This window comes from Opisthocomus hoazin, chromosome 4, assembly GCF_030867145.1.
Source record: "Opisthocomus hoazin isolate bOpiHoa1 chromosome 4, bOpiHoa1.hap1, whole genome shotgun sequence".
Classification (NCBI taxonomy): domain Eukaryota; kingdom Metazoa; phylum Chordata; class Aves; order Opisthocomiformes; family Opisthocomidae; genus Opisthocomus; species Opisthocomus hoazin.
The window spans coordinates 59,137,409-59,196,619 of record NC_134417.1 but is presented as its reverse complement, the minus strand read 5'-3'; the positions used below and the strand labels follow the sequence as shown (position 1 = coordinate 59,196,619).

General features: G+C 43.1%; 1 protein-coding gene across 2 annotated transcripts; it reads right to left on the bottom strand.

Moving 5' to 3' along the window:
- Positions 1-34,806: 34,806 nt before the first annotated feature.
- On the bottom strand, positions 34,807-54,783 carry CDCA7L (cell division cycle associated 7 like). 2 transcript variants are annotated; one of them, XM_075419179.1, is made up of 10 exons: positions 54,712-54,783; positions 48,217-48,363; positions 44,673-44,804; positions 43,863-44,222; positions 41,882-41,956; positions 40,231-40,416; positions 38,657-38,794; positions 37,645-37,794; positions 36,372-36,508; positions 34,807-36,021 (listed from the first exon to the last, which is right to left on the bottom strand). In XM_075419179.1, exons 1-10 carry the CDS (start codon positions 54,781-54,783, stop codon positions 35,991-35,993), a joined length of 1,428 nt encoding a protein of 475 aa, XP_075275294.1. In that variant the 3' UTR covers positions 34,807-35,990. The 2 variants fall into 2 exon arrangements, with proteins under 2 accessions (XP_075275294.1, XP_075275295.1); XM_075419180.1 differs by having other exon boundaries at positions 38,657-38,791.
- Between the last annotated feature and the right edge of the window lie 4,428 nt (positions 54,784-59,211).

The window sequence follows — 59,211 nt, the reverse complement described above, 5'->3', positions numbered from 1 at the left end:
CCCAAAGGTACTCTTTTTAGTTTTGATTTGCATTAAAGTATCTGCTAAGAAAAGTTTTTGCGTAAACTCTTGAGCCCCTTCGTGATATGAAGTCATGTTCCTATGCTCAAGAATTTTTAGTCTTTCAGATCCTGTCTTTGAAAGTCCTAGGCATTGTTTCCTTGGGTAGCACATACACAAGAGAGAAGCATTTCTTTGTGCCAATGACACAGATTTTGAAAGATCAGACCAGAAGTTTCTCAATTCCTAGACTTTTAATAGCTGAGAGTTTAGCACTCATGTTAGCTTCTGGAGTATATTTATTTTTATATTTGCTTTTCTTAAAACTCCGTTATTCCTCAAAGTTTATACAGGACTTTATAAGTGCTTTTCAAACCTCTTTTGAATGCCTTAATCAACTTTATATCAATATCTTTGAAATCTGTGAGGAAAGAACTAGTGGAGACCAATCTCTTTTTAATTTACATTGTATGTTCTTAAATAAGAGTGAGCAGGAGCTCACACGAAAGATGCTCTGTCTGTTCCTGGGTAGAACGGTGCATTAATTGAGTCCATTCTATCTGCCTCTGCTGGTGGAACAGGAGATTATGAACAGAAAATTACCAAAAGTAGAATTTGTCTTTAGTAATTTATTGGCAATAATCTTTTTGCTAGACCTTCTATCACAGGCTTATATAAATATTGCCTATATCTTCTATATTTCTTGAAAATCTAGAATTAACCTCTAAACAGATACATTTCATTGAAAGAAATGAAGCAATTCTACTGGGTTTCCCCACCTCTGTGTTTATCATTGTTACTTATACTCCTTGAACCGTGTGAGAGCAGTAGCAAAACATTTATTTTTCCCAGATCTGTAATTAACAGAAGACCTAGAATAGCTACAGTAATAAAACCCACTGAGTCATTATGTAGTTTTTGCCTTTCATAGATGATAATCACAGAAATTGGTAATTTATTACTCCTCTGATTTGAGAACCCATAAACTAAGTACTTGAATCCAGAACTCTAAAACTTATTATATCGCCAGGTAGACTTGAAATACAGTATGACTCCCTTAGCAAAGTTTTTTCCACTGACAAAGCAAACTGAAAAAGTTGTCTTTTGTCAGATCTCTGCTTCTGTCTTTTGCCTCTGTGTGTGTGTATTGAAAGCGGAGCAAAATTGCTCTCTGTGTCAAGCTCTACTGTTTTGTTCCCCCCAGCTATAGCCAGTTTTGAAGGTTGTGGAGAGGCCACAGTATCAGAATTGAAATCTGTGTTGCAGAACTTGAAGGTGAATTCATGTCCACCTGAGAAAAGTTGTGTTATCTGAAGGACATGACTATAAGGCTAAATTTTTTCACTATTATACAAGTATAAGCCAGGAAAACTTCTCTCCAGTAGTTTGCATGGCAGTAGTATACAACATACACGTCTGATGTTTTTTTTTTATAGAATCATGGTTTTCCTAGCACTAGGCATATTAGGCTATTTTTAGGAATTCCCTTGCAGTATATCATAAGCGACTGTCTTTGCTTCCTGATCCTTGGGGAAATGCAGAAGTGCTTGCATCACACCATTTCACTTAGCCTACATTTTCCAGCTAAGGGCATGTCAGAAGCAGGCAAGGATGTTAAGAGCCGAAATATGCGTCTGTGACTCTGGCAGGGCACTACGATATCCTAGAAAGAAACCAATGTTAAAATTGTACAGAAAAGATGTGGTTTATTCATGTTCTGATGCGCCTTTTATGAATTGAATTTTAAGTGTTTGGTATCTATACTATTGCAATGACTTCAGCATGGATTCACCAAGTGGAAATCATGCCTGACCAATCTAATAGCTTTCTACGATGACATGACTGGCTGGGTAGACGACGGGAGAGCCGTGGATGTTGTCTACCTCGACTTCAGCAAGGCTTTCGACACAGTCTCCCATGATATCCTCCTAGGGAAGTTCAGGAAGTATGGGCTAGATGAGTGGTCGGTGAAGTGGATTGAGAACTGGCTGAATGGCAGAACTCAGAGGGCTGTCATCAGCGGCGCTGAGTCTAGTTGGAGGCTGGTGACAAGTGGTGTCCCTCAGGGGTCAGTACTGGGCCCAGTCTTGTTTAACTTCTTCATCAACGACCTGGATGAAGAGTTAGAATGTACCCTCAGCAAGTTTGCTGCTGACACCAAACTGGGAGGTGTGGTAGGCACACCGGAAGGCTGTGCTGCCATTCAGTGTGACCTCAACAGGCTGGAAAGTTGGGCAGAGAGGAACCAGATGAGGTTCAACAAAGGCAAATGCAAGGTCCTGCACCTGGGGAGGAACAACCCCATGCATCAGTACAGGCTTGGGGCGGACGTGCTGGAGAGCAGCTCTGTGGAGAGGGACCTGGGTGTCCTGGTGGACGACAGGTTAACCATGAGCCAGCAGTGTGCCCTGGCTGCCAAGAAGGCCAGTGGGATCCTGGGGTGCATCAAGAAGAGTGTGGCCAGCAGGTCGAAGGAGGTTCTCCTTCCAGGAGGGAGCTGGGCTTGTTCAGCCTGAAGAAGAGAAGACTGCGAGGGGACCTTATAAATGCTTATAAATATCTCAAGGGTGGGTGTCAGGAGGATGGGGCCAAGCTCTTTTCAGTAGTGCCCAGTGACAGGACAAGGGGCAATGGGCACAAACTGAAGCATAGGAAGTTCCGTCTGAACATGAGGAAGAACTTCTTCCCTCTGAGGGTGACGGAGCACTGGAACAGGCTGCCCAGGGAGGTTGTGGAGTCTCCTTCTCTGGAGATATTCAAGACCCGCCTGGACAAGGTCCTGTGCAGCCTGCTGTAGGTGGCCCTGCTTCGGCAGGGGGGTTGGACTAGATGACCCACAGAGGTCCCTTCCAACCCCTACCATTCTGTGATTCTGTGATTCTGTGACTTTGAAAATGGATTTGACTTTAAAAATGTCAGTTTGAATTTTGTGAAAAGGGTTTTTTTCTACCTATGCTCCATTGTATAACTCTACTGACTTTTTTTAAGCACAAGTTTGCTGCTAGTGTTTGAATCTCCTTTCTTGGCAGAGAACAGTCAAAGCCATTGCTGTACAGAAGATATTGTACTTGTGCTTATTTGTGGCAGGCGATGGCTGAAGGTCAGCATGCTGCTCACTGGGCAAGCACATGACACAAAGTTGTGGCACATTCTCACATTAGACCAGATGCACAGTACACGTTGTAGTCTATAAGCAGTCTTTCAATTTTTTTTATGGTGCTGTGCTGTAGAAGTGGGAAGGTGAAATTTGTGTTGCCTCACTGCTAGGCTCCAAAATGATACTTCAGCAGTAGTGGTGTTGCTGTGTGGGACAGACTGGCACCTCTCGTTGAAGACAAGGAGTCAGGAAATTACATCCCTTCAGTAAGGGATCTTATTCAGTGAATAAAATGTAAATCTAGTATAACTCATTCTGTCACCTAGCAAACAATTGAATTGTAGTAGGTTGCCTTGAAAAACGATTTTTGTTATTTCAGTCACCAGCCCTTCTCTGTCCTCTGGTCACTATCAGTTTGTTGAAAATATATGCATCTGCTTAGGTTTTTAGGATTTACTGCTAAGCTATTTCAAAAGACGGAAAAGTGAGCTGTATTTAAAGAAATGATTGTAAGAACTAACAGCTATCTCATTAAGGGTTGTTTGAAAGCTTTCCTAAGTTTGTGACAAGTAACAAAGATGGACGTTTACCCTTAAGCCATAAACTCTTCAGTACACCAGTGAATAATCTACCGGTATCTGCTGTATATGCAAATGAAACTATGCCAATTAAGAAATGCTCTGTGTATTCTTTGTATAATTTTGGTGTGTTCAGTCATCCTCATCTTGTTTCTTAAGCTGCAGGCACCTGAACTTTGGTTAGTATCCATTTCCTATGCTGCCAAGATCACGCAGTACCCATTTTTTGCAATCTAATATATTTTTGTTTTTTTAATTCAGTGAGGTCCCCATTCTTGTGCATTTTATTCCTTCCCAGACATATGAAGATTGAAGACAAGGAATGTGAATTCAACAAGAATTTCCGTCTCATCCTTCAGACTAAACTGGCTAACACTCACTACAAGCCAGAACTGTAGGCTCAGACCACCCTCATTAATTTCACCGTCACCAGGGAAGGGTCAGAAGACCAGCTGTTGGCTGAGGTTGTTAGTGCTGAAAGGCCAGACTTAGAAAAACGTAAGGTAAAGACTATCTTTTGATTTATCTGTTGCCCCTTCTGAGATTTTAAGGCTAGTGTTAGTATGTCTGTTTGAATCTGCTATACAGTAACTGCTAGTAAACCATATATTAGAAAGATTTTAATAGTCAGATTCTGCAAAGTGTAGAAAGTACTTCTACGGATTTGCTCAAATCTGTGCTCCCAGAGGGCTGGGCTTGACATGAAGCTCTGCTAGAAATGAAATTTATTGTGATCTTATTCCCACACTTCTCTCTACTGCTTGGTTTGCTCTGTGCACTGCATTTAATTTACAGTGCAGGGTTAAAGCCCTCTGCAGTGCTTTGTGCTTCAGTGATCTCGAGCCAATAAGTGTAAATAAAATTTCATGCCAGTCCATAAGAGAATATGATGGCACTGTTAGGACCTGGGGCATTTAGTTAATAAATCATAATTTACTCCTGCAAAGATGTAGTTCTGTGGCTGTTGCCGTCATACCAATGTATAGTGACTTAGGAAGAGAAACACTTTTATAGCTGGTTGTAGAAACAACTTTGAGCAAACTGTGATCTATGTGCTAAAAAAAGAAAAAATACTTAGGGGTGTGAAGTGAATAATAAGAATACTTCCTATTTCTCTGGTGTGTCTTTCCAGTTACCTCATGCAATTTACTAAATTCATCCACAAAAATTTGCTACACCTCTTTGAGGTACTGCTGCTTCATGCAAGGGCAAACTGGGTCAGAGAGTTTAAATAGCCCGTGAAGAATGAAAGCCGTGTACTTGGGAACATGATCTGAAAACAGCTGGCCATTTTCTTCTGCATCTGCACATTGCTCCACATGGGGCTGCATGCTTCCAGCGCCTGTACCGTCTAAGGGTTTCTGGTGCGAGGGTCAGATAGGGATGGAGAGCTCCCCGTAAGACTAGTCAAGCTCTTTCGCTGTCAGAAGGTCAGTCCAGCAGAACAGACTACAACCATGCTTTCCCACACTGCTTACTGGCATAGTGGGACTCTCCAGCCTTGTACTACTGTTGGTTTTCTCAGCTGCCATGTGGATTACCATTTGCCATCTCTGGCAAGATCCTAGTCCTTTTGTGTGGTCTGAGGAGGAAGGAGGCTAGCGGAGAGATAAAGTTCTGGTCCATGGTGATCTTGACCTTCTTGCTTTGAGTGTCCCAGAACCTTAGTTCTAGTGTACTGGGACAGAAAATAAACTTTCTCTTTCAGAAAGTAAATTAAATCAACTAATGTCATTAAATAGAAAATATAGCTCACAAATGCTATAAAATGGTATTTCTTGCTGTGGTTGCTTAAATACAGTGTTTTTGTTCCCTCTGCTAGTCAGCCCTGGCCAAGCAGCAGAACTGTTTCAAGATCAAGCTCAGGCAGCTGGAGAATGACATGCTGCTCAGCCTGTCAGCTGCCCAGGGCAGTTTCTTAGACAGTGAACTTGTAGAGAAACTCGAATCAACAAAGTCAATGGCAGCAGAAATACAGCACAAGGTAATAACAACTGAACTATTTTTAACAGCTTAAAGACACCTGAAAAATGCGTATTATTAATTATTTTTAGTGAAACATTTCTATGAGCTAGGAATAGTCAAATTCCTGTCTGTCCAGCAAGGGCTGTCCACCTATATAATCACATTTTCATGTCTACAGTATGTATTTGTCACATATTAATTCTTTTCCTTTTGATTTAGGTGCTTGAGTAAGTACTCATAAAAGAAATAAGTATCAGCATGAAATATGAACAAATGTATTCATATATGATTTCTATGTTTTCACAGGTGAACAGATATATTGCTGCAGAGATCAGACATTCCATAAAGTTTGTCTAAGATAAGAAGCTTGCTTACCTCAAATATTTGCTACTGTCTGAAATTAAGTCAGATTTCTAGAGTGTATCCATATTCTTATTTGTACGGATAGGAAAGTTTTCGTCATTGTGTGGGATCATCATGGCACGTTAAAAAATAAAGACAACAACTGTCATCCTATAGATAGCTGAAGCCAAAGAAAATGAAGCTGAGATTCACAGAAGAAGAGAGCATTACAGACCGACAGCCGTAAGAGCGTCCATTCTTTACTTCGTTAGTAACAGTCTGAGCAGCATCAACCCCATCTGCCAGTTTTCACTGAAGGTAAAAATTTATCTTGCTGATTTGGTTTCCTGAGTGCAAGGAACAGAATTCTGCCTCCAGTGGTGGTGCCCAGTATATTAGTTATTACTTGTACCAGATGTTCACACTTGCAGGGCTGTGTGTCTGAGAGAGGAGAACACAATGCGATCTCCTGCCGGTCTGTGGCACCGTGCATTCCCACAGGTCTCTTTGTCAGCTGTCTCCATTCTGGTGGTGTTTTCTGACTGTGCTTGTACAATTTGCCTACCTTTTGTTAAGCCATCCCACAGAGTCAGGTAGGAAGAGTTTTGTGGGATTCTGTATAAACAACTCACTGTGGCAAATCTAATAAATGATCTGATGTTATGAGGAAGGAGGATCACCCACTGCAAAATTACCAGCTTGCTTAAGTGAGAGGTTCTGCCTGCTGAGCTAAATAAGGAAGCAGCAGAGTATTGCTGTTTGCCGTCCTCACCCCTGGTTTGCTGAAAGTTTCCTCAAAAGCCTCTTGGCAGAAGTGCCTTGCATTTCAGACTGCTTAGGCCAGCTCTTCCTAGAAGCCTATAGTCAGAAATGGATTATCTTACAAGTAGAAAAGCAAAAAAGCAGAATTCAAATAAATAAAAATAGTTGTACTTATTGTCATGCTTTCAATGCAGTCTTCCACAAAGCAATTAAGCAGGCTGAAAAATTGGGGGATATTCAGTGTCATATCTCTAACCTGATAGAAGCTGTCACATAGTCAACTTTTCTTTTCACAAGCCAAGGACTTTTTGAAAAGGATAAGCTCATTTTCTTGGCCCAAACAGCTTTTCTGGTGAGGAAAAATTTTCAGATCGGTGATGTTGATATTTACTGGATTTGCTGTTTCTTCACTAGAATGTGATGCCTCTGCCCAGACAAGTTGTCCTGTAGCCTTGTGGCTTTGCAGTTTCTGACACAGTGTGGCTGCTGCTTCAATATCAGTAATTGCAGAAGTTCCAAAGATGCTTTTATGTAATTCTTTTCATTTAAAATACTGCAATGACTTTATGAAGCTATGCTGAGTATGAACAGCATGACTTAACTGCTTGTGGTTGCTTAATTAGGGTTGAAATCAATGTGATATGTAAAGTAAGAATTCAGTAAATAATACATATCCGTATCACATTCAGGCTGTTATTTTTCCTTTTAACTTTAGTATCTGTATGCCCTGGAAAAAATCCGGGCTCGGTTGTACTGGGTGACAGGTTTTGCCCTGAAGAGCTTGCTCCAAAAGAGGTCATATCACAGAGCTGGTCAATAACAGAGGTAGGAATTAAACTAGAAACTAACAATTTGGGAAGAAGGTAAAATATAAATTGAGGAATCTGATTTGAGGGGGGACAGGAAAAAAGAAATCACTCTACACAGTGTACAAATGGAAGTAAAAAGCAGACAGAAATGTCTGTAAGAGAAAGGATAAAAAGAGGGGGGAAATCAAGCTGGTGATGCTTTCTCTGCATCATGGTGCGGAGTGATTTATTCATACCACCTAAGTTTCTAGCACTGTGTTGCTGAACTTCTGTCTTTTTTGTAGCAGTGGTACTGGGATGAATCATGAAGAATGGAAATCTGTACGGCAGCTGAAAAGTGAGTCCAATCAGTTACAGAGTAGACAGAAACCAGAGTAAAGGGCACAATAAACTTCTGATTTATTAAAAAAATTCTTAGATGGAAAGAGAGAGGGCTTTTAATAGAGGAAGAAAGATGTGTTTATATCAGAAAGGAGAGAGAACATATGGTATCATGGCAAAGGTGTCTCTTTTTCCCACTATGTGTGGATAAAGTGATAGAAGAACTAGAAAAACCCCTCATAGAACCTGAGGAGTTTTCTTCAGTTTGCATACAGCTCATGTGCCAGAACTGATTCAGTGTAAAACAAACCCCAAAAAACAACAACAAAAACCACTCAGGATTTGTAAATTCCCCAAAGCCTTGTGACAGCTTGCAGTCTGGAGGGTTTAGGTTGGTGATGCAAACAGCTGTGCACTTTGCTCTCCTGTCTTCTGAGACGCAAAAAGGATACGTAGAGATAATTAGATTGAATTCAGAAATCTGTACTTTTATGGTAGTGTTAGTATAAAATAATTTGTGACCAAGTTTATCTAAGGTTATCTTCAGTGTGCAAGACATATTTTTATGTTTGTTTATGTTCCCACAAGCTAAAGAAAAATAACTGCGGTGGTTATTAGCTCATCTTAAAATTTTAGTGAATTTGTCTTTCAGTACATAAATGAACAACAGTTATATTTTCTGCAAAAAAGTTTTGACTGGTAGGTTGTGTTTGGTTTTCATGGTGTCTTTTTTAACAAGTAAAGGGAAGTTCAGCTCTCTGTATGTATGGTTTTAAAAAAATTTTGACACACAGTTTAGTGACTAATATCTAAGAATCACTCCATTTGCAATAAATTTCAAATGAAGATTTTAAAATATCAGTAAAAGAAGATGTAAGTTCTTATATCAGCATTTTAGAAAATGCAGCCATAAGATTTTTTGTTGCTTTGAGCTCCCTACTCAGTAATACTTTGAGGGGTGAATACTTTAAGGCAGAAGTGGCTCTGAAGCAAGACCGATGATCTTTTTCAACTTTGTATGCTGTCAAGATTCTTCTAAGAGGTAAAGAGATAGAACTCCTTGAATTGGATTTCCTTCTTCGATTCAGAGTTGAACACACAAGAGTGCTGTTCACTTCTTAACTACTCAGTCATGGAGTGCCGTTAGGGTAGGTTGGGAAAATTGCTTTTCAGTTCTAAACCTTTTCTGTTATATGTGGAGGCATGCTACAACTAGACAATTTCAGATAAAGTCATACATTCCACCATGATTTTTAGCAGAACAGGGGCTGCTTTCAAACAGGAGTTGTCTTTGCTTTTTGAGCATATTTTTCCATAGGCATCGCGTACTGTGCTTTGTGAGGAAATTCTGTTTTACCATAACTTCTCCAGAAACACAATTTTGATCTTCGTACCACTGCTTACTGTAGTAAATGTCTCATGCAAGGTTTCAAGTTTGTCATATCTTGATATTTAACAGTATGGCGATACTGACCAAAGTAAACTCTTATAAATAATACTATCCATGTGTGTATATATATATATAAAATTTAGTATTTTAAGATAAATCCTGACTCCTTTGTAATTGGTTAGGCTATGGTTTTTTACGTACCCCAAAAGTATCAGTACTTGTCTTCCCATTTCAGTCTTCATACAGAAGGTACATCATATGTATTTATGTCTTTGGCATGTTTCCAGGCTGTGGCAGTGATGGATGCGTTCGGGGGTTAGATAAAGATATGGAAGGATCCACCAAGAGGTGGAAGAAGTGGGTGGACTCAGAGTGTCCAGAAAAGGAAAAGCTCCCCCAGGAATGGACAAATAAAAGCTCTCTTCAGAAACTGATCATACTGAGGGGACTCCGTCCAGACAGAATGATGTATGCTCTTAGGTATGAAATCTGAGGATACGTCTTTCAGGGCACGTGTGTGTGAGGGTGGCTTGTATGTGTCAGTGTGGAGAAAACTCAGATCTTAAGGGGCAGGCAAATAACTCATAAACTAGGCAATCAAGCAGAATTTGAAATCAATGACTGTGGCCCTTCCCAGCCTGTTCTTCTGGTGAAGAGTATATGAAGAGGTAGTGTGGTGAGACATGAGTCACGGCATATTTGGAGAGCTATGTTTGTGATTTCTTTCAGATTGCATATAGGTACCCTGAGGATAGCACTCATTGATAAATGGAAATACAATAAGCTATGCTGTTAATAGCTAAAAGTGCATTTCTCAGTGTTAGTTCTCATTATGGTATTAGGGCTGGTAGCTAACCCCACAGGATAAAAATTTTTCTGGTGTCCATTCTTTAAAATTCTGTGATACCGAGAAAGATTCAGTTGTGAATACTTACCGATCTTCTCCCAGCTGTCTTCCGGTTGTACTATTTTAATCTTTTGATCCCAGCTGATGGTCTCATAGACCTGATCCTCCACACCCCACCGTCACAGCTTCTACCCATTCATATGCCTGCTGAGAATTCTGGTTTTGTGTCCTGGGTGTTTATTCTGCCCCACTGCCCTGGCGTTTTGTGACAGTATTGCCTGCATGTAATGACTTCTTGGATTCAGTTATTGAAGAGGTCCTTTTCATTCAAAAGTTGCTGTTTTCTGTCACATGGTCCCTATCTCACAGAGAAATGGGAATGATCATCTTCTGTCTTGCTTCACCACCTGCCTCCCCTTCTTGCCTTCAGTTCACTTCCCTGATGATTTCTTTGATGAAGTGACTGTTAGACCTTCACTGTCAGCCACTCAAGTCTGAGAACGGTGCAGGCTTGAAGCCTGTATCAGGGAAAGTTTTTGGTGTTTAGTGCATATTTTTTCATATGTATAGGAATTTTGTGGAGGAAAAGCTTGGCTCAAGATATGTGGTAAACACAAGGATGGACTTAGCAAAATCTTATGAAGAGAGCAGTCCGGCCATTCCTGTGTTTTTCATTCTGTCTCCAGGAGTAGACCCACTTGAAGATATTGAGACACTAGGTAAGCCTCTTATTTGCTTCTGGTGCAAGGATCACTCAACTGTGTTCCCACTGAAGAAAGAAAAATTGAGGTCGACAGTGAAATGGAGCATGCAGGGCTATAAATGTAGATAAATCGACAGACAGTTATACACATCTGTATGTGCCCGTGCACATGTACGTGTATGGGTGTCTTTTTACTACACAGAACAAAGCCTTCTGAAATCGTCTGTCGCTACAAGGGAATTTACATTACTATGCGAAAGTTGAGCAAGGTTTATTTTCAGCAGAAGATTCAAGCTCTACAGTTTCTTCCACCCCCACCATATTCATGGTAAATGGGGTGGATGAAAAATGTAAGGCCATAAGCACTATAGTATGAAGAAATTTTTAGACCGAGCATTCCTCTGCTTGGCATAATGCAGGTTTCCTTTGTACTGTTTTCTACCTTTTGACTAGATGAGGGCCAGAGGGCAATTTTCTCCATGCTCATGTAATCTTGTGCCCCCTGTGACTAAATAATGGTCATTATACAAACTATATTCAATTGTATAGGGCTCTGTGCCTTTATACTTAGGATTACTATTCCCCACAGACAATAGTGAGAATACCAGGTTAATACAGCTGTGACCTCACTGTGCTCAATTTAAACTCAGGCCTCACAAGGTGAGAGGCTTGTGCATTTACCCACTGAACCAATCAGTTAAAAAACTGATGTGATATCTACCACATGTTGCTCCCTTTTTCATAAGGGAATTGCTCTGTACCCCCTGTAAGAGTTTCTAAAGCTCAGTAACAATGCTGAGCATCTATCAAAATGTCAAAAGGTTCATTATCTTAAAACCAAGGGAACAGATTTCTGCCGGCTTTTTCTAATACCAGCAATAAGGCCACTGTTGAGAGCTCGCAATTTTGCTTGTTGAAATTGTAAGGGTTTAGTGAAGTGCTTCAGAAGAAGTAATATGCATTGCACAAGTGATAGTGAAATTAATGGGGGCATTATCATTCTTTTTCATTTCTGCTCTGCTAATTTGCCTGTTACCTCCCCCTCTGTCACTCACCCTTCACCAATTATTTCTTTTACAGGCAAAAAGCTTGGGTACACTATAGAGTCTGGAAGATTTCATATCGTCTCTCTAGGACAAGGGCAGGAGATGGTTGCAGAGGTGGCACTCGAGAAGGCTACCAGATATGGCCATTGGGTTCTTCTCCAAGTGAGTGTCAAACAGCCCCTCTTCTGGGGACTGGCTCTTCAGTTGGAGGGATATTCCCAGAACACAAACGAAAGAGGCAGTGGATTACAGCAAAAGTTTTAAACAGCTAACAGCCTTGTTCCTTTTTTGCTTTTGATTGTAACAGGATAAACGTCATTATTAATAGAGTGTATGTCATGTTTTTGTGAACACTGTCCTCACCATCCCAGGAGGAACAGGAGAGATAAAACAGAAAGCCTCTGGTGGGTGGGTAGGACTGCCCTCAGGCATACGCTTCCCCACATAATTAAGAGCTCCTGTTCCGTTCAATGGGGCATAATGGAGACTTTAATGCAATAGGTCTGACTCCCCCTTGGGAAGCTGTATAATTGGGCCTGGACAGCAGCCGCTGCTTTGGCCAGCATTGCGTGGACCGAGAACCCACTCTGCAGCAGAAAAAAAGATCTGTGCAATCCCCTGGCGAGCTGCTGTTCCCAGTGCAGTAACGGAGTGAACAGGGGCTCCGCAATTGTCAATGCTACTGAAAGAAGGTGCTCACCTCCCACCATCATATGCTAAATAGCAAACAGATATTTGTAACAACCCCATTGCCCTGAAGCCAAACAAGGTGTGCATGTTCCAAGCCTCAATGTTAAGGAGGTCACGGGGATGGGGTGCTTCCCCCCTCTTCGGGTTTCAACCTCAGCAATGTTTGGCTGTCAACCAGGTTGCCTGCAACAGGTGAAGAGATGGGCTAGACTCAGCGTTGTCTGCCAGCTGAAATAAAATCACTATGGGATTAGCGAGGGGCCTTGGTGTGCTAGGCACCATGTAAACGCACCCATACTCACCCCTTCGTCAACACTGAAACTGGAAGAATTAGTTAACCAGATTTCACATGAGTAAGCTAGTCATGCTAGTCTGAAAATAACCCTGCTTTTCTGTTAGTGAGTATAGAAATGTTGTTGTGAAGGAAAGAGCAGTGTTGGTGTTCAGGGGATTTTCAGAATTCTCTGCTGCTCTGGGAACAGGACGAGATAATGGGAGATGACAGAGGCCCTAAATCAGCAGTATTGTATGTCTGAAGCCACAGGGATAAACAGGGAACATCTGAGAGGCTTCTGGTGTTGTAGACCTGCTCCATTTTCCAGCCCGTTATGCCTGGCTTCTGAGGGAGGAGGGAGGTGATAATTTTGTTGTGAAAATTTTCGACAGTGAAGTCCGAAAGGAGACTACATAAAGATGTTGGACCAATTCCCAAATGGTGCTAAGCTGACTAGAGCTAGTGGGGTTTGGATGTACTCAGTACTTCCCAAGCTTCAGTCTTCTGGGTTTTGGCCCAAACACCATATATGTTCATGTTTAAAAAAAATCTGTTTAAAAAAATGAAGTATTATACTATGCATTTTCTTGGAGGCTAGGGGGTGTATAATTAGATATTTTAAAAAAACCTGCTATTCTGACTGACTTGGGAAATACTTTTAAAATTGCTTTGGCACCAGATCTAGCAAAACCAGTTGGCACAGTGCTTGGTAAACTGGCAGAAGAAAGACTGACTTGAAATTTTTTGGTAATGGGTTTAACTCTTCCATCACTTTTAATTAATTTCTCAAACTCAGCTGTTTGATATATTGAATGGTTATTTTGATATTATACTAAGTCTTGAATCACTTCCGCTTGGCAGTGGATGGACGTATCCTATATGAAAATGCAGGTGCTACCAGGCTGCTATCATGTAACGTGATATGAAAGTCCCCCTCTCTTTCCACCCCCCTATTCCTTTTTCCACATGTCAAGGGACAATTTGGGGATATCCCCTCAGCAGGTCTCGTGATAAGAGCGATGCAGCACCCAGAGCATGACTGACATGTCATATTCCTTGGCTGGTGTACAGAATTTCATATCCTCTTGCGCTGTGTGGAGGTGGAAGCCAATGCAATCGGCAGGTTCTGGCGCAACGGTGAAGAACCAGAGAGAAGCTGTAGGGCTCAGCTGCAATTTGAGTTGAAATGCTAGTTCTGTAACAAAAATGTGGAGTGTGGGCTAATGGAGGAGTGAAAGCTGCTTTAGCTCAGCCACGTAAATCTTTCTCTTGCTATTCACAGAATCACAGAATCACAGAATAGTAGGGGTTGGAAGGGACCTCTGTGGGTCATCTAGTCCAACCCTCCTGCCGAAGCAGGGTCACCTACAGTAGGCTGCACAGGACCTTGTCCAGGCAGGTCTTGAATATCTCCAGAGAAGGAGACTCCACAACCTCCCTGGGCAGCCTGTTCCAGTGCTCCGTCACCCTCAGAGGGAAGAAGTTCTTCCTCATGTTCAGACGGAACTTCCTATGCTTCAGTTTGTGCCCATTGCCCCTTGTCCTGTCACTGGGCACTACTGAAAAGAGCTTGGCCCCATCCTCTTGACACCCACCCTTCAGATATTTGTAAGTATATATTAGGTCCCCTCTCAGCCTTCTTCAGGCTGAACAAGCCCAGCTCCCTCAGCCTCTCCTCATATGAGAGATGATCCAGTCCCCTCACCATCCTCGTAGCCCTCCGCTGGACTCTCTGCAGTAGCTCTTCATCTTTCTTGAACTGGGGAGCCCAGAACTGGACAGAGTACTCCAGATGAGGCCTCGCTAGGACAGTGTAGAGGGGAAGGAGAACCTCCTTCGACCTTCTGGCCACACTCTTCTTGATGCACCCCAGGATCCCACTGGCCTTCTTGGCAGCCAGGGCACACTGCTGGCTCATGGTTAACCTGTCGTCCACCAGGACACCCAGGTCCCTCTCCACAGAGCTGCTCTCCAGCACGTCCGCCCCCAAGCCTATACTGGTGCATGGGGTTGTTCCTCCCCAGGTGCAGGACCTTGCATTTGCCTTTGTTGAACCTCATCAGGTTCCTCTCTGCCCAACTTTCCAGCCTGTTGAGGTCACGCTGAACGGCAGCAAAGCCTTCCGGTGTGTCTACCACTCCTCCCAGTTTGGTGTCAGCAGCAAACTTGCTGAGGGTACATTCTAACTCTTCATCCAGGTCGTTGATGAAGAAGTTAAGCAAGACTGGGCCCAGTACTGACCCCTGAGGGACACCACTAGTTACCAGCCTCCAACTAGACTCAGTGCCGCTGATGACAGCCCTCTGAGTTCTGCCATTCAGCCAGTTCTCAATCCACTTCACCGACCACTCATCTAGCCCATACTTCCTGAGCTTCCCTAGGAGGATATTATGGGAGACTGTGTCGAAAGCCTTGCTGAAGTCTAGGTAGACAACATCCACGGCTCTCCCGTTGTCTACCCAGCCAGTCATGTCATTGTAGAAAGCTATTAGATTGGTCAGGCATGATTTCCCCTTGGTGAATCCATGCTGACTACTCTTGATAACCTTCTTTTTCTCCACTTGCTTGATGATGACCTCCAGGATAAGCTGCTTCATCACCTTTCCCGGGATGGAGGTGAGGCTGACCGGCCTGTAGTTCCCTGGGTCCTCCTTCTTGCCCTTTTTGAAGACTGGAGTGACATTGGCCTTTCTCCAGTCCTCAGGCACCTCTCCTGTCCTCCAGGACCTCTCAAAGATGATGGAGAGTGGCTCAGCAATGACATCCGCCAGCTCCCTCAGCACTCATGGGTGCATTCCATCGGGGCCCATGGATTTGTGGACGTCCAGATCGCTTAAGCGATCCCTCACACAGTCCTCCTTGACCAAGGGAAAGTCGTCCTCTTTGTAGGCTTCTTCTCTTACCTCCGGGGCCTGGGATTCCTGAGGGCCAGTCTTAGCACTGAAGACTGAAGCAAAGAAGGCATTCAGTAGCTCTGTCTTCTCCGCATCCGCCATCACCAGGACACCCGCCTCATTCAGCAGTGGCCCCACATTGTCCCTAGCCTTCCTTTTGCTGCTGATGTAGTTGAAGAAGCCCTTCTTGTTGTTTTTGACATCCCTTGCCAGCTTCAATTCCAGGTGGGCCTTGGCCTTCCTCGTCGCATCCCTGCATGCTCTGACCACGTTCCTGTACTCTTCCCAAGTGGCCTGTCCCTCTTTCCACATTCCATGGACCTTTCTCTTCCACCTGATCTCTGCTAGAAGCTCCTTGTTTAACCATGCAGGTCTCCTGCCTCCTTTGCTAGATTTCTTTCTCAGGGGGATGCACCGCTCCTGAGCATGGAGGAAGTGTCGTTTAAAGAGCAACCAGCACTCTTGGACCCCCCTGCCTTCGAGAGCCCTGGCCCAAGGGATTCCTCCCAGTAGTTCCTTGAAGATGGCAATGTTAGCCCTCCTGAGGTCCAGGGTTTTGATCCTGCTTATCGCCCTGCTTCCTCCACGCAGGATCCTGAAGACGACCATTTCATGGTCCCATATGTCACCAGTAGATGCTTTGGAGGCAGATGCTGTTCCATTCCAACTAATTTCTCTGGTCTATCAACGACTTCCCACTGTCTTCATATATTAAGAATCTTAAAGACAATGAGGCTCTGAAGTGGTATGAAATATGTTTTTAAGTAGTAGGATAGCTGTAAACATTTTTATTTGCCTAGCACTCCCTCAGTCTTGTTCCTGGTACGCACTGGACTTGGTTTGTCTTAGGTCCCAGTTCTACAGGGAATTTAAGTAGAGTCTATGTGCTCTGCTGAGTTATGCTTGTCTTTGCTTAGGATATTGCTCCCACCCACGCCCCCAGATCGCTTAACTCTGAGTTTATAATATTTTTGTTATCTTTGGAAACAAGGCCTGAAACTTTAGAGGCTAATGATAAAAATTCTGTTATTGCAACAGATATGAAGAAATGGCACGATAGCTAAGAATCTTTAAGTTTATTCTTTGTACTATCGATTTATTTAATAATAAAGTGATGCTTTGAATTAAGTAACAGCTATTTTTTATTATGAAGCCACTAAACAATGTCTTAAGGATAACAGATTTAGTTTTGTTCTCACAATAAACATTTTGGCTGTTTTTCAACAGAATATTGATGTAGTAGCCAAGTGGCTAGGAACTTTGGAAAAACTCCTCGAGCAATACAGTGAAGAAAATCATCATGATATCCATGTCTTTATTAGTGCTTAACAAGCTGCAGACCCAGAAGAGCACATCATTCCTCAAGGAATACTAGAAAACTCAATTAAAATTACCAATGAACCTCCTACAGGGATGCTGGCTAATTTACGTGCTGCTCTCTACAGTTTTGACCAGATAAGACATAACTTTTTTTTTTTTTTTTTAATTTATTTGTTTTAATTACTCCATCCCCCATGGGGACAAATGGTAATGTTGATGACCACTTTGTAAGAGAGCAGAACTTTGGGATCTTTGTGCTTCCAAACAAACCTGATAGCTGCGGGATGCCAGCCCTTCGTGCCCTGCGCTGCCTCCGTGTTTCCCATCGACGTTGGGCAAGAGGAAACACATGAGAATAATGTGTACACTTGTATTATTAAATATCTTGCTTGGTGCAAGTCAACTTCCCCACAGCTGTGAAAGCGCTGGAGCAGCAAACTTACTCATGTCAACAAAGCAGACCATGCTAAAAGCAACCATAACTGTACACTTTAGGCTTTCAGGAATGTATTAGCATGAATTTATTTGAAAACAGGACACCTGAAGGCAGAATTTGGATGTGAGAAGGGTAACAGTGGCTTTTAAAGGGAAATCCATTAAGCGATGCCCAGAAAAAGAGCTGTGCAATAAAAGAGCCGTGTCAAAGATACCTTGGCTACAGATGGATCAATTTTGATGCTATGACATGATTCAGAGAGATGCTTGTGAAAAAGGGAGAATGGCCCGGTTTTGTGGCTAAACAAGCAACTATTAATGCAGAAATTCATTCTTTTTTATAACTTATTATAATAATATTTTAAATCAAAAGCTGAAAATGCTAGACAAAGGTTTTAATAAAGGTAATTCATAGGCATTGTTTTCCCACTTCAGGCTGTGTTCTGTTCAAGAAATATATATAGAGTATGTATTTTAATCAGCTAATTTCTAAGCTTGATATTTTAGGAACTTTTTTTTTCCCCCATTATTTTGAGCCATGACTGTTTGAGTCTCACTGCAAATTCCTGAGCAGATACTGTCTTTAATACATTTCTGGTTAAGGTATTTTAATTTTTTGGAAAAAAAGAATTGTAATAAGAAAATCAAACTAGGCCTAGTCCAAGTGGAATAAATTTCATGTTTTGTGTTTTTCATCAGGATAGAAGCTTATGTTGTATTTCTCATGGTTAAACTCGGGATTCTGACTTAACGAGGGGTTTTTGTCACATGTAAAATCCTTCACTTCTGCTCAGAATTTTCTGCCTGTTGTTCAGTTCAGGATGAACTATTTCCTTTTGAATGCCAAGAGTTTTGAGTTTAACTCTGAAGTTCCTTCCACACATCTATGTTTTTATGGGTATCAAAAGTAATTTCATTATGTCAATTACTTCTTAAACTAAAAGACGGAATATAGAAAACTGGCAGAGAACCAAGAATTAATTTCTGCAGTTTTATAGGAAAATGGCCAATAGTTTGTTTCAGTAATTTAAAAACCAGCCGAAGCCCTATGCAGAATCTCATTTTGCTGAGATTCTTTACTAATACTATCAAAACAGAGGCAAAAGAAAAATAATTAAACTTCACTTTCAAATATTACTCTTTGGGAAACTGTCTAAAATTTGAAAGAATGGTATGCTTTTTAATAAAAGTTAAGGTGGCAAGTTTTCTACTTGGGATAAATTCTATGGGTGATTTATGCTGAGAAACTAGCGGTTATTTGCGTAATATTTACAGAGTTCTAGTTAAAGTCTCTGTTTTATTGGTTTCAATAGCACAACAGTTCTATTTCCTAAGGGACATTTGGAAATAGAAAGGTAACCATGAACATTTTTGCTTCTGGGAATTACTCTAAAAAATGCTGCCTAATAGTCACTCGCCACTAAGAAACCTGTTTCTCTCTGTCCTTCGAACTTCAGGCTTGTGAGTGCTCCCTTTCGGCAGCTGAGGCAGACACAGCTGTCGATAACACTGCCGGCTGTTAACTGGGTAAATGTATTCCTTTTTTCTTCAACAGGATACCCTTGAGCTGTGTAACAGAGAAGGGGAATTTAAAAGCATCGTTTTTTCTCCGTGCTATTTTCACACGTGCGTTGCTGGGAGGCTGAAGTTTGGCCCTCAGGGCTGGAATGGAAGGTACCCGTTCAGTGCTAGAGATCTCGCCGTCTGCACCACTGTCCTCTGCAACTATTCAGAGACCCATACGAAGATAAGAAGTAGTGGGCAGGCAACCACATGCCGAGGTCTTTTCGATGCAATCAGCTGTTTATACTGAATAAGGGGGACACAATTCTTCCCCAAAGCTGTTAAGTAGCTGGTATTATACAATGACGCTGCGAAGTATGAAAATAAACCATATCAGAGGTGTATGGGGTGTTTTTTGTGGGTTTTTTTGTGGCTGTGGATGCTTGAACTTTGTAACATAGGTCAAACCAGTTCCACATCAGTAGCTAAGGGGGAAAAAAATGCCCTTCATTATGTTAACAAAAACAGTGGTTTACATGTGCATATATGCCAAATTCATTAGGCAGGTAATGAAGCATTTGCACAAATGTAATTACATACAGCAATTCTGACAGTTCACAACACTGCATTAATAATCACTACAATTAGTTCTGATGATGGAAGCAATTTACAGCACGTCACATGTATAAATAATGGTGCATTTCCTGCATGTGTCATTATTATGTATTAAGGATGCCACCTTGTTGTGACTTTCTCAGTAGTGTTCCCCTTGAGTCAAAGTTAAGGGTAGATGAGTGATTTTATTTCTGAGCTACAGCATATTTCACACTTGTGTAGTTTAAATACTCAGTTGAGGTCATTTGCGTAAGTTCCATATATGAAATACCTAAATAATAGCAATAATTAGTTATTACTGAATGATATAGTACTGAATACATCCTTATATACATATTTATAAAGAAAAAAGAGAGGGAAATGTCACCCCTTGATGATACAGTTTTCTCCATATCTCCGAACCTGTATTTACTTTCGATATTAATTTTCCTTTTTTCTTCTTACCCCTGCTGACCTTTATTTAGCTAATAGGACATGAAACTGTTTCTCCTTTCCGTGGTACTTGGTGTCATAGTGAAATAATTGCTTAATTTTATAGTGATGATTTAATAATGCTTCCCATTTAGAAGACGTCTATAAAATCAGCTTATTCCAACCCTTAGTTTTCTTTGCTAATAAATCTTGCTGTTTTAAGCTCTGTTCTTTTCAAACCACAATTCATAAGCTGGATAATTAATTTTGCTAATTAATTAGAGGGAGGATTCTGATCACAGGGAAGACTAGAAAGGTCTGCAAGAGCGAGAATTATTTCTCCTCTCCTCTTGGTAATATTGCTTATATGCCCTTCTCATTGTGTTGGTTAGTGATTCATTACCCTGTGGCTTTATAAGCATTTTTTTAACATGAGTATTGCAGAGTGAAAAGAGATAATAGTTTTTTAAAACGCAAATTGTACATGTATCTACATGTATATGACTCTGTGAGTGTGTATATGTATGCGTGTGTATGGAGTATCCTTTGGCAACAACTTTAAGGCAGTCACGGATTGACTAGAAAGCATAAACTGGGAAACCTGAGCTAGCCCATCAGCTAGTGGAAACTGCCCTAACTCCATCATCAGTTGTACCAGTTTATGGTGCTTCCCCGTCAATATTTAATCCTCTAGCATCTCAGTTTGACTTAACCCATTTTCCTGTTGCTAAGATGAACACCATGCCAACCTCTGATAGCTAAGGTCTCCTCAGGTAAAGTGCAGGATGCCTGTTCCTGCCTTGTTGTCCCGCTCTTCCCCTCCACCTTCTGATCCCCCTACGCATGTTCATGGAGTTGTCGCTGAATGCTGTGAGGGGGATGTGGACTCCAGCCTTGCCATATCCATCCACTGAACAATGCAACCGCTCAGTGGCTTTTTGAGTACAACAGACCAGTTTTCTATAAAGTACCATGGCAATTATGCAAACTTGACAGCCCAAAATATTTATAAAGCAAACCCCTCAGTTTTCTTAGACTAACAAAAATGTCTCTTTTATATCACAAGCTTTGATTACCTCTGTGTAATCAATGTCCCCAGAAGTATGAAGCTGAATGAGCTTGTACTGAGTTAGAATATCGATATACTCTTCTAAAAGACAAAAGCAAAAGCCATTTCTTGAGATAAATATACACGAAATCAGAAAAACATTAAATGTGTTTCTGTTACCAACAAAGAGAAAAGCAGGTTTATTCTAGTTGCAAGACTCTTTCGTACTAAGTTGTTGGCGTTTTTCACAGGGATTCTCTGCTCAGGCTTCTCATCACCAGCATGCAGTGTTGCTTATTATATTCTGGTGGCTTTTTTTTTCTTTTTTTCATTCTCTTCAAACCAGTTGAAAAGAAAGATGGATTAGAGTTTCACATACTCCGGTTGAAATAAACTTGTAGCAAGCAGGCTGGCAAAGCTGTAGCTATTTTACGTGTTCTGTTCTGTCACATCATGCAATATTTAAAGCCTATAATTAAGTTTTTACTTGAACTGTTGGGAGGAAAATACTGCCCTCAAGGGTGTAAAGGTTCCTGTCTGGAAAGGCTTCATCACAAACTGGCATATTTTGCAAACCAAAGGGTAGCAGAAAGAAGCTTCAAACTCTGTGAAGCCAAATAAAAGAGAAAGACAGTAGTTCCTTGAATAAAATGTGTTACGACTGTTAATCACACGCTATAACAGTAGCATTATGACTAGAGTTCTACAATAAACATAATGCTTACATGATGTGGAAGTAACGGGATTAATATTAATTCAATTTTTACCGAAGTTCTTGAATACATCCCAAATTTAAATAATGTAGAATTTCAGTTACTGAGTGTTTCCTAGTGAGGAGATATAAAAGACTGCAATCAGATACAAGTTTTTTATTTCTCCTCTGAGAAAGGCACAGTAGGTTACCTTCCTGTCACTCATGAGGATTATGTTTTTAAAGATCTGTATGGGAAAATACATGCACTTGTTAATGAGTTATGTTCTCTTATATCATGCGGTGTTTTGAAAATGTACTTTTCTCTTAAAAGCATTTTATAAGAAAACATGACATAAGGCTCAGATGATACACTTCGCACCATTACTGTGTTTTAGTCACAAACTTGATATTTTTACTCAGATATTTATAGATACCTCTGACTGGATTGAAATAAAATAAATCTGTGTTTCAATGTAGTTACTTTCTAAGCAAACAAAACCCAGCAATGCGAATATATAACCATGAAGCTTTCTAGAAGGAAGTGTTTGAATTTCTTTTGTTTCTCTTCACAGTGTTTATTGTGAACAGCTTGGGTTTGTCCTTTAGAAAGCTGATTTGTTCTATTCAGTGATGCATTCTCTTCCCCAGGGATACGTTCCATGGGAAGACCTGCGTTACCTCTTTGGTGAGATCATGTACGGTGGCCACATCACCGACGCCTGGGACCGCCGGCTCGGCTGTGTATATCTGCAAGAATTCATCAGCCCACCTGTGGTAAGAACTTACATACATGCCTAAAGCTCTTGAACATATATATAGTACATCCAACCTAAGAGAAAGTCACCTTTCAGAACGGGAGCCTTGTGGGGAAGACCACAAGCTTTCTCATCTGTGTGGCCCCACCTGTAGCAAGGTGTTGTCTGGCTGTGGAGGAATAAATTATCCAACTTGTAATGAGTACAGTGATTCGTCACGTGCAGATTTTGTCTGCGAGGATTTGTGACTTGACATATTGCTTGTTTAAATACTTTTGCAAGCATCCTTACTTGGCAACTTGAATTCCGTGTTTTGTAACACTGCGTGTATAGCCAGGTTAATGGCATCAGGGGATAGTAAAGTTAGGTTTCCATTTACCTAATAAAACTGTTCTCTTTTAAGGTGCTGCATTCAGAAAGTTCTGGGTGAGCATAGGAAAGTATCTTTTATGGAACTGCACCTTAACCAACCTAACTGATAGACTCACCAGTTTTAGCAGTCCAGAATGGTGCTATCCTCACAACTTACATTTATTGTTTGTATGTTTTCTTCTCTGGATAAATAACAGAATGGATATGTTATACATTTCCTTGTGTTTTCCCACTTCCAAAATAGTGAAAACAGTTTGCAAGGCTGTTTCTCATTTGCCACCACCCTCTCACACATCTGTTTCTGTAGCTTTATCAGATTATCAACAGCTGATATATATCAAATCATTCAAATTTCACTATTGGGTTTTGGTCCCAGACAGCAGTGTATGTGGAGCATCCACGAGTCCAAGGTGCAAGACTGCTAAAGTTGCTTCTCATCAGAAACAAATATTAGAACTTTTGAGGATACAAAATGTTGCTATAACTTCAGTTCTAAAAAGTCTTGCATGGAAACTACTTTAATGTATTTTCATATACATACATTTATATAAAATGTGTATGTATATATAGGAGAGGGCTCTGTGTGTGTGTATATATATATATATAAAAATAAAAAAAAAACCATCTGGCTGCTTCCTCTAAGCTGCTGACCTAGTCACTTTAGAGAACTGATTGTACACAATTCGCTAAAACAAGCCGAGAGGTTTTTCAAGTGCCCTTTCCAGACTTGTTATTTTTCGTCATCCAAAGGTAAAAAGCTTATTTGGGAGAAGAAAAAAAAAAAAGGAAAATTATCATGTTACATGTGAGCAGGCCATTTGTGGAGCCTGGCTAACTTGTGGAAAGTGCACTTTTCACCCTTGGCAATGCAGCTGAAGCCTGCCTTTGGGTTGTGAGCGAGATGAGCTTCCCAGTGTCTCCTCGGTCCCTAATGAGTGGGTTTTCATATGTCAAAGAGCCACACTCAGATGAAGGCAATTGGAAGTAACTGCTCTGAAGAAGATGCCCAAGAGTAAGTTGCCATGGAGATGGAAAGGCTAAACACCACTGTACTCCTGACCTCGTCGGAGGCTGATTTCTCCAAATGACAGTTGAGGTCGCAGGGGCATGGTAGGAAGCTCATCCTGCCAGCTCCGGCTCTGCCTCTAGCCTATGGATAAGTAAAGAATTACTGCTTCCAGTTTAGGCAGTCCATTAACCTTCACAAGCCTGAACCTTCATTCAAATAATTGTAAAATAAGTATAGGTGGTGAAACCTGAGGAGAATCACTGCTATTTGTATGGCCTTTGGAAAGTTTAGGGAGCCAACCCCGAGCACGGATCAGCTGGCATTTTAAACAGTGAGATATCATTTCAAGCTTTTTGCCATAACTGGAAAATGTTGGAGCCCCAAATTACCAGCAAAACCAGAAAATCATTCATTAGCTGTCAGCCAAATGAACACAAACAGGATGGCAACAACTTTCATCAGGGCTGGCGCTTTGTGTTCCCTGGGGAGATTACCTTCTTGTTTACCTGTTCGCATTGCTGATGAGTTCTTTTAGGCATAAGTTCATTCCACAAGGTGCGTTAGAATAAACCACTATACATCAGCTTTTCTATGCCTCACCTGGGATCTGTCGCAAGGACAGAAGGGTGATGAGTGCCTGCTGTGAACCCTCATAAGCTGTGGCCTCCTTCTGCGCACGTGGCTCCCGAGAAGAAAATAAAACCCATTTTAAGTGCCAGCAGAGAGACTGGTAAGTACAGATTGTCTGACAGAATTGATCTTCCGCTCGAGGTGAATAGCAGGGCTTTTTTCAAAACCTCGGCACTACTTCAAAGTGGTGTCTTCAGACATAGCTTATTGTGGGTGAGGTTAGTGGTGCAGGTTCAGGCACAGGTAAATGGCTGGTTGCAGGACAAAAATTACTTCAGAAATAAGCGCTTACTGGTGTTATTGTGAGCAGCAGCTTGTTGTTCACTCTTCTAAATGCCAAAAGCTGTTAAATTTTATTGTGATTCTGTGGAGCGGACCCTGCATTAGGAAGAAATAGCTCTGTGGAAAGTACCACTTAGAGCCAGAAACATTTTTCAGCAAAAACAACTTGCAAATCTGGTTTAAATCCCGGACAGCTCTATGACAAGAAGTTCAGAGAAACTCTTTGAATCCAGTGAAGCCTGTACAGCACAGGAGCTGGGGGAGCCTGGAAAATAAATGTGATTGCTACAACTTTTATTCTGTCCTATCATCAGTAGGAGGGTAGCCCACCAAGAGTACATCTCCTCAAAGCCCTCTGTCTACCTGCTTCATTCTTGACCTGCTCCCAAATCCTGAGCCTTATCTTTAATGTCCTGACAGGGATAGGGCCTGCCTGTTCAATAGGAATGGTGCAGTTAATAGTATGTGACTCAGTATTGAGCTGGTTGAGACCTTAATTTTTTCTGCAGTGAAAACTATTGTCACTGTCGGTCTCATTGAGGCCAAAGCAGCAGTGCAAAACCCTGTGCAATATTCCTACATTTGCAGAGATGGAATGGAGTAGCATGTTTTTCCTTTCTGTTCCAGCTCCTGGGTGTCAACAGCCAGGTAAAAGAGAAAGGAAGGGACATCAACACATAAAGAAATGTCCTAACTGGCAAGCATCTTTGTGGAAAGTGGATTGGCATCACTGTTTCTGACAAGGTAAGAATTGCACAAATACTGACGTGTTCTCCCATTTCCATACTCCACTTACTGGCCTCCTTGACCTGTCGCTCCCTGTAACCTCTTTAAGGTTATTATGAGCACAGTGTGTTTGTGCAAAACTGCTAATTAACGACACACCAAGCAGAATTAATGTTGTGGCTCATGTATTATTGGGATGGGGGTTCAGGTGAGTTGAGGCTCCAGTCCTGCCTCTCCCACAGGTGTCCTGTGTGACTCTGTCCTATGTGTCTCAGACTCTCATCTGCAAAATGGCATAATAATCTTTGCTTGTCTACTGAGGCGGTGCAGAAATTCAGTGCTTAAAATACACTCGGCTTGGTAGTCACAGTCCTTAAAATAATAAACTCAGAGCATCCTCATGAAGGAAGCGGCAACAGTATTTCAATAATGCAGAAAATGGGAAGGTCAGAAAAGTGTGCAAATAGTAACCGTGCTAAAAATAGTTTGGTAACCCTGTTCCACTGTTTCAGAACATATAGGTGTCATGTTCATAGACTCCAGACAAATTTCTGAAACTTTGCAGAGGCAGAGGAATGTTTCAGGAACTGGTGACAGCGTTATCAATAACATTGTTGATTCTTTTACTGAAGATTGAAGGGGAACTGGCTCTGGCACCAGGTTTCTTGGCCCCACCAAATCTGGATTATGCTGGATACCATGAATACACAGATGAAATGCTTTCATCCGAAAGCCCTGTACTGCACCCCAATGCTGAGATGGGATACTTGGCAACAGCGTCAGATAATCTCTTCAAAACTCTTTTGGAAATGCAACCCATGAGTTCATTTGTAGGAGAGGGATCAGGCCAGTCTGCAGAGGAAAGGTAAAGTTCTCCATCTGGTGCTTTGTCGGTGCTGTTAATGACATCTGGAGCACACATCTTAGTGTGTTATTTCAGCAAGTGACTTCATTTCTAGGTAAAAAAAAGATGCATCAAATTAGCAGAGATAGCTGAGTGTTAATAGTAATGATGACGGTGCACCAGTTTGTGCAATGTACTGCACTAGGGAGGAATTTGGACCAGAGGAACATCTCTGTTATGCAGACTGGTTCTTTTTCACTTTGAATTTAATATGGGGAGGGAAACAAGGGATGAATCTATCTTGCTTTTTTTCTGTGTTTTTATAAACAAGTACGACAACACTAACTTACTAAAAAAGGTTCCAGTTGCCTGAGTTGGCGAGCCTAGTCTTCACCTCTGTGCTTTGTCCCAGCTCCTGCTTGATAAATCCCCTTTGGGTAGCTTCCCTGCTCCTTCGCGCTTGTGCCGAGCATAGGAGGTCCCTCACAGCCTGTGGTCCTGGCTTCTTTCTGCCGCGTTCACTGTACAGCCTAGCAGTGATGTGTGGGGTCTCCACACCAGGAAGAGCAGCCCAAGCGCAGCGCTCTCCCGCCGCTCCCCTTCCTTGGCCTTTGATCCGAGCAGGAGCCCTGTGGCTGCTCCAAGAGACTTCCCTTGCAAGCAGCAGCTGAGGAGGAGGTTTCCAGGGATTTTTAGTTTTCTGGTATTCTGAAGGGGTAAAATTTGGGCAAGAAGGCTGTCTGACCATCCCTTAGCCTCAGCACCTCTCTTGTACTAAATCTGGAGTTTAGTAGAGCAGTAACAGTAATACCTGTAACCTATCAGATGCTGGGTTGAAGGGACCAACTCTAACACAAAGATAAGCTTTGTCACTTAGTATGGAGTTAACTGGGGCACTGTAGTTCTCTTCACAGTCAAGATATCTCAGATACCCAGATATCTTTGTACGGACAAACTGATCCTAGAAAAAGGTAAAAGGCTGAGTTTTAAAAAAGGAACAGCACTGGTGCTGTGTTTAATAGATTAAAGGATGAACAGGAAAGGAAAATGTAATCAGAAATCTCAGCTAGTTCTGTTATCAGACCCTGCTGTCTTCTGCATCTTTCTTTCCGGTGTAGACCTGAGAAATGTCCAGATGTCCTAAAAAGTGGCATATCATGAGACTGAGCCTTCACCTCCTCATCCTTAGCAGAGTTAATTAAAATCCCCTGTGACTGCCATTCTCGTTCAGCAGCTCTCCATCCGTTTCTTTACTCCCTCCTTTTCCTCTGGGCACTCTTTTTTCTCTTATCATCATGAGATCACGGGGGTTTTGCAGAAGGGAATATGAGAGCTCTGCGTGCAAGCAGCCAAACAACGCTTCATTTCCCAGGGGGACTTGTGCTTTTCATGTTTGGTTTCTGTCCACTTTAGTGAGTGTGGACAATTATATATGGCATTCATCATTCATTCTGCCAAAGCAAGGGCTGAAATGGAGACTGAGCTGCATTAATGTTGTGATTTCTGTTCCTGCTCATTAGGACTGTTATGAATTGGTTTTCATTCGTGTTCTGTCTCAGTTCCAGAACAGGCTTGTGGGGAGGGAGAGGCTCTTTTTGGGGGTGAGACGTGTGTGTGTGTGGTGTGTGTGTGTGGTGGTGGGGGGGGGGGGGGGGGCAGTGGAGGGGGAGATAGAAGCTATTAGGTGCTATAGAAATACAAACTACTAATCAGGCTTGACTGAAAGCCAAGGCAATCTCAGGGTACATCCTTGTAACAGCGGTCATCCTAAACCCAGGGACGGCATGTTGTGGGCTTTGGGGGTCAGAGTTGCTTGAAAATATAAAGCTAAATAGAAGCTACTAAGTGTTAACTGGTTTATAGTCATTTCTCTCAGTACTGTTGCCAAAGAGACAGCAAAGGTGGGGCAGAATCTCTGGTTTTCATCTGCCTGAGAAAATGGGATGTTTGCGCTCTCCTGGAGAATTCAGACTTGAAAGTAGAACAGTCAAAAAGAGTTAACTGCAGTGATTTCTAACGGCTCTGTCTGTATTTGCCTGCTAAGGTTAAGAATGTCCTGGATACTATTCTGGAGATGCTTCCTGAGGAGTTTAATATGGCAGAAATCATGCAGAAGACTACTGCCTAGAGCCCCTCTGCCCTCGTTTGCCTTCAAGAGTGTGAGAGGATGAACCTCCTCCTTTCAGAGATCCGTAGGTCTCTTAAACAGCTGGACCTTGGTCTGAAGGCAAGTGACTTTTATATTAACAATACTATTGCTCTTCTATGTATTTTGGGGCTTTCTGTTGCTTTTTTGAAATGAAAGAATAGCTATTCTTTATGATGCCAGTATGCTTTTTATTGTTCTCCAAACAAAGGGGGACTTGACGTTTTCTCCTCACATGGAAGTGTTGCAGTCCGCACTCTTCTATGATGCTGTGCCAGACACATGGACTAAACTAGCATATCCATCCACATACAGCCTTGCCCACTGGTAAGTACGCCACAGTAACAGGGTTTAGCCACTGTGCGCAGAGCTATTCCAGTGATCTAAAACCAGCAGCTTTGTTCCATTTATTTTTTGTCTAAAATTTGTCTTAATGCAAGTCAGTTTTACTTTGAAGTGAGTTTTGCAGAAATGCTAAGCACTTTGCTAAAGCATGACTTCGTCACCTCTCGTCACAAGTGCTAGGGGTGTTCGGCATCTTTCAGGATTCCTTTTCCCCTAACCTGCCACCAGCAACAGCCACTTGCAGGCTGTTAGATGTGGAAGAAATGGGGACTTTTTTTGGAAATTCCTCTGATACCTCATGGCAATGTGTGCTGCAGTACGCTGTTATTCAGAGTCTCTGTCAGACTCTCTTGTGCTCCTGATTTGTACTGTGCTCTGGACTATGGGAAGTTTAAATGCACCACTGAAGAAGGTATCGGACAATACGCATTTAAGGAGCCATCAACTGTTGTTACCAATTTTTGGCTTTTCTGAAGGAGTGTTGACATGACTAATGATGATGTTCAGGTTTCTCCCCAAGACAAGAAGTTTTACAGCATTGAGCATTCTGTGTTGCCAGCAACCTGTCTCATGCTGATCCCCTTCTACCATTGATTTCGGACATAACTACATCAGGGAAAGAACAAATCCCACTAAAACCATGACCTTATGCCTATGTAAGCATATGCTTTCTGGTTACTTCAGCTGTGTACCTCCTCTGTAGACAAAAGGACTCTTACACTGGAAGTCTGCAATTTATTTTGTCTAACCAAGTAGTACAAACAGATTAAGGCAGAAGCTATTGCTGCTTCTCGTTTAGAGTTACAATCTTCTCATGCGATACGGAGAACCTGAGATCTGGACACAGGACCTTAAGCTGCCAGTAGTGGTGTGGCTTTCTGGCTTGTTCAATCCTCAGTCCTTTTTGACAGGTAAGTGATGGTTGTATGGAACCAGGCATATCCTTTCCCTGCCAGACATTTATTTTTTACCACTGGTGTTAGCTGTTTGTGATGCTATTTGGAGAGCTAAGCACAGTATAAATAAACAGATAAAAAACAGCCAAATATCTAAGCTGAATAGAAAAGTGAAGAACTTACAAAAATGGCAGGAAAACTAAGACCAAAATGTCTTGGGTTTAATCGTGTACTGTCTCTAAAATTTATTTGGCAATAACCTTGCTCTGTAACAGAGACTCCTAGCAGTGAGTTGTCCCATTTTTAAAATCCTCTAGTGCAAATTCTTCTCCTGTAGGTAGACTGACTGGTGTCAGAATAACCACCTCCTGGAAGCAAGGGAAACAACTCAAACACATCTTCAGTCTGCTCAGAAGCGTGAAGACAAAGCAGCTAAGGAAATAAAAGCTGAATTTCATAGTTTAAAAAAACATTAAGAGTGCAAGTTTTCCTGCCATTATTATTTATCATAGAATCATAGAATGCTTTGGGTTGTAAGGGACCTTTAGAGGTCATGTAGCCCAACCCCCCCAGCAGTGAGCAGGGACATCTTCCACTAGATCAGGTTGCTCAGAGCCCCATCAAACTTGACCTTGAATGTTTCCAGGGATGGGGCAGCTACCACCTCTCTGGGCAGCCTGTTCCAGTATTTCACCACCCTCATTGTGAAAAATGTCCTCCTTATATCTAGATTAAATCTACCCTCTTTCAGTTTAAAACCATTTCCCCTTGTCCTATCCCAACAGGCCCTGTTAAGTAGTTTGCCCCATCTTTTTTACAACTCCTTTTTAGGTACTGAAAGGCTGCAATAAGGTTTCCCCAGACCCTTCTCTTCTTCAGGATGAACAGCCCCAACTGTCTAAGCCTTTCCTTGTAGGAGAGGTGTTCCAGCCCTCTGATCATTTTTGTGGCCCTCCTCTGGACCCCCTCCAACAGGTCCATGTATCTCCCCATGCTGAGGGCTCCAGAGCTGGATGCAGGACTCCAGGTGAGGTCTCACCAGAGTGGAGCAGAGGGGCAGAATCCCCTCCTTCGACCTGCTGGCCACACTGCTTTTTATGCAGCCCAGGATATGGTTGGCTTTGTGGGCTGCAAGCACACATTGCTGGGTTATGTCCAGCTCTTCATCCACCAGTACCCCCAAGTCCTTCTCCGCAGGGGCTGGTCTCAATCCCTTCATTCCCCAACCTGTATTCATAGCAGGAGTTGCCCCAGCCCAGGACCCTGCACTTGGCCTTGTTGAACCTTATGAGGTTCACATGTGCCCACTACTCAAGCTTGTCCAGGTCCCTCTGGATGGCATCCCACCCCTCAGGTGTGCTGACCGCTCAGCTTGGTGTCATCTCCAAACTTGCCGAGGGTGAACTCAGTCCCACCGTCTATGTCATTGATGAAGGTATTAAACAGCACCGGTGCCAGTATAGACCCCTGAGGGACACCACTTGTCACCAGTGTCCATCTGGACATTGACCCGTTGACCACTACCCTCTGGATGTGACCATCCAACCAATTACTCATCCACAGAACTGTCCACCCATCAAATCCATATCTCTCCAATTTAGAGAGAAGGATGTTGTGGGGGACAGTGTCAAAGGCCTTACAGAAGTCCAGACAGGCGACATCCGTAGCTGTTCCCTTGTCCACTGATGTAGTCACTCCATCATAGAAGGCCATTAGGTTGGCCAGGCAGGACTTGCCCTTGGTAGAGCCCACTGAATTTAACCAATACAGTGCATATGTCATGGTACCATTCTAGTTTATTCCTTGTTATTAACACAGTTACCAGGCTAAGCAGAAAAAAAAAAAATGTCTGTCAGTCCTCTCTGAGCAGTTGTTGCCACAGTAAGTGATGAAAAATCTTCAGCAGTGTATTGATGTCTCACTTCTTGCCATGATCACAGCACACATGCATGTATTTATTCCAAAGACCACACTGAAGCCACATGACAGCCCAATAACAAGGCATCTCAAATTCTGCATGGCCACCAATGGCACTCAGCTAATCCTTCACTAACCTAGCAGAAAGGTGACCAAGACCTCCTCACAGGACACTTTGGCCGGGCTGTTGTTCCCTGGAGAAGGTGAGCAGTGGGGGCCCGGGGAGTGTTTTCAGCTCAGGCACTGAAGTGCCTGTCCCTGTACTTGGAAGTAGAGGGGGAGGGAAGGGGCTGGCCAGCAGCTCCTCTTCTCTCTGCTGCTCATGCTGAGGTCCCCAGATCGTGTTCATTTTGTGCCACAGGAATAGAGAACCCCAGCTGTATTTTGCACACCTTAGGCAGCTTGGATAGAGACAGTATCTTCTGGGTACTTGTTCCTGTCATGGGCTGGGGGGCTGTAAGGCCCATGCAGGCCAGAGCAGATGGTGGTCGTTCTGGCTAGGGACACGGCCGGAGAGAAGCAGTGTCCTAGCATGCAGACAGCAGGGCAGTCCTGCTCCCTTGCTTGGGGAGGGGGGGTGGGGTGGTTTGTTCTGTACTGTGCAGAATGTTTTGTTTCCAAATAATTGCATTCATGCAGCTTTTTTGCCTTACTCCAAATGATGGCTAAAGGAAAAAAAACAACCTCCAAACTAAACCCCAGTCAGTCTCAGTCTTGAGCACAACTGGCCCAAGAAGGGCACGTTAACAGTTCTGACATTAAAACTACTGTCTGGAAATATTTTGAATTATTGAAAGTACTACGTTTTAAAGCTGTAATGCAGAGCACGGCATGCAAGAACAACTGGCCTTTGGATAAGGTTTGCTTGACTGCAGATGTTACCAAAAAGACCGAAAGATGATTATGGCCACCCACCAAGGGAAGGCGCATACATCTTATGGGCTTTTCATGGAAGGTGAGAAATAACCTTAAATTGCTCTAGCTTCCTTCATCAGGCAGGTAAGTTCCATCAGGACCTGGACTAAAGAGTTGTGATGCTATGAACAGCACCAAGGAAGTTTAGGAATGGTGGTGGATTGCTGGTGCTGGTCCACTGTGACCCTAAATTTTGTACCAGCTTGGTGCCCTAATCACGGACTGTACTTCATGCATTAACTGTTAACTGAATCTGAGCAAGGTCTGCACTGTAGTAAAGCAGCAGCTCTCATTTAGTTGAAGTTCAGAAGCTTAAAGACTATTCCAGAGACTTCAAATTTCACCCTAATATCGATCACCTAGAAATTTTCTGCAGCTCTTAGAGGTGCAGAATAGGGTTAGTAGTTACCAGCTGTTGGTAACCTGCATCAAGCCATATACACAGTTGCAGTTTAAACAAACAAATCAACCCCAAACAAACAAACCAAAAACCACAAAAAAAAGCTCTTTTCAAAATCATCTTTCTCCTGTTTTTTCTTCCACCTTGGCAGGAATTTGTCAGTTCTAAATAGATCTAAAGAACTCTAAACGTTTAATTTGCTAGGCCATAATACTTACAGGCCTTTGGGGAGACATAGCAAGAAGCAAGGAAATACTTGAGAACCCCTGTATTAGCATGCGGTATAATGACACGCCTAAGTGGGTGATGCGGAAGTATGACACAAGCAGATTTTTCATCTGGGTTTCCAAGCAGTCAATTATTGCAGCAGCTGTAACAGGGTTGTAGGCTGTCCCTGAATGGAAATCGTGTTCATCTTTTGAGCTGCAACTCCTCTTTTAATAAACATTCAGAGGATGAATAGGGTACTTTGTATTTTCCTGAGACTGAAGCATCTAGTTTAGGAATGACAATTAAGGCCTGCAGTCAAAATAGAATTTTAGTTTTAACTTAGAAAGGCTGTCTACTAAGTTACAGCTGATTAGAGCAAAGGTGAATGGCTCCAACAGGCAATTAAAGAAGCACCATCACTACCTGTACTCTCCACCAGACCCGAATATAATAATAGGAAAGCACCTCTTTTGGAAGGGAGTTGCTACTACAGCCGGTAAGCCCCAAGGGGAAAGTCAAGGTGGGGGACTAGAGCAATGACGAGCAGGTCATTTGACTGTTGGTCTTTGAAAAAGTAGCCTGAATGTTTCAGAGGATTTTTTTTTTTTTTAAACATCTGTCACTCAAAGGGCGATACTGTTCCTTCCTCCTCTGGCTATGAGAAAGGTATCAAGGAACACTGTGAGCTGTGGTTTCTGTGTTTGTGTTGGTATTTGCAAATATAAACTTTCCTGTTGCTACATAAACACTCCTAAAATTCATAACAAGCATCTGCAACATTTTGTATGCTAGTTTATGTTAGAAGAACACACAATAAACTTAACAAATTCAGCAGCTTTCAGAAAGTGCACCGCCCTTCAGCAGAACAGAACTCACCTGTCTCAGCTACACTGAAGTACCTGTTTGATATCTCACTATACAAACATTGCTAAATACTCCAGTGTAGTTCTCCACCTTTTGGAATACTTGACCGTAAACTAGTGCAGAATTAGGAGAAAATCTGAGCGCTTGACTTTGCCAGGCACACTCGGCCACAGGCGTACTCAAAGTCCCAAGCGTAAGTAGTTTCCAGTCCCTGCTTTCATGCGTATGAAACCAGAAGTCCAGCCCAGGTAGGTACTGCGCACTCATCTCCACATTCACACAAAGAGATGATGCACAACAGGCCAACAACAGTCTGCACTAAATCTGTATGTTCAAATGTAGCTTTAAGCATTTAGCAGTAAGCAACTGTTTAAACCCAAATTATTCTGATCTCGCACTACAGAACACCATGTACACTATGTGCCTATGTTTACTGCAGGCGCTAGGTGGGATGTCCAGCTGGGGACCACAGCCGAAGCCCGGCTCAAGGAACTGACTCCAGCAATGCCAGTCATTTTTGTAAGGGCTATTCCAGTGGATCAAAGGGAAACTAACAATATTTATGAATGTCCAGCTTATAAAACCAAAAGCAGAGCACCAATTTATGTTTGGACTTTCAATCTGCAAAGCCAGGAAAAGCCAGCTAAATGGGTTCTGGCAGTAGCTTTACTCTTGGCAGTTTAGTACTAAGCTTTCAAATAGCACATGCTGCTTTCTCAGTCTGCCTTGTAGTTAAAGCAAAAGGACATAAATATTTTTCACAGTCAGCTGGAGCAGGAGATTTGCCTCACAAAAACACAATCCTTAGTGTAACATTTATGTGCTCTATGTTGTTATTTCCTCATCTGTCAGTGTTGTGTTCATGTGTTTCTCTACATAATGATTATTGATCTGCAAGCATTTCTTCATTACACCAGCTATGGGAAAGTAAATGGGAACCATCAGCACCTGGGTGTAGTTTGACTCACAACATACTCCTCTTGATTATTCTTTATTCTCTCTACATAAAATGAAACATGTATCTTACAAGAATTTTAACATAATCATACTGCAATACAAACTTGTTGCATTTAAACAAAGTTGTTTGAAAGCTTGCTTGTACATATGAAAAAACATCTAAGTATGAACTGTATAAAAAAAAAAATTCTGAACTTTGTGATTTAAACCAGTTAACTAGTTACAATTGTTGTAAGGTAGTTGGTTCAGGCAGGAGGTGCATCACACAAAAACTGCTGGTGAGCAATTATTTTTCGTTATTGGGATGATGTTTAAAATTTTTTAGGTTTTTTTTTTTTTTTTTTTTACAAAACAATCTTCCACTTACATGTTTCATTGATTAATTGCACTTTGGAATAAAAAAAAAAAAAAAATCCTCCTCCCACTGGTAGATGGCATCAGCTTTGGCTGGAAGATAACGGCATTCAGATGAAAATACCCTTCCCTTCTTTGCAGGGACAAGTTCCACAAACTAGAGGAACAGGTTCAGAAAGCAAGTGTTGGAAAACTGAATCTTTATGGTCAGGTTGGAACACAAGGGTTTGTTTTGTTGGGTTTTTTTTTGTAAACGGTATGCTTGACAGGTAGTTGTTAAACACCCTTTCTGCAAACTTGTACAATTATATAAATAAACATATTGCTTAAATTGACCAAGTTCTCCATCATGTGGTTGCGTAGCTCTACTAAAAAATTAACAACTCGAGGTTCAAGAGTGCCATTTCACTTAAGGTATAAGGTCTGTGCATGTAGATTTCTCTACCAAAACATTTTCCTGAGAGATCTTTTGCATAAGACCACATCAATCAAAAAGTTCCCAACACAGAAATGCATATACTATAATCTACTATTCTATCTTATATAAAACATAATAACAACCTTTTGAAGTCAAAACTTGTCAACATATCACCCAGTTGCAGGCACAGCTTGAGTTCAGCGTTCTCAATTGTCATCTGCCAGTTGTTTTTGTAAACTAGAAGACATGAGAAAACAGTGTTAGCGCTTTTTAGGAAACTCGGGCTCCCCATAAACAGACCATTTCCATTTCTGAAGATGACAACTTCCAAAACAGCACTTCTATAAACCTGAAGCAATCAATACTGTTTTCAAAATAAGGAAAAGGATTTCAATTTCTTAAGCAAATGAGTGGTTTACAGACAATATGACTCACTTCAATAAAGCTGATTTCAGCCTAGGAGAAATCTCAAGTCCAAGAGACTTCTTTTGCACAGCCCCAGGATTCGTCCCAGGCCACAGATGTCAAGTATTATTTAAAGGGCTACAACAGTTTAAAAATGAACGACCGCAGGGCACAGCCCTCACCTTTCCAGGTACTCCTTTACGTTGTCGTAGCCGTAGAACTTGGCCAAGTGGATGAGCATGCCCGTGGCACAGCGCCCGTCCTGCCTGCGGCAGTAGCTGCAGTTGCACACCCCGCGACACGGAGGGCAGATCCAGGCCTGCAAGGGGGTGAATGGGGGGAGGGGTGTAAAGGCAAGCCAGGAGTAAGCCTATATTCACCTTCCCATTGCTCAGACAGAGTATGGCTTCCTTACTGTGTGACTGTTCAGGGCAAGGCTTTGAGAGCCTGCATCATCCAGCCAACCAACCCTGTTAACACTTTCCGAATTCTGCAGGATTAAACAAATGTTTAAGTACTACCCTGTTTACTTGAATACTTCTTACTCTGAAGACTCAGGCTCTCTGATTTGTTCAGTATGAATTTAAAATAGACTCAGGGCCCCTGTAATGCCTAACGATGAGGCAGCCCACGTTAGGCTGACCATAGTGAACTCCCTAGAAAAAGATGGGTACCCACTGCGACAAGCTTCATCGGCTCTGCCTGCCAGCATAGCCCGGTTCCTGAGACTGAATTACCCAGCATGTACATGAAGGCAGACGTCTCTCAGCTGCTCAACAACTGAACACAGCCTGCACGACACTATAGCAGCCATTGCCACACTGGGCCAGCGCATCAGAGCCGTTAGTTCTTCGCTGTCCTTCAGAAGAGCCCAATCTCTAAAGCAGAGGTGGGGCAGAGGAGGTCCCAGAACAAGCTGAGCACAGAGCGAGCTATTCTGCCGCCGGGTCTCTGCGTGGCCACGTGCCTCATTCTCTGGCAGCAGCCTGCACTCTCTCCCTGCCCAGTGCCTCAGGGGATAACAGAGGAAAGGGAACCAGCCCTAAGACTTTAAGGTATCTTTCTTTCTTTCTCATATTTAAAAATTAGACTCTAGAACAAGGAACCTGCTTTGCATGCCACGTTCCAGAGAGTATTAAGAAAGGGTACATTTTGGCATTTTTCTGAAAGGGGACAGACTCCTTTTCTTAAAAGCTTTCACACTTTCCCTCCACTACCTGGTAAGCAAGTGGAGCTTCAAAGCACGAGGCTAGACGGATTGTAACCCAGGTCCAGCACCTTCCACTTGAGTTCCAACAAGATCAGTGTCAATCGTAACAGTATTACAGATCTTCTCGGCTGACAAAAAGCTTTGAACACCATGTTATCACAAGCATATACTCATCACGGCATACTAACAACACCATATTCATTACACTTTCTTTCCAAGCCCAAGAAACAGCCCAAGACACTTACTCGATCAAGCAGTGCTGATTTCACATCTTCCCCGTATCGATTTCGAAGACATGGGCCACAGAACTGCCCCCTTACTCCTCCACAGTTCTGGCTGCGACAGATTGTCTTTGTATCAAGTGTCTTTTGTCGACACTGGTGGCAAGTACTACCCTAAAGTTGAAAAGGAAGAGAAATACATGTGTATGAAGGACATTTTAAATGCTTGTTGCTGAACCTTCCTAATGTATCTGCTGATAGCAATGCACAAACTTCAAACCAAAGTAATATTCAGTAATGAAAGTCTTAGTAAGAACCATAAGTACTGTTATTATGATAAATCATACAGTTATCTGGAGAGATGCTAGGGATTTTACAGAGACAGTGCCCAGCCTCAATTGCACTGGGAGTTTCAAACTACATGAATTTCACGTCGCAGCTCTGATCCTTCCCTCTATCTAGCAAAAAGCTAAAACTTCAGAAAATGACCTTGTGACTCATCGCTGCAAATACAATAAGGCATGAAACATACAGTAAGCTGATCATCTAGATCTTTATGACAATTAATAATAAGCAAATCCAATGAAGGAAAGGAGGAGGCATTCCCTCAAGAGCTTTGGAAATATCCAACACATACAGAAATGTCATTTCCAGAGGGTACAAGGAGCAGCAGAGATCACGATTATTTAATGGTACAACCACCACCACATTTATATTAAGTGAGAATGAGAGAGAACAGGGATGTCAAGTCCTATCAGTAGTGAGTCATAGCTATAGCAAATTCCACTTAATAGCTCTATGGCAAGAAAGCACTTCTTTGCAGAGGCAAAAAGTTGGTGGGGCGTATCAACCAGCATGGGTAAGCCCACGGAAGCCTGGCAAAGCTTTCAAAGTTCTGCTTGTGTCCTACAATAACACAGAGCTGCACCCTCCAGAACCTCAGGAAAGCAAACCTTTTGGCAAACACTAGATGACCTGCTAAGAGACTTTCAATTTCAAGTGAATAGACAGAACAGAGAAAACAGCAGCCACTTACTAGAACTTTGTCATAGATTTTGTCTTTAACAGTGATTGCAATGTTGTCCAAGTCCTCCTCAGTAATATCCTCTACTGGACGCTGAGATGAATACTTTGATGATCTCCTCCTCCTTTTGCGCACTCCACAATTCCCCTGCTAAACAAACTCATCTCAACACCTGCTGTCTGGTGTTATGAAGACTCTGTCACCACAATTGGTGACAAATTCTTTCATTTATAATGCATATGCAGTCTAGAGGGGGCAGACTACAGGCACATGGACTACTGGAAGAACAGGGAATAGTTTCCAAATCATCACCGCCTCTTTCTCTCCCTTTCCTCCCTAACCTTTTCTCTACTCCATTTCTTATTTATTCTGTTCATATGTTCTTCCTTCCCATCATTGCTACTTCTGTTTCCACAAATTTCTAACATGTTTTTTTGCTATCTCCTTTTCTTTGCATTGCCTGCACACCTCCACTGTAACTCTCCATACTCCATTTCTTCCCTCTCAAAATAAGGCACTATAATCATCTGCCTTCCCATGCTTTGCTCCTTCAACCTCCTCACATGCTCTCTAACTGCTTTCTCCAATGACAGTCTCTAATGTCCTGCAAAAAAGCCTTTACTCAAGTTTTAGGTTAGTCCTGCCATATGCAGCTCTTTCTTATTATCGTGTTTGTTGTGTGGAAGAGAATCCCCTGCTCACTATTAAGTGCTCTTTTTATCCTTCCAAAAATCATTCTCTTTGACCCCAAATCATGGATCTTCACTATGCCCCTCAGGAGATTTCAAACTTCACGTACATGTCTTATCTGGTCCTTAACCTTCCCCCTACACCACTCTTAACACTTAATTTGTCCTTCACACTAGATGAGCTCTATTCTCTCTATTCAGTGCTACTCCACCTTTTTTAATAGCCAAGGTCCCTCTATAATGCTTCAGCTATGCTCAGCACTCATTCCTACAAGCAGAACCGGGATCCAGCCCATGCAGATGCAACCTTAGACAGTCGTCTTTATAAAGGCCATACAATAAATATAACCAAGACAAATGACCACAATAAGCTAAGGGAAGGAAAAAACATTTAAAAAAAAAATGGGGAAGAATAAAACTGCAACGGCTGAATGGCCAGCCAGTACGTCAGCAGTTTGTTGGTGCAGATTCCCTTCATTCATTCTCACTTCAGCTATATAACTCCTATCTTCCCTCTGCTATTTCCAGAGAAGGGTTTCCGCTAATTTTTTCTGAGTCTGAAGATAGAGATCTGCTTTGTCACCTCCATCAGCTCCACTGCCTTGCCACTCGAACGCCTTCTACATTGTGGGCTCTAGTAATTTTTGGATAATTAATAAGTAACAGATCATAAGTAAACTGCCTTGTTACGTTTGGACAGCACAGGTCACAATCAGAGCTCAGTTAACTGGTGAAAGATGAGGCAGGGAGGCCTGAAGATAACTTCTTCTGTAGCTAATCCCAATCAAAGGTTCCCATTAACTTTCTGTAGGATTTGATATCTGCTCTAAGTGCTGGCCAACAATTTAAATGTTTCCTAATTCCTGACTACTGGAGATATCAAAGTCTGGCAAATACCACACTGAGTCTCTTCTTCAAGAGGTTTTGCTGTCTGTAGCTACGGAATTGTTCTGCAAATTTGACAGCCGACACAGTAAATTTTTCCAAGGCAAATTTTTGTGGTGGACGAGCATTTCTGGTTGGGTTCATGCGACGTTCTATCTGGCCTTCAGAAAATGTCCTCCGCGGGATTTTCCTCTGTTTCTAGAAAGAGAAGAAGATTCCAGTAACTGTCCTTTCAGTTATGTTTGTAGCGTTAAACACCAGAAATTATCTGAAAATGTCTGTACCACACTTGTACTATCATAAACTAATGTGGTCTTGTCCCACTCCTTATTTGTTAAGCCAAACCTCACCAATCTCTAGCAGTCTAAAGTGTTCTCCATATACGCTATACCTTTTTGCTCCTTTTAAAACACCACACCTCCACCGTCAAATTCTATTCCAATTAACATCACAGAACTATACCAAAATTTTATGTATGGCATATTAAGGTAGAAGCTAGCTACTGAAGAATAGTGAGAGCTAAGTGTTCAGTTTTTCTCACAATCTGAATACAACTCCAAGGAATAATCCAAATTCTAAGTTATTTTCTTTTATATTTTTTTAAACTGAAAGGACATTAATAAGCTGCTTCTCCTACTTCCAGATTCCTAAGACCTGGAAATTACTAGCAGGTACAAGATACCCTATTCATATTGTCACACCTGCCAATTACTGCATGATGGAATTCATGCAACAGAAGTCCTGCATGGACACCTACCATAGAGGCAGCTACTAAATCTGACAGTAAAAACAAGATGTAGGAAGCAAGTCCGCTTGCTACCAAACACTTCGCTTATTTCATTTGAAAAAAATGAAAGGCACGTTACAAGGAGACAGGCTGGAAGTCAAAAACCAAGCAGATGAGGTAACTAGAATACCCCTGATGCCCTCTCCCTTCCTCAACCAAAGATACTAAATAAAAGTAACAATGTATCTATTCAAAGAATGTTTAAGTTTCTACAGCATTTAAGAGAGCTAGCAAGGTTCCAGCCTTTCAAAGACTAGGCTTCACCTTTTCACCTGACAACGACCACACCAGCCTTTCTACATGGGCCTCCCAAAGATATGGCCCTACGATTTTTCCTCATATCTCTCCAGCTGATAATATACGTGGAAAAACATTATTCTATAGAGAACCTAGAGGGGTTGACAGTTCTCTGTTTTTAGCCGAGAAAAGTCAGTTGAAATAACTACAGCACCATTATGGGCTCATGTTGAAGGGGTTGAATTTCATCAGCATAGCTCTACTAGAAGGGTGGATTTTAAAAGAAAAGCCTGCAAGAGGGAAATTAACAGGATCTAAACCCAAAGGAAACAAATTACTCTTCCTTATTCCCACACACACAGACATTTGTCTGGCATCTCAACAGTATTTCTGGGGCAAAAATGATAAAGAAGCCTCTCACCTTGGTCTCTACATTTCTTTGTAAATTATCTTATAAAATTCCCTTTCCTCACATAACCTCTGGTATTTAAATACTGACCAATAGCAAATCCATACAAATAAAGTGACCAAAACCAAAGAAAACCAGAACAAACTTGGTGGAAGCATTTCATCAGGAACCACATTAATCCTAAGTCCAGCAAAAATGATTGTCACCTCCAGCCAGTACCGGAGACTTACCGAAGGAGTCGAGGTGGGCATTTTCACTGGGAACGGGTCCGGTATGGAATTCAGTTCCGCCAGCAACCGGGCAAGCTGAAATCAACAGTGATGCTGCACTGAAAAATCACTGCAAATTTGCAAATAAGCAACACCTATCCTGCACTCTTCACATGCACTCCAAATTCTATCTAAACACATGAAGTTTCAGTGCACGAAACCTTTCTGGAGGCATTTTATTTTAGTGGGGCTCGCAAAAGGGGTTCATTTACCCCTGAATGAGCAAAACTGCAGGCAGTACTAATTTCACAGCTCCCATTATTTCTTACTGGGAACTGGAATTAGCTAGAGTTACGTCCAATCTTGTTGAAACAGCACTAAAGTAGTGCATTACAACGTGGTTACGCTATCTATGACCAATAACAAGAACTTCACTGTTCATACGACAGGAGGGAGAAAAGGAAGACAGGGATCCCTTGGCCAGAAGGCTGCAAGATATTCCCTGTGAGCTATTTTACTGAACGACTGCTGATACACCTGTGCTTTCTGCCAGGGAACTCTTAGAGTGTCCCCTTAAGCAGTGACATTGAAGCAGGGAAATCTGGCTTGTCGTTTTCCAGTGGCCCTTAGTAGCAACGACCGGGAACATCCCTTTTCCAATCATGACAGGTAGTGCTGATTTCACAAACGCTGCAAACCACAGCCAGCAATGCTACACACCAGTTGCTTTGTGCAGATACATGCAGCCACACGGGTACACGCTCATTTGCAAAGTCGTAAAACCACTGAGCCCCGCCAGCGGCTCCCCTAACGATGGCATATGCAGTACCAGAAACACTTCAGCAGGACAATCTGTTGCATCGTGTAGGAGATGTCCTGGAGGTATACTTCAACAGAAGCAGTGGCTGACAGGTCCAAAAAAATACTGACCTGTTCTAGAAGGCCAGGGTGAGGCTGTCTTCTGAAAAGCCAGCAACAGCCGGGATGAGCCAGGCTGCTAGCCTGTCTCTGAGACCACCACACCAATCACGAGATTAAAAGCTGGATACAGCACTTCTCAGTAAATACTTCAGTGTGGTGTTTATTAAGAGCTATTTAATGTCATTACAGTACCGCAACTAGGATGCCAATGAATTTCGCAATGGTTGAACTAGAAGGAAGAGTGGAAGGTGAGAAGGGTGGAAAAGCAGCAACACCAAGACAACAGCCGTGAGGATACAAGACAGATTAGAAACACAGGACAAAACTAAAGCAAGTTTTTAAGTGACAGCTGCAAGCTCACACACCCAAGAGGTGTACTTGAGCCCCAAGACCACTTGGAAGCTGCAACTTTTCCTGGAATACAGTAAAACTGAAGGAGCCACTGAGGACCCAGCATTAACTTGGATTTGCATGGCAGTATGATAATTAGAGCTGGTGGCATTTTTGGACAACAGAGAAAAAAGCGTTAGGGAATGACCAGCGTCTCTCTCTTCCGCATCTACACCCACACCAACACACTTTCAGTAGTTATATGGCAAAGCGTAACTGTAAACATCATATCCCACACGACTGAAAAGTTACGTTTATCATCCTTGGCAGTTTTTAGCTGGCTTTCCAATTAACTGCAGGAGATCTGTTAGACATGAAAAGCAGAAACTCCACTGTGCAAATGACACCACGAACCACCTGAAGGGATCAGCTGGTTCTCTGACACGTTCTGAATATAAGACTGCAACTTGGGAATCTGTAACTTTGTTCACATCCACATACAAAATGCTTGGTTCAACTCTGGTTTTAAACTTGAGCAGGCTAGTCCTACTTGAGGCTATTTTAGGGGTAGAAGTCTGAGTTCCAATGGTCCCCTAGGGTTTTCCCAGGTAGAAAAATTCAAACACAAACTACCATGAGATTTTCCCAAAGTCCCAGCACAGTAGCAGCAGGGACCCCAAGATTCAAGTGTGCTGAAGCTAAGTACTCAGATGTAAATGTCAGAGAACAAAGCACTGCTCGTAAGTCTTACCATGGCTTTATTTTCTTTAATATTCATGGCTCTCTTAAGCAGAGCACTGGAACTTTCCTCCTGTGTTTCTTTAATGTCTTCTTCAGACTCTGAAGCAGAGCCCTCTAGCTCGTCCCACCGCTTGCAGCTTACTTCATTTGAAAGAGGTGCGAGGGATTCACTGTTCTTTAGAGGTAAGTTAGAAAAGGCCTGTTCAGGCACACTTTTCTCCGACGACCTTCTGGTGGGAAACTGCAAGGCAACACGAAGGCCAAAGCTTCTTCTCTTGGGGGAAACTTTCTTCTTCACCTCTTCCTCCTCTTCTTCCTCACTACCCAATAAATTATTGCGTTCTTCATCACTCAAGGCCGACTCCATTGCCTAGAGGCAGGAAGAATCCCACGTTAGATTACAGGCCATGACACAAGAAAGGCCATTTTTAAGTCACGAATTCTAGGCAGCAGTCTCACCACCCAAACGCGCTGTCATAAATCCACCTAATCCAACAAATTTTTAAAAGCTCACAGTACACGACTCTTTCCCTATGCACAGATCAACACATATTATTATTGTCACACAGCTATCTTCAGAGGAACAATCTTGCCCAGCACAGCCAGTCTACAAGCAGGGGAAGATATTCTCATTTCTAATATGTGATAATGCATTAAATATTTTTTTTTCTCTTTTAAGGTAACACATATTTTTCTTCAGCATGAAGGAATAACATCATGGTGTATCAGAAACACTCCTACTAGAACATGACATTTACACAGAAGACTCAGAAAAAAAGGAAGTCAACATATACATCCACGCATAGATGACTGCCTTTACCAGAACTCCTTTCTTGTTCACATCCACCTCACTTGACGCGAAGCCTTCAAACGCTTCCGTTTCAGAGTCAGTGTCTTCAGTGAAAATCCTCTGCAGTTCTTCAGTGAGGTATCTGGGCTGAAATCGAACCCCCTGTAAAAACACCAGCCAGTAGCTGTGACAGACAGTCAAGACAGAGCAGTCACACAGTCACAATAAACCAGTTCTGAGGTTCAGACAGGTACCAACTCGATGGCATATACTGTGAAAGCACTTGGCAGGCAAAGCCTGTCAAAACAAAAAAAGCAGAACACATTCAGAGTCTTCAGCATTGAGTTATTTTAACTTAGCGGGATTTTTTTTTCTCATTTCAAGCACAGGGCTTTAACTGAGCTGCTTCTAGCGGGGGAAACTTTCTTCTTCACCTCTTCCTCCTCTTCTTCACTACTACCCAATAAAAATAAATCGTCGGTTTTCTTATGGGTAAATTATCACGTTGTTTTGTATGTTTACTTCTGGATGTGAAAAAACAGCCCTTGAGTGGAAGAAAATACAAACCACCACCACAGTTAAGAAAGAGCCCTCCTTTTTTCACTTAGCAGTAGAAGCAACACTCTCCTGCGGGCTTGCCGCAGCAGTACTCAAGGCTCCTGGAGATGGATCTGCTCCTTCTCATGCTGTTACACCACCATCAAAGTGACAGATACCAACGCAACACCACAGAGCCTTGAACAGCCCAACTAACATCCCTCCACCTCCCAGCTGCTCTACTCTCTCCATTTCAGCGGTGCAGTTTACCATTCAAATGTGTTCTAGGGTAGAAAGATCCCAAATTTCTGCCTACAGACTAGGCAGAAAAGTCAGCCCAAGACAAATAAACTCATTAAAACACTCTTCACGATATGCCCATTACATATCAATTAAACACAATGCATTTACTAAATCAGAAATAGATTTCCATACTTCTAATCAGAATTAGTAGCGGATCATCTGCCAATTTGCCCCTGTTAGTCTCCTGAAAGACTCGTTAATGGTGGGAACATAGCCCGTGTTCACACCACACCTGCCTCCTGAAAGTTAGCAACACTCACTTAAGTTTGTTTCCCCAATTTGCCTCTGCTATTTCTTCCTCCCACACTAGACACAAAAATTACCTTTTATACGATGCACTTGCTAAATAATTTTATTCTTCCTTTTCAGTTCCCTCCCTTCCCTGACTTTAATTACACATTTCTTTAAGTTAAGATAATATCTGGTGAAAAATAGATACAATAGATGAGTGGAAAAACTTGCAGGGGAATGGGAGGGGGGAGCTACCGCATATGCTGTTTCTTTACACTTAAACATCTCCTACAAATTATTACGGGTAATTGGAATGAGTTTTCTCCAAGCAGAATTACTTTATTCTTTTGTTGATAGCTGCAGTGCAGCTGCTTGAGAAAGGAACAAACACAATAAGGAAGTTACTTTAAAGTTAAATTGTATTTCTTGGAGGGAAACCGAAGTTTTTATGCATTCTGTGTTTTCATGAAGTTCCACAGTGAAGGCTGGGGCGAGGGGGAAGTAAGCTGTCCGTTAGGTAAAGTGACTAAAAATAACACACCTAGAGCTATGCTGTTACACCTACGAAGAACGGTCTACACAAGGTAAAACACACATCAGGGATACAGATAGGAGGAATGGCTGAAACTCAGCCAATGTGCAGAGATTACGGGAGTTGGACTGCAGAAAGCCCTGAGGAAAAACAGGCACGCAGAGTTCACTGATGTTAATGCGTCTGCGCATCAGCATCCAAGGGAACGCCTGATGCCCTAACATCCCACTCATCACCCCGGCAGGGCAGCTGCTTTGCCTCTGCTCCCGACAACTGCAGCGTTTTTCTGAACTTCCCATCGTTTTGCTCTTCCCACCAAAACCTTTTAGCTTCCTACACAACAAGTACGTATGGTCTGTCTCAATGACAGCGGCGTTTGGCATCATAAATGGCTGGAACACAGGATAAAAAAAATGTGGTTTTATTGTACCATTTAGCAGTAAAGGAGTTAAACTTAGTACTGATGGACATTTAAAATAAGCTGCAGTCCAAGGCAAACACAGGAATTGTGAGGAAGGCTGCAGTGCCAGCTGTAAATTTGGAGTAAGTCTCATTGGGATTCCCAGCAACGCATGTTAAATTAACAGCACCCAGCTCTTCCACAGCATTTTTCATCAGAGGATTTTAAAAGGCTTTGCAGCAAAGATCATTATCATAATTTCTCACAAGTTGGGAAACCAAGGCAAAGTAAAGTAAAGTAAGGTTCCTACAGTCCCCAAGCAGGCGGCAGAAGCAGAACTTCAGGGTCCCACACAAGGGTCCCCATCCACCACCACCTCTCCTTCATCGATGTTTCTTGATGCTCCACACAAAGTCACAGGTACAAGAGTAAGCTACCTCCTGGTTTTCTGAAGTTACCAGTACCACTGTCTAGCAACAAGATGATGAAGCAATTTAGAACCAAGGTTATCATGTTACTTTTAAGCTGCTGCCTTGCTCCATAGCACAGACTTCAGGCTCCACTCCCAAACAGGCTCTGCACTTTGTACCAGGCTCTCTGAGGCCATTTGCTTACAAAGGCTCAGAAATAGCACATAACCATACAAGCCTCATTCTGCCTGTTCCCTTTGCTAACACCAGTCATACTCCTTGTCTTCAGCAGCTCTTAACCAGGTAGTGATCTGACGGGAAAAACAAACAAACAAAAAAGGAAACGAAAAGGACAAAAAAAGGGGGAAAGGAAAAAAAAAAAGACGACAACATTTTCAATTTTTTTATTAATGGAACGGAGGGACCCTTTTGAGAGCACAGCTAACAAGTGTATCTTTTAGCACATTAGCCCATATCTATCAAGTATATAATTACAAGCTTCTAAAAGACTAAAAACTAAATTTTCTGGCAGCTAAGACAGCACACCAGTTCTCTTCCTTTCCTATGAGTTCAGCTGGTACCTCCAGCTACCAAGTCAGAGAATGAAAAGCATCAAATCATTATGCTGATCCAAGCTACTTCACCATTAAGCGAGCAGAGAACCAGCAAATCTCCCCATCAAAGCAGCAGCTGATGGTTTCTGTAGGTCACCACCACTAAACCAGCAACTTTAGTGCAGAAAAAGCACTAACAAAAATTAGTGCAGAAACAGTATTAATTTTCTGGAAGGAAATTTCTACTTTCTGGAAATAGAGGTTTGCATATTTATAAAACCCATCTATTACCATGCATTTCCACTGTTTTATGAATCCAGAGCACACCAGCCCAGGATGGTAGTAATTCTCTGTCTCCTTTTTGCTTCACTTACCTACTTCACTTAAAGCTCACCTTCTAACAAAACCCATTTTCTTTATATTATGAAAGACTTTTTAAACGCAATCATCAGAACCTAAAAAGGATAGCAAATTTGTTTACATTCATTTTTAATATGAGGACTGCAGATGAGTTTTGCTGCTAGTTATAGCTCATGCAGCCCTGACACGAGCTCAGAGTACTACTGCACCGAAAGCGTGGAACTGGGCCACGGCAATCTGTTCCTACCTTTTTTCCTGACTCCGTGGAACCAAAGCTAGCAGAGCCGTCCTCTGACAACAACCTCTGTCTGGAAGCATCATCTTGGAACCCCACAAAATCTTCATTGTCACTGGGGGCATTAAAAATGTCAGCCACTTCCTTGGGTATCTGTTTCTGATTCAAAACAAGACAGAAAATACACGAGTCAGACACGCCAACTTAATAGGAAAACTCGAATTGGCAACAGTACAACTTATTTTTTTACTCCTATGCAAGTACAAATCTGTATCACAAAATATGCTATGCGTAAGCTGTACCTCATTTAGCAAAACTCCAGGAAATTTTGTACAGACGGCTGTAATCCCTAAATACAGACTCCAGATCTGGGGCTAGGGAGGGGATGTGATACGTTTTAACGCCACACAGCAGTACTTCTCAGATGTAAAAATACCTGCATGCCTCATCTTTGCAAGCACATGCTCAGGGCACCCTTTATCCGTAGTGAAACCCACCACCGCTCCTCCTCTTACAGGCAACGATGGCTCAGAGGTGAGGAACACACCTTCAAACGTAACGCAAAGCTAAACAAGTACAAAGAAACCTTACCATTTGATCTGATAACGGTACCGTTACCTATTTCCGTAGTCACTTTGCTAACTCCAAAAATAAAACCAATGCCACTCATTCTCCTTCGTCAGTACTGCTGCAGAGCTTTTTCTTGGTAAGAAGGTGAAAACCCATTTTAACCAAGAACATTTCTCATTTGGCAGAAACTCACGACGTAGCCCACCAGGAGGAAGCACTGCCAAAGGTGGGCAGCGGCACTTTCTGAGGTGACCCAGGTCACAGGTTCAGAGTTCGAGAAGTCCAGTTCCAGCACGGAAGGAGACTCGTACCACCAGAGGTGACCATTCCCCCCAGCCGTGTACTTCACCAAGCACTCTGGATAAGCCTCTCCATGTAACAGGCCAGCAAGTAAGCCTTCAGACAGCTCTCACGTCGTCTGCTCTACGATTTGGTGTGTGCAAGGACAGCATGAACAGATCCAGCCTTAAAAACCAAGGCAGTAGGCATTTTGCCATTTCAGAACACGGTTTTACAAATCCCACTATCATTTGCAAAACCATTCTGCCATTCACAGAAATGCTCGGGGAGAAAAGTGTCCGAATAGCTCACCAGCACCTGGACACTTATCTTCTACATCCCCAGGGCCACGGGTACACGTCACGCACACTACTCTTATTGGAAGGAAGCCTCTCTGCTGTTTGCTGTGTGCGAAAGCCACACATGAATTTCCCACTGCTCTCATGAACTCTCACGAACACAAGATCAACAGCTGCCTGAGAGGGGCCCGTTCCTCATCCGAAGGAGATGGTCTCCAGCCCTGAACATTCAAGAGAACACCCTCGAGATGAGCTCCAGAACCGAGAGCAGACTCCACCTGCTCACCGTCATAGACAACCAAGGTTGCTCATACAGGGCCCCATATAAATCATTATGTTTTATTATTATTTTATTTTATCCTTTTAAATTTTTTTTTAATTTGTGCCAAGGCAAATGGCCCAAAGGAGGCTCATTCTCCAAAAATAACATTGCTGACAAAATTCTACCTCCATTAAAAGAGTAAGCACCACCTTGACCAAAGCATCACTCTCTGAAATAACCTACAGTAATGGCCATACATGGGCTTAATTTTGTTCTTGCTCTGCTTTTATAAAGCTGACGTAGACCGAGCCAAAACTGATTTACTGTTGCTTGGGCAAGAGCAGAATTCACCTCTGAACAACTGACCCTCGCAGGCATGTAACAGCACGACCCAATGCACCGCTGCAGGAGTCGTGCTGTCTGCACCCCAACCCCTTTGGATATTCCCTCGCCCCTGCCTCTCACAACGAACAGCCAGACTCCGGCTCCGTTGCTGCGACAGGATTCACTCAGTACAGAGCAGCGATAAAAATGAAGCATTATGCATTTTCATGGAAAAACATACAAGGAGCTGTGAGCCTCGCTGCCATGAATAAATTGCTTCCAGGAGCCGCTGCATTAGTTCTCGTGCTATTGTACAGCTGAGTTAGCCGCTGCTGTGATTACTGTATGCCTAACTAATTTCTTCTTCTTCGTCTCTTACTTCTGCATCTGCACCAGAGGAGCCGTTATGGGGGTGTAATTACTGATTTTGAATAGAATAAAATAAAAAGGGAAAAAAGAAACTTTCCCAGTAGAAGACCTTTTTTGATCTTTATGCATTCCCAAATACTAAGGTACTGATTTAAGTAACACTCACTGCAGAAGTCTCAAAGACTTTTACTTTATAACTTGCTCCCCACAGCCTGACTAGGAAGAATCCCATTCACTCATCGATGAGTCCCCATTTCACCAAAAGGGCTTAGGTTAACATACCAGAGAACACCTGACACATACCAGGTGGGCATACCCCAGGAGTATAAAAAGAGCACCCTCACGACCAAGCTTGCTCATTGCCAGTACTTCTACACCTGAAATCCGGTATTTCTACACCCGAAATCACAAGTCATGTTTATTCCCAGCAGAAGTCCATTGCGCTCAGCAGACAGACATCAAAGACAAGCTTGCACCAAACATCTCTGTTGTGATGGGCTGCTTTGCCGTTATTTATTGGATAGTCCTGGAAGCCACAGACATTTCCATTTTTAACTTTCAATTAAAATACATTCAGAAACTGATTTACAATCACCATCAGATCCTAGCATTTTAACCCTGTCAACAAAGTAGTGTATACCATGAAAGAAAACAGATATTTGCCTAAATGTTAAAATGTTAATCTATTCTAAACACTTGAAAGGTGCAGGCACTTTGAGAGAGGCTCTTTTTGCCACTAAACCCCTAAAAAAGGCAGGAAGGCAGAGCGGTGATGAACATTTCAAGCTTGCTCAGGGAAAATATTTCAACATGAAAAAACCGCAGGTTCACACACAATGGTCTGCTGAAACGCTGCAGAGATGTGAGAAATACTGCCTTTTAAAATACCGATTACAAAAAGCTAAGTACTGAAAATCTAGTAAAAGCTGGAAATCATTCACAGCTGCTGAAAAAGTCAAAGTCTCATTTTTAGTAGGAAATTTTATACCTATTGCACTCAGTTATTTTCACACATAAAACACACTTACTGGTTTAAAACACCCACAAGGTACTTCTCAAATGCAGCAGAAAACATTCCCCACTACAAACAGCATACAATCCAACAACTTCCAGAACAGCCAACATTAAGTGTGGTGTTTTTTCCACTAAAAGATCAAAGTTCAAGATATTCCCATCTCCCAGTTTCCCCTTCTCTAAACTTGACCAAGTGCCACTGAACTTGCTGGGCTGCACAGAGGAGAGCAGCCGTTCCTGCAGGACAGGGAGCAGGCAGCTCGCGTGCCTGTGTGGGTGGCAGACCTGCCACCAAGGGACAAGGGTGACGGAGTGGGACAACGAGGCCCGGAGGGATGTCAGACCTGTTCTGGTGACACTCCTGCGCTCACCACACAAGTGATGGGAAAAGTAAGGCACCTGAGGGCACCACCAGCCAAAATTCAATTTTTCCAAGTGCTGTCTCCATGAACTCCACCTGCCACATTAGGCAAGGAGAAAAAGAAAAGCTTGGGGTGAGATGTTCTACTTTCCACATCAACAGGAAGAATCCTCATGTCTCAAGTGAGAAAGCAACTTTCCTGATACCAAGGCCAAGACAGATGGAACTCGCCCTCGTACAAGGCAACGCCTGGCAGGCTGCAAGGAGAGAATGCTTGCGTGCACGCACGCCCTCAGCTTCAGTGGGAAGCATCAGCGTCATTTCTGTGCCACTGCCAACCATATTTAATTATATTTAAGAGGTACTTGTACATATCGCTTTCATTGCCAATCGTCACACTAGCACATTCTTCTCTGACCATGATGTATCAGAGCATATACCGTGTGAGAAAGCAGCGCTAGATGTAATTGTCTGGTTTTGCTCCTATCATGAAAAAAAAATCCACTGGGCTGTGTTCCCCTCATTCAAGTTTGCACAACGTATGGACATTCCTATCCAAAGCAAAGTACAACTAATTTCAGTAACGTTCCTATTGACTGCTTATGCATTTCAGTGAAACTGAAATAATCCCAGTTTAATCTCGAACGCATGCTCACGCAAACCAAACTGGTGCGAAGTCACACCTTCAACTTACGCTGGAAAATCTCGGCCCGGGCTCGGCACGGAGGCGAGCCCCACGGCACGCCACCCAGGGGTTACAGGCATTGGATTTGGCTCGTAGCCGCAAAATTACAACCAAACAGCAAAGCACTCCAAGGCTGACAATTACAAGCAGCGCTACAAGAATAGAGGGCCCCAGCCAGAATGCTGGTAGGTGCCAAACCGAAAACCCAAAACTATTTACGAAGTCGATTTCCTGGTTTTTCCATGGGAATCATAAAGGCGAACAGCATTGTATGAAAGCTTGGTTTTAAACATCATCATACAAACGTGTGAAAGCTGTGGAAGGCAGAGAGAGGCAAAGACATGTGTTATGGTGCAGAAGAATCACACAACGAGATGCATGGTCAGCAGGACCACCAACACCAGCCAACCAGCCTGAGACTAAAGGGCAACAACGAAATCCAGGAAGGCGAAGAAGATCCCAGATGATTTTGGCAATTTCTCAAAAGCATCAGAGCACAACCACCTGAAACCTTCTGGACGATGAAGTATATTCCTGGCACAAGTGGCACCAGGGTGAAAGGCAAACAAGTGTTCACAGAAAAGCAGGAACAAGTGATAAAACGAGCAGTCACCACACAGTTTTACAGTCTTCGCAGGAACACTTTGATTTCACCGAAAGTGAAGATGGATTACACCTGAGCCTGTAAATCTGTCACAACAACAAATCCTGGCACTTTCAGGGTGGATCTCCCTGCCCCCACAAAAAGTTACAGTTATTTTCACACCACTTTCAGGTATTTTCAACCTACTGCTAATCTCCATGACATGTTAGTAAATTCAGCTATTTTTAGAACAGTAGAGTATGGTTTCTACATTGCTCTATTTAAATTGGTAACTCAGTAAGCTAAAACCCACCATCATGTGGCGAGTCATTTCAAATGTTACCTTCCATACGCAACATCTACCTGGAAACCATCCCCTGCTTTTCGAAACCGCTGATAGCAATGTGAATACCAGCATGCCAGCATATGAATGAAGTCCATGTCAACTGCTACTATCTCTTCTTTTGTATTATCTAATCTCTTGCTGATCCAAAAAGTAGTAATAGCTAATTCTGAAATTATTCTGCATAATTCAGGAGCATCCCCTTCATCTGTGGTGGTGCCTAATTGCTTTCCAAGCCCCAGCGCTCCAGGCAAAACATTTCTGTACGTGCAACATGTCCACTCTTCAAGTCTCAAGAGCCAGCGTCCAGGCTTTTTGGGTGCGAAAGCTTTGTGAGCCAGCACCCCTTCAACAAACTGTTAAGCTGCTGTGCAAGGACCCGTTAAATTATGCCCTGGGATGGGAAACGGAACTGCAGGTCTTGCAATTCAAAACAATTTTGCACTGCTAACTTCCCTGGCAGCTGCTTTCAATGGGGGCACGTACTCACTCGCAAGCTCGTTTACCAGTCAGCAGATGACCCACGACTTCCGCGACAAGGAAGCCTCCACTATCACGTCCTTCTGGCTCAGCCAGGACCGAACCCACTACTCAGGAAGAGCAAGAGCCGGCAGCAGGCCTCGCTCTGCCAAAAACAAGCTCCCACGAGAAGCAGGAGAGCACTGACAACAGGCTGCATCCTTCTCCCCTTTGCTGAGCCTCCAAGGAAAGACGCTGTGCGCCCTTTCAGCAAGGTGACCAGCAGGCAGTAAGAGCCTCTCCTTACAGCACCAGAGGTGAGAAGTAAGTGCCATTCGCATCTGTTGTACCTCGCCAACCAGGTTTCTCCCATACTGTTTTACAGGGCCCTTCTCTCCACTTTGCCCAGGGAGAGCCTGAGGCCATAGCAAGGTGGAAGGCTGCCAAAGTCCCCAAGAGGACAGAGGTCCTGACAAACGCCTCAGTGTTCCCGCAACCCTCCCGTTCCACACAAACCCGCGGAACTCCCTAACCTTCCAAGATCAAGAGCTGACCCCAGACACCGACCTTCTCCTCCCCGGGGACACCCACCGTACCACCTCCCCGCAAAGCCCCTCCCCACAGCGCTGCGCGCAGCCCACCGGCCTCCATCAGCGCGGCTGGAGCTTCCCCACGCCCCGGGGCCGCCCGCCCACCCTCCCTTCCCCGCCGCTCCGCAGCCCCGGGGCCGCCGCGCCACGTGGAGTGCGGAACGCGGGACCGGGGGGGGGGGGACGGGGGTCGCAAGAGCTGCCCGCCGCGCGGAAGCTCTTCCGACCCCCGTCCCCTCCCCCGGTCCCGCCGCCGCGGGGACAAAGGCCGCCGCAGCCCCGGGAAGGCGGAAAGCAGTCGGGTCCGAAGCTCTCCCCCCGCCTCCCGGACTTGCCCGCCCGCTCCGCGCAGCCGGCGGGCCGCCTCACCTCACCGCCGCCCCCCGCCGGGGCCACCGCCGCCGTCGTCCGCCGCCGCCGCCGTCGTCCGCGCCGCGCCATGGCTGCCGCGGGAGGAGGAGGAGGAGGGAGGAGGAGCGGGGGGCGGTGGCGGGGTGGAGCCGGCCGGCGGCGGCGGGAACGGCGGGATGGGGACCGGGCGCGTCGTGTGGGCCGGGGCCGGCCGGGTACCGCTGCGGGGCTCCCGGGCTTCCGGGGAAGCGGGGGCTCCCCTGCCGGCCCCCGGCGTCGTCCGTTCTCCCCTCCCGCGGCAGCAGCCCGTGGTCCGCAAGGAGCGGCCTTGGTCCTGTGGAGGACCCTTGGTGGTCCTGTGGAGGACCTTATCCTCCAAATAATTTAAAATATTTACTGACGCGGCACGGGTGTGAGTTGTAAGCTTTGGGGAAAACTCTAAAAAAATTGGAGGCTGGCGGCGATGCAGCTTCAAACTTCGCGTGAGCGTTGCCCGGCTTCCCCAGTCAACCGCCCAGAACCGGGACAGCGAAACCTGGAGGTGAAAGTGGTGGGAAGCGGAGCTGGTCACTCTCAGCGGCGAGCCACGAGTTCGAATTTCAAAATGTCACTAGTGGTGGAAAGTAAATCAAATTAGAGGAAGCAAATTGGAAAAACGGGACTGTATCAATTTTTGAAGCATTTTTTCCTCAAAGCAGTTTCCTATCTTACTATGTTCTTCCACTCTTCATCTGGCAGGAATAAAAATGAACCCAAAGACGTGGAAACCACTTGTCTACTTTCCTCTGAATAACCTGTATTCCTCAATTAAGAGGTTTAATTTTTATTAAAAACTTACATTATGTGCATCCCTTTATTAATCGAGGGAGGTGGCACTACATTAGGCACTTTAACTTATGATTACCCATTAATTCATCGAGAAAAGCAGCCCCTGGAGCAGAGATGGCTGCTGGGGCGGGGTGCCGGCCCATGCGCAGCTTCTCCCCGTCCCGCTGACACTGCAAATCTTCACTTGTCCAGTGCGATATGAAGCGGGTCTGGCAGGAACCAGTGAAGTTGGTATTTTCCTGCTGCAGCTTCAGTAACAGAACAGTGTGCTTTCCAGCGTGGTTGTAATTAACTCTTGTGATTAAGGCACATTGTATAATGTTCCCCACCCTTTCCCGATTCTTGCCTCTGAACATTTGTCCCTCGGCGGGCCTGAGGACCGTCCTCTGCCTTGGCAGTACTGCAGGGCAGGCCTCCTCTGACGGGGCTGCTGCCAGCTGCTCATCATCCATCTCAACCGGGTGGCCTCTGCAGGCGGCTGACGAGTAAAGAGCCCTCGGGATCAGCAGCAAAGCTCTTTCAGTGTTTGCAGTGCTGTAAAATAAACGTGTGCCTTTTACCATTCTGTCTCTGGGACTTAAGAAAACAGGAGAACCCTCGATGGCTAGGTCTGAACAAGGGGATGCCAGGATAAGGTCTAGGGGCGTGTTTCACACCCAGGTTTCTGTCTAGCAGAATGTGGGTGAGCATCTACAAGCCCTCTAGCCTGGATATTTGGACCAGGACAGCAAGAAATTCCCTTGCCCACATAGTTTGCCTGAAATAAGCCTATGATAACTGTCTTTACAGTTTTTGCATTGATAAAAGCAAATCAGATGAACCGGCTGCGTTCCTCTGTACTTTGCCTTCAAACCTGATTGTGAATTGCCACACTAAAATCAAATTTAGATTGTTCTGACTACTTTAGTACTTTCTGGATGTCATCGAATTACATGTTATATGTATTTTTTAATTTAGGGGAGAGCTCCAAAATTCTTTGTGCAGTCTGCCGACGACGTTGAGTTCCCAGGCCTGACTGGGTATTTTAAATACTGTACTGTCACTATTGACTTCAAATAAAAGTCAGAGAAAAGTAACGTTCTTGCAGGAAAGTGAAGGAGAAATGAGAAATGGTTGTTTTCTGCCCCTCTCTGAGCCTAAAATGTAGAGGAAGAGCCTCTACGTGTACCATGGTCTCTGTTCCTCAGCATAACACATGGTGGACTACCTGTTTAAGTACTTCCAAGCCTTTATATTCCAGCCACTGGAGAGTATTTGTTAGAAGTGAATGTTGGGAAAGTAGTTACATGCAAACCAAGAACCATTTAGCCAAAGCAGGCTATTTAAATACTGGTTTGCATTGCAATATCCGCTATAGAGGCACCTGCGGTTGTCACTCAGGCTGCAGAAATAAAAAGCTTTGAGAATGAGGTGGGGAGGACAGCATTCAGTAGAAGACAAAATGCGGGAATTATACATAATATCAGCAAAATTGAAATGCAGACTTCTTAAAATATGGAAGAATAAAGATCTCTTGTGCAATACATTCCTGAAAGACATGTATTTTGTGTGTTCCACTGCTGACCCTGGGCTGGGTGCTTTCACTTGTCCCCAACAGTCTGCGTTATGAAGCGCTTTGTTTGCTAAAAGCTGTCAAGATGCTATCTTGGATTGCGAACAACGGATTTGAAATGACGGTGTTGACTGTCCTGTGCTAAATTAGAGTGAGTGAAATTGCATTCCGTTACAATAGAGATGTGCAGCTATTATGCTGTTACAAATACATTATGAACCGCCTGATAATATCTTGTGCTATTTTATGCATTTTGTTGCTTTGTTTCTCTTTTTTCTGATAACTTTCCACTTCATTTTGTACCTTAAAAATCATTCGCCTTCCCAGCGTTTTCAAGCCTGTCATGTCAGCTATTGCTCTTTCTGTTGCTCTGTTAAAAGCAGGGGTTTTTAAAATTTCATTAGTTTAATTTGTCTACAGCTGTACCTCAAGTACTTCTCAGTATGGATTTTCCATTGCTGAATTCCTGCCCTCTTTTATTTACCTCTTTCTTTACCTCTTTTCATATTACTTCAAAGTTTGTTTTTCTAACCCCCAATAGCTTTTGCCTTATTTTCTTGTCTGTAGGATTCATCAGCTGCTCAGATGAGGTTCAGCTGGATTCCAGATACTCTTCAACTTTAGCCTTATATATTAAGCTTGAATTATTTTGCAACGACTGCGTCCAGAATAGTTTCTGACCTTGCTGATCATCCCATGAGAGCGTTGCTGGTAATGTCTCAGTCCAGGTCTTCAGACTCCTAAACTATACAATGAAACTCACAACAAGAAGTTCTGTCTTGGGCTCGGTGTGACCATTGTAGTCAAACTATAACTTCCCAGGCAGAACAAATGTGTCCTGAAGGAATTATGAGCTGCTCAGAATATGTATCAGGTATAGCAGATCCATCGGTTTGTGTGGACCAGCTCGCTAACATGCTGATGCACAGCAAAATTACAGGATAGGACCACCGTCTCACTGAAGTGGCCTTGTAAATGCAAAATTTATTTGCTATTCATTTCAAATTAACAAATACCACTCTAGGTTATAATTCTGGACTTTAAAGTTGTGAATTTACGGAGCTGGATAAACATTAAAATCAGTCCTTGCTCCTGAGCTCTGTTTTCACTGCTCCCTCCAACAGTCTCTAATTTGGGAGCCATTGTAATCATGACTGGGGACTTTGCTTCCGTCTTCCTGCCACCACGTTTCTCTGAGACCTGTCAAGCATTTCAAGTACCACGCACTTTCCCACACTTCTCAATGAATGCTGACATACCTAACTTAAAAGGATTACTTTCTGCTGAGAGGAATTGTAATCCCCTTTTCCTGCTCTGCAAATCCTCTAGTAAGTGAAAAAGAAAGGCCAAGATCTGTTCTGCTGTGCAGGGCAAATCACCATCTCAGAAGGTATAAAAGAAAACAACAAATCTAAGATTTACTTGTGGTCACGCTTGTCCAGGAGCTGTGTCCCTAACTATTTACTCATTGGCATCTTCCATCACTATTTTTGGTGCTTTGATACTTTCAGTTTCTAATAGCTGTATGAATACAGCCACAATTGCTACGTGAAAGGCACCCAGGACAAAACACTTTTCTTGAAGGTATCTACAAAGAGCTACAGATACTGAATTGCCTTAACTTTAACCTGTTTTTTTAAGTTACATATTCTGTTAACAAACCCCAGAAATGTACTTTTAAATTATATACAAAAACTAGTGTTTTTTCAGACTGCCTAAGGTCAGTTCGGAGAGTATTTTCAAAAGCCGTTGTTGGAGATGCCGGTGGTGGTGAAGGCTTGTGCTTTGAGGGTGGGATGTCACTGGTACCCAGCACAACAACAAAAGAACAGATGTTCTTAGGACCTTGATTTGCACCCACTCATCTCAAAAGCTTTCCTCACACATGCTGGTTCTTGCAACAAATTGGCTCGCGGGTGAGGCTGAGGGCAAAGTTTGGGTGATCTCACCCTGCCATCTGAAACTGAAGCCTCAAGTTCTTCTCTTGCAATAGTACGAGTGCTGTCTAAGAGAGCCCCCCCTGTGATCTCCCATAGTTCCCTTAAAAGAGCTGCGAGGCTTGGGGACAGGGGCGGCGAGGGTTACCAATAAAGTTTGCTTTGCTGAAAATTTCAATTTCTTGTTTCATACTGCAAACC

Coding starts and splice junctions, on each gene's coding strand:
- CDCA7L (XM_075419179.1), bottom strand. CDS start 54,783: ATGGCGCGGCGCGGACGACGGCGGCGGCGGCGGACGACGGCGGCGGTG. Junction 36,509..37,644: donor AATCAGCACTGCTTGATCGA/GTAAGTGTCTTG, acceptor ACCCCCTTGCAG/GCCTGGATCTGCCCTCCGTG. Junction 36,022..36,371: donor GTAAAGGAGTACCTGGAAAG/GTGAGGGCTGTG, acceptor CATGTCTTCTAG/TTTACAAAAACAACTGGCAG.